General features: G+C 31.6%; 7 protein-coding genes across 7 annotated transcripts; 4 read left to right on the top strand and 3 right to left on the bottom strand.

The window, feature by feature from the left end:
- Positions 1–7541: 7541 nt before the first annotated feature.
- Positions 7542–8499, top strand: LOC137821251 (DNA-directed RNA polymerase subunit 10-like protein). The gene is made up of 4 exons (XM_068625754.1): positions 7542–7689; positions 7833–7891; positions 8056–8150; positions 8246–8499. The coding sequence occupies exons 1-4, from the start codon at positions 7654–7656 to the stop codon at positions 8269–8271; spliced, it is 216 nt and encodes a 71-aa protein (XP_068481855.1). The 5' UTR covers positions 7542–7653; the 3' UTR covers positions 8272–8499.
- A 3927-nt stretch (positions 8500–12426) lies between these two features.
- LOC137820272 (kinesin-like protein KIN-4C) lies at positions 12427–17319 on the top strand. The gene is made up of 12 exons (XM_068624256.1): positions 12427–12681; positions 13038–13148; positions 13242–13358; positions 13461–13541; positions 13753–13824; positions 13919–14012; positions 14104–14135; positions 14725–14798; positions 15676–15738; positions 15845–15989; positions 16129–16554; positions 16654–17319. Exons 1-12 carry the CDS (start codon positions 12556–12558, stop codon positions 16954–16956), a joined length of 1644 nt encoding a protein of 547 aa, XP_068480357.1. The 5' UTR covers positions 12427–12555; the 3' UTR covers positions 16957–17319.
- A 311-nt stretch (positions 17320–17630) lies between these two features.
- LOC137820273 (argininosuccinate lyase, chloroplastic-like) lies at positions 17631–21172 on the bottom strand. Its single transcript, XM_068624257.1, has 6 exons — positions 20712–21172; positions 20261–20641; positions 19516–19664; positions 19098–19389; positions 18789–18953; positions 17631–18192 (listed from the first exon to the last, which is right to left on the bottom strand). The coding sequence occupies exons 1-6, from the start codon at positions 21021–21023 to the stop codon at positions 17944–17946; spliced, it is 1548 nt and encodes a 515-aa protein (XP_068480358.1). The 5' UTR covers positions 21024–21172; the 3' UTR covers positions 17631–17943.
- Positions 21173–24168: 2996 nt separating this feature from the next.
- On the top strand, positions 24169–28609 carry LOC137822826 (protein NETWORKED 2A-like). The gene is made up of 3 exons (XM_068627828.1): positions 24169–24540; positions 25034–26802; positions 27330–28609. The coding sequence occupies exons 1-3, from the start codon at positions 24447–24449 to the stop codon at positions 28500–28502; spliced, it is 3036 nt and encodes a 1011-aa protein (XP_068483929.1). The 5' UTR covers positions 24169–24446; the 3' UTR covers positions 28503–28609.
- A 2095-nt stretch (positions 28610–30704) lies between these two features.
- LOC137820890 (uncharacterized) lies at positions 30705–31505 on the top strand. Its single transcript, XM_068625201.1, has one exon. The coding sequence runs from the start codon at positions 30866–30868 to the stop codon at positions 31430–31432; it is 567 nt and encodes a 188-aa protein (XP_068481302.1). The 5' UTR covers positions 30705–30865; the 3' UTR covers positions 31433–31505.
- An 861-nt stretch (positions 31506–32366) lies between these two features.
- On the bottom strand, positions 32367–40781 carry LOC137821640 (uncharacterized). Its single transcript, XM_068626323.1, has 7 exons — positions 40474–40781; positions 40202–40394; positions 38911–38997; positions 37875–38267; positions 36118–36280; positions 33103–33467; positions 32367–33006 (listed from the first exon to the last, which is right to left on the bottom strand). Exons 1-7 carry the CDS (start codon positions 40533–40535, stop codon positions 32509–32511), a joined length of 1761 nt encoding a protein of 586 aa, XP_068482424.1. The 5' UTR covers positions 40536–40781; the 3' UTR covers positions 32367–32508.
- Positions 40782–43024: 2243 nt separating this feature from the next.
- LOC137820056 (NADPH--cytochrome P450 reductase) lies at positions 43025–51855 on the bottom strand. Its single transcript, XM_068623836.1, has 18 exons — positions 50635–51855; positions 49629–49688; positions 49354–49430; positions 49208–49265; positions 49000–49086; positions 48889–48925; positions 48219–48288; positions 47884–48078; positions 47709–47801; positions 46749–46974; positions 46458–46541; positions 46209–46360; positions 46026–46122; positions 45705–45854; positions 44963–45040; positions 44765–44887; positions 44573–44686; positions 43025–43493 (listed from the first exon to the last, which is right to left on the bottom strand). Exons 1-18 carry the CDS (start codon positions 50929–50931, stop codon positions 43413–43415), a joined length of 2079 nt encoding a protein of 692 aa, XP_068479937.1. The 5' UTR covers positions 50932–51855; the 3' UTR covers positions 43025–43412.
- Positions 51856–54307: the final 2452 nt, after the last annotated feature.

The raw sequence follows: 54307 nt of genomic DNA, 5'->3' as shown, positions 1-54307 counted from the left end.
CTCAGAGATCGACATCAGAGATCGACATCAAACATCGACATCAAACATCGACATCAGAGATTGGCATCAGACATCGACATCGAACATCGGTGGTATGGTCGTGATTATGGGCCACGTAAGCGGGGCCCAAAAAATAGTATGTGTTGAAACCTATATATCAGAAAGACCTAATTCACGGGAGAGTTCATGCACGTGGTGTGTATAGCACATTCGGGTGCAACATAAGTAAGTATTCCTTGAAGGTGCCTAAGCCCATGAGCGCAGGGTTTCCAGGGAAAGCTGCATGCATGGCACGTAAAGAATTAGGGCACCTATAAAACAGATGGATCCCGCAAGAGTTGGTACCCTGGCAGCCATAATGTTAGATTCCGCACTCCAAAAAGGGAAGGTCCTCCCCGTAGACCTAAATTCACTAGAAGGTAAGGCTCTGGTGAGAGAAAGGTGGGAACAGTAAGTTAACCTAAAAACAACCTATAAAAGGGTGATAAGAACCCTTGTAAAGGTACGTTGTTTTTAAGACTGAAACTGTTTTACTTACTCATTGTTTTTAGCCCAATACTGACTTGATTGTCGGAGTGCAATCAACAGGTAGACCCCCCTCTATTTCAATGGAGCCGTTCTCCAACATCCAAGTGTGAGCACAAAAAGCGACTAAAAATAAGAGGAGTCACCGTTGCCTTTGAATTCAACGACGACTGGGTCAACCGGCAAAAACATTTACCATTATCTTTAAAATATTTAAATAATAAAATATAAAATATAAAAAAATACAAGTCCTTTTAAAAAATAAAATTTTGTCATAAAAAATATAAATAATATGATGACTGTGGTTGAAAAAAAATTAAAATTTACAAATTCATTTAATATATAAAAATTTAATTAAGTATTTTAGACGATTAATATTATTTATTATTATATAAATTTATTTTATATAAATAATTATATTATTATTAATAAAATTACTAATAATTAATATAAATAAAATAAATTAATAATATTATTATTATTTATTAAAATTATTTGATTTACATTTATTATCATTGTTTTAGTTAATATTATTATTTATAAGTTTATTATTATTTTATAAATTAATTTTAAATATTACTATTATTATAATAGTTATATTATTAGTATTAATAATACTTTATATTATTATTATTATTTACTTGGGCATGTACCGTTTATTTGAAATAAAATTAAAAAAAATTAAATGATTTTAATTATTTTTTATTATATATTGAGGGTAAAAATGTAAGTTGTGGAAGTTTATTGCTTTCTCTTCTCCCCTTCAACTTTTCCTTTACCAATGAGATTCACTAATGAGAGGCACAAAAACTCACAAAACTTTCCCTTTCCACTCACTTTCTCTCTCATGCGTCACTTAAAGCAAAGTGGTGACACCTCAAATCCATTTGTGGCTAAAGTATCACTCCAAAAGCAAACACACACTTAAGGTCATACTAATTATAGTTAAATCTTATATACATATATACGGTTGAATGTAACGGACTTAACCTCATAGTTTATATTATTCAATTATTATGTTATTGATTTTGTTATTATATTCTATCTATAAATAAAGACCCTGCGTGTAATTTACATAAGGGATATCAATCATATATTTATTTTATTCGTTGATGGTTAAATATCTATCAAGTTAAAACACAACATTTTTTTTTTAAATTATTAGCTTATTTGTAGGTTTTAAACTAAAAATAATCTTAATATTTAGTTAGCAAGGATTATGGATGAATTTGTAAAATGAATTTTGTCACAACAAATTTTGTAGTCTAAATTAAATTATATAACTTTTAAAAATAATTTTAGTATTTGGTTGTCGATAACTATTTAACAGATCGATCTGAAAATTAATTTAGACTGGGTTAATTTTTTTTAATCTAAATTGAATTTTTTTTTACCTTAATCGGTATAGTTATTCATAAACGTATGGATCAATCTGTCTGGTAAAATAATAATCATACTTTAAAAAGTTAAAAATAGTACTATTTATTGAAAATAATTTTGTTAATGTAACTTAAATTTAAAAGCACATACTTTTACTTAATGTTTTTAAGGTTTAAAGTATTTGGTTTCTTTTAAAATATAGACCAAAATAGTATGTTGGTCTGAATAAAACTAGACCTAAAAATCACTACTCAGTTTAAAATATGAGTTAGATTGCTACAACAGAGATTTATTAAACAAGTCCACTTTGATACCTCAATAACATATTTACTTTCACACATATATTAACTCCCGTTGGTAGTCTGAAATTTTAACATAATGAGTAATATAATTCTAGACAAATATTCACATATTTGGTTAATTTTTAGAAAATAATTTTTAATCTAAACTTGATTTTTGAGTTGAAACTTGATAAAAAAATATATTGAATTTTATTATTAACTTGCTTTCAAAAAATTTAAATATACACAACTTTATTTCAAAATCAAGTTTACAACTATTTTTTTCTCAAAGACACTCAAACATATAATATTCTTTAATTATATTTCATATTTTAATTAAAAATAAAATACAAACTAATTTTAATTTATTTATAAAGATGTGCATTCTGTACTCTTTCAGGCGCATCGCAAAATAAACTTTTATCCTTTCCCTGTTTGTATTAGATGATGTTTAAGAGTGAGAGAGTGTGAAAAGAGAAAGATACCTCATTTTCTTTGTCTTGTATCATTGTGGAGAAACATGAATAAAGTGGGAAAAAAATCATTGTTTTTACTTAGGTGCCCTTTCATTATATGCATTTCTTTTTGTGAATTAATCACTCACTCCGAGGTAATGCCAATGCCATTGTAATGCATAGCTACAAACCTTTTTTATTCATGTATGAAAAAAATTCCTTATTTCCCCGAGGATCTTGTTGACTGAGGTGTGTTGAATGCATTGACTACTAGATTAATATCATAAATACATTAATAAATACACTCATTCACGCTCAAGTTAGATATTTTTAAGATTTTTCAGTGTCTAATCGGTTATGCATGAAAAAACACATAAAACTTAATTGATTATGTCATAAAAAACAGTTGATAATCGATTAAGCATACACCATAATTGATTACCATTTATTTTGAGGAGGGTAATCGACTATGCTATTTAGATATTCTACATAATCGATTAGATTTGTTTTTTAAGAGAAAACATAGTCAAGTAGGCCCCTAAAAATAGTGGGTAATTGATTATGATGTTTTTTTCAAGACAAAACATAATTGGTTATGTTCATTTTTTTTACAGATTTTCTATTTTTTTTATGATTTTTCCTTTGTTATTTTAGATGTTTTTGTTTTTGTTCTAATTTAATATTTTATTTATATTTATTTTTAGAAATGTTAAAAGAATGCTTATTTCTTATTAATCAGAATTAATAAATATATTTTTTGAAATTATAGGCTATTATTTCAGTGATTTTATTTATATTATATTATTCATAAATTCAATTGATATACTATAGTAATTTAGATTTTGATTTGTAGGAACTAATTGAAGGAAATAAGATAAGACAAAAAGTTGTAGCAACTGATTGAACGTAATTGCACAAAATTGCAAAATTGATCTTATTCATTTTGATATTTACTCAATCATATATATAATAAAATTACAAGAAACTATAAAATAGGAATAACTGATCATTAATGCAATATAACCGCCGTAAAATAGTCTAAGGGTAATAAAATCAGAATTAATAATAATAAAATTTGAATTAATAACCAACATCATCCCTTAATTCTGATTTGGAAGAAACCCTTCCCAATTTGAGTCATGATATTGTTTTTCTCAATCGCCATCAATTCTTCATTCATAGCCTTTTGCTATTTCGGGTTTTGAATGGCATCGACAAGTCTCATAGACTCTAATTCTGCAAAGTGAACCAAATCTCCATTGTCATCAACTTCATCATCAAGATTTACTTTGCAATCTTGAAGATGTACAGGTTGTCGCTACTGCCTTCTTGGTCGCTCATCATAGTTGCAATTGGAGTTGCAACTTCAGGTTGAATTACAACTTCAGGTTAAATTACAACTTCAGGTTGAACTGCTCCATCTTCCACATCATCGTTCAAAACGTAAATATATCATTTTTTTGAATCCATTTCTACTGTTGCATTCCATTGCCATTCCTCATCTTTGCCAAATGTAACATCACGACTAACAATCACCTTCTTTGTCATTGGATTGTACAGTTTGTATCCCCATGCTTATATCCAATGAAAATGGTCTTCATTGCCTTATCATCCAACTTCGATCTTGCTGTATTGGGAACATGAGTATAAGTAATTGATCCAAATACCTTCAAGTGTTGCACATTGGGTTTGAATCCACTCCATGCCTCAATCGGAGTTGTGTTAGGAACACTCCGAGTGGGTGTGATTTGTTTATCAAATATACCGCACATGTTACGACCTCAACCCAAAAATAATTTGGCATACCTTTCGTTTCAAGCATGTTCCTCGCCATGTCCATGATTGTTCTATTCTTTCTCTTAGCAACTCTGTTGTGTTGAGGTGTGTAGGGACATGTTATGTTATGCTGCAACCCAAGTTCTTCATAGTGCCTCTTAAACTCATTAGACTTGTACTCACCCCCTCCGTCACTACGCACCATCTTAATTTGTCTGCCACTTTCTCTTTCAACAAATGCTTTAAATATTTTAAAGTAGTGGAATACCTCATCCTTGCTTTTCAATAGATAAATACAGATTTTCCTTGAAAAATCATCATTAAAGATTAAAAAATATTTATTACCTCCAACTGATGATATGTTTATCGGGCCACAAACATCTGTATGAACAAGCTCCCAAAGGAAATTTTGCACGCTAAGGCTCCTTAACAAATGGTATCTTGTGATTCTTTCAAAAAATGCAAGCCTCACACAATTGATCACGGTGATGAATATGGGGTAAACCATTCACTAAATTTCTTTTGGAAATATTTTCCAAACTCTAAAAATTTAAGTGCCCAAAGCGTAAATGTCATAACCACAATTCATTATTCACTATTGCATTCAAGCACTTGAAATCACCCATATGAGCATCTACTGGAAACATGCATGCGGTTTTTAGATAAAAAGGTTTTAAGAATCATATTACCTTTTTTATCAAAAATTGAGAATTTATTTTCAACTATGTGCATCACGTAATCCTTTTTGGCCAGTTGCCACACATTCAACATATTACTTTTCATGTCAGTTATAGAGAAAACATCATAGATGTACCTGTGATCACAATTCTTCGATGTAATAAGAAGTCGTCATTTTCCAATCATCGGAACAAACCTGCCATCACCGAATTTCAATTTTGTGCGAAATGAGTCATCCAAATCTGCTAACAGCTCCTTCTGACCACACATATGATTCGTGCAACCTGTATCCAAATACAAAGTCTGGTTGTTTGAAGTTTCATTTGATGTAGTTGTCATTAATACTTCATGATCCTCTTCATCTTGTTCGTGATTACTATCTTTTTGAGTACAATTGGAAACATGATTATCACCTTTTGATATGCACTCATTTGCATAATGGTCACATTTATGGCAATTATAACACTCAACATTTGATTTATTATAAATGTCTTCTCGTCCTCCGCGACCACGTTCCCCATGCTAAGCGCCTCCTTGATTCTGGCCACCACGACCTTTGCTGAAATAGCTAACATGTTTATGATAGGAGCTACCAATTGAGGCTTGTACTTCTAAAGCCTGTTCAATTGGTTTTTCAATCTTATTGTCATTCATCTGCTGCTCATGTTCATGCGCTCATAGAGAACCAGACAATAACCTTACTGTCATTATTTAAATATCATTGGCCTCTTCAATTGCGGCAACAACATGTTTAAAATCTGGGATTTAAAGATATCAAAATCTTCTCCACCTTTGCCTGCTCCGAATGTGTTTCACCATTGGTCTTCATCTGATTTGTCAAGACAAGAACTTTATTTATATAGACATCAATAGTATTTGTGGTTTCCATCTTCAACCGTTCATATTGGCGTTTTAGGGTTTGAAGACGCACCCTTTTGATCTTATCATCACCTTTATAATTGGTTGACAAAATTGTATCATCACCTTTATAATTGGTTGACAAAATTGTCCAAGTCTCACTAACCATTGTTGCTCCTTTTATCTACTCAAACGTCTCGTCATTCATCCCTTGATGGATGAGATACAAAGCCTTATTGTCTTTCTTGTTCTTTCTTCTGATCACGATGCGCTACTCGTTGCGCATAAGTTGTATTAGCAGCTAATGCAGACAAAATTGCAAAACTGATCTTATTCATTTTGATTTACTCAATCATATATATAATAAAATTATAATTACTATAAAATGATCATTAATGCAATATAACGGTAAAATAGTTTAAGGGTAATAAAATCAGAACTAATAACCAACATGATTTGTTAAGAAAATCTATTTAAATATTTAAATTCTAAAAATATAAATAATAAAACTCAATTGAAATATTATAGTAATTAAAATTATGATTTATTAATGAGAATAGAAAATTCATTTAAATATTTAAATTTTAAATTATAGTAGTTCAGATTTTAATTTATTAATGAGAACAAACAATTATTTAAATATTTAAATTATAAAAATATAAATAATATAATTCATATATTATAGTAATTTAGATTTTGATTTGTTAACGAGAATACAAAATCCACTTCAATAAAATAATAATATAATTATTTTATTAATGTAATTATTAATTTTTTATTTCATTAACGAATACCATTTTAATTTTAAAATAATTGTATCATTCTTAATAAAATAAATAAAACGAGTAATAATGTAATTATATTTAAATATTTTTTTATTTTTATTTATTTATAATGATAATTTTATATTATTTAATTAAATAAAATATACAGAAAATTAAATAATATTTTTTTTACACAAACGTATAATCTTACAATTTATATATATATATATATATATATATATATATATATATGCACTATTATTTAATTTAATTTAAACGTATAATATATTTATAATAGTACCTCTGGTGTCCGGATAAATAATAAATAATTAAATTATTCCTTAGAATTGCCATTCATTATTATTTTACTATCAGAATTAATAAAATTTAAATAATTCCTAAAATATAATTTTCACTAATTCTTAGTGCACTTTTTGGAAGAAAAAGAAGAAGAGATAACTCCTTTCATAAAAAAAGTTCACTCTCCAAAACTCGTTCCAAAAACTGGAAATTTTATTAAAAGAAATTGTTCCGAAACCTATGTAATGTGTTTCTGAAAGGGATTTTAATATGTTTTATAAAATTTATTTTAAAAATTCTAATCTGAAAATTCTGGTTTGGAAATTTTGTTACGGAAATCATGTTCCAAGGATAACTCTTAAGATACTTTGATAAATTGGTAATTTAAAAATTATGTAGGTGCATTTAAAAATCATAGGGTGCAGAACGAAAATCCACAAGTCGTTGAATACAGGAGCCCAAATAAACATGGGCTGGAATTATGGAACAGCCCATTTACTTATGAAAGCATAAAAGTCCCCTGTGTTGTTTTCGTACGAAAATTACAAAACCTTCAAAATCTTTTCGTTTGTGAAAAACAATACAAAGAGAAAAGAAGGGCGTGGAGTGTGAGCATCGATACAGGATCTGAGGAAGATGATCATCCCCGTTCGTTGCTTCACCTGTGGAAAGGTATTAATTATCTTTCTTCCTCTTTTCATTCCAATGTTCTCGTGCTCAATCAAAATTAGTTAAACAAGTTGGGCCTTTTTACGCTTTTAGGGTTTAGGGTTTTGTTTTCTAACCCTCAATCTCGTTCCCTTTCTCCGATTTAGGTCATTGGAAACAAATGGGACACCTATTTGGACCTTCTGCAGGCAGATTACAGTGAAGGGTTTGTGCCCTATCTCCTCTCTTTTATTCATATTCTTTTTTAAGATTAATCCAAAATTCTTATTCTGCAGTGATGATTATACATTTTACTATTGCGTATGTTCTTGATTTCCGCTAGTTTTTATATGTGTATGTATTAATATTTAACGTAATGATGGATTGCAGAGATGCTTTGGATGCATTGGGACTGGTTCGATATTGTTGTAGGCGCATGCTCATGACCCATGTTGATCTCATTGAGAAGCTACTCAATTACAACGGTAATTTCTGTTCCCTCTATTTTATTTTTTCTGTGTCTTCATTTTCTACTGTTATTTGCTCTTTGCTGAACTGAACTATATACATTTGGTTGCAGCTCTGGACAAGTCCGATCCCAGTTAAGGAATGACAAATGACATGGTTCTGTGTATTCCGTGCCCCGTGAACATGTATCAGTTTTATAGTTTTTTGTTTTAGTTAATTGTTTTGCTACAAGCAGGTCATGTTTTCAGGTCAAGTATGTTTGTTATCTGTTCTTAAGACCGGCTATGGCAAGACCCAGTTTATGTGAATTTCTTATATATTGTTATGACAGACCAAATTTTTGAAGAATGTCGAAATTGATGCCAATGCATGTTCTAAATTTGTTTTTAGGAACTTTGCTATTTGATTTACATTGCTTGTTGCAATTTAACCTGTATATACAATGCGTATAGAATTTATTTGGGGATGAGTTTATGAAAAGAGATTTGATCAGATTGGCTTTGAACAGCTCAAGCAGCATCTACCATAAAATGTGGTGAACACAAGCTAGCAGTTTTATACTTTTTGGTTGGGACATTAAAAATTCACTGTTATGAAGTGTTTAACACAATTTCAGTCAACCAGAGAATGCGAATTAAGAAAGAGGATGTTGTTCTAGTCTTCTATTCTTAAATATCTACTATATCCAGTCCTATAGGATGATTGGTCTTTTTAATTTAGAAATTTAAGACAATTTTCTTTGGTTTCAACAGCAAAAACTATTTTGGTAAACTCATTCTAGTATTTCCTCATTACTGTTATTAGGGTATGCATTTATTTCTTTTCAGAAATGATTATTGTTGTCTAACCCATTAAAATGATTTTTTAATAAAATAAAATATTAAGATTGAAATTTATATATATATATATAACAAAAATAGTAAAAAAGTATCGAAATAAAAGAGGACTTATAACTAAGCTAGTTGTGATAACTTTTTCTATTTGGATGATATGGCGTATGAGGAATTATGCTCGTTTTCAGGATAAGATTGAGGTTTCTAGGGCTATTTTGGTTATTAAAGACTTAACTTGTCTAGTGGGTAATTCGTCTAAAGCTTCAATGAAGAATGATATGTTTGATTTCAATGTGCTAAAGTTTTTTGGTATTAACACTCGTACTGGTAAAGTTCTACGTCCTGTTAGATGGGAGTTTCCTTCACCAGGCTGGGTAAAAATTAACACTGATGGGGCTGCTAGGGGATATCCTGGTCTTGCTACTTGCGGAGGTATTTTTCGTGGGAGTATGGGGGAATTTATTGGAGCTTTTTCTGCGTTTCTTGAAGTTCAGACTGCTTTGGTTGCTGAGTTTTATGGGGTTATACATGCTATGGAGGAAACTCAAAAGATGGGGCTTACTGCTTTGGTTTGTGCTGTGTTTACTGCTAGGACAAATGTTCCTTGGATGCTTCGTAATCGATGGAATGCTTGTCTTAATTACTGTGGGAAAATTAGGTTTACAGTTACTCATATTTTTCGTGAAGGAAATACGTGTGCTGATAAATTGGCTAATTTATGATTTTTTCATAGAGAACCTTTCCTTTGGTATAATAGGCTTCCACCTTGTCTGTTCTTAGAATTCTTTATGAATAGGTATAGTCTACCTATGTATCGTTTTTGTTAACATATGGGTTTTGGTCTAGTCCCTCCGTATTTTTGTATTTTTTTTTCATGTGATGGTAAATGATTGTTGTTACTTGAGGTGTCAGCCTAGCTGAGATCTTAAGTGGCATAGTGATACTTAACATTAAAGCTTTTATTTAAAGAAGAGGAGGACTTATAAAACACCACATCTCTTAATTATTGTTATGAAGGTGGAAAGTGAAAAAAAAAAATTTAAACCAAATATTGTGTGTATATATAAAAGGGATTTTTGAATTTTGATGTAAACATTTTATATTTTTATTTCAGTATCAATTGTATTTTAAAATTAAGAAAAAAGAATAAACTTTTATAAGAACTAATTGCAAATACATTTTATCGATACAAGACATTATAAATTATTTACACTTTTCTTAATACACAGTGTACTATAAATAATCATTATTTTTTTATGTAACTATTATCGTTAATTTTATTTATTTTTTGAACATAGAGGAATAAAGTGTCTTTTTTCCCACTGGTATAATACAAAAAAGAATTAAAATAATAAATAATATAAGATGCAATAAATTAATTTATTAATATATATTTTTTTATATTATTATAATATAAAATTACTTATTTCAAAATTTTAATATTTTAAAAATAATTTATTTTAATATGTTTTTATATTGAAATGCAATTTTTTGTTTATTAGAATTTTATCATAAATTTTATTTTAGTATAAATTTTATTTTAACTCTAACATGTATTTTTTAAAATTAGTTTTACAGCAAAATATTATCTAAGTATATTAATATAAAAATGTTCTATTATATTAATTAAATTACTTGCAAACTTTTTATATAATTCTCAGTCGTTTGATCAAATAGCTCAGCTTTTCATTCACATTATTTATGTTTTGTTAGTGAATTTAAGATAATGAATTTGAGGAGGAAGTGAAGTTGTTTGTTAAATAATGTGAGAAGTAAGATTTGTGAGTATTATGATATATGTAAATAAAATTTTATTTTTTTAATTGATAAAAAAGTAAAATTACAAATTTATTTTATATTTTAAAAAAATTAAAAATAATAAAAAAAAAAAATTACTTGTGAATTTTGGATTAGAGTTAAAATTATGGTTAAGTTTAGGTTTAATATTAATGTTAGAGTTCGGGTTAAAAATTGAGATTATGATTTAGAATTAGAGTTAGGATTAGAATTAAAATAGATATTAAAAGTATGATTAGGGTTAGTTTAGGATTGAGATTAAAAGTATGGATTAAAACTATAATTAGAGTTAGGGTTAGAATTAGATTTAGGAGTTGATATTTAATATTTTTATTTTTAATATTATTTTATTTTTATTATATAATATTATATAATTGCTTATATAATATAGTCCATTATATTAAATTATATATATATATATATATATATATATATAAAATCAATTATATTATATAATAATATTCTAAATTAATAATATAAACAATTTAGTTTATATATTTATAAATAATTATTTATTTAAAAAATATTACATAATCAATTATATAAAAGTGATAATCGATTATTTTGTCATATATCTATATAGAAATTGATTTTTATATATGTATACTCAATCTTTTAACTAGTTTTCTTTCCTCGTTTCTTCATGTACGTGCGAGGAGGAAGGAGTTTCATACTTTATCCACCTTTTTGTCTTCACAAATACATTCACATCATTGGGTACTAACAACATACTTATCTGCAAATTCATCTAAGTGAACAATACTTGTATGGATGCAAATAGTGGCTTAGAAATAACAACAAGATCTTTGCGGATTTTTCTATCACCATTTTTATTTCTTAAGTAAAAATTTATCATCTTGCCTTTCTCCATATTTAATAGGTATACACATTTTTGTTAATCCTCATTCTCAATGGATTTACTCATATCCACAATATTAATTATTAATTAAATATTTTTTTATAAAAAAATATGATATCAAATAAAAAAATGAGATAAATTTTTTATCGTGTATTGTAAATTTATGGAACTAGTTGATTTAATGAGGATTATCTACGTGCTTTCTGAAGTGTACAATACATCATTTGAATAAAACCACAAAAAGTGAAAAAAAAAATATAAATTGTATAGGTTATCCATCAAAATATTTTAGTAATTTAAATTGATATGAATATCATGGGTAACAAGTATTAAGTATTGTAATAAGTAAGAGAATAGTATACAAAGTAAAAACAAATACTGAAATGACTATAAGAACAAATGTAGAAACATAATAAAACAAATATATACATATTCTTACCATCCTTATATACTCTCATATTTACCAAACTCCCATATATATATATATATATATAATTTTTAAACTATTATGCTCAAAATCTTTTATTATAATACTTTAATTTGGTAAATTAGTTAATTTGATATATATATTAGAATTTGAAATAACTTATTTTAGTTGCTGCATATTATTATTAATAATAATATTTAATCTTAAACAGTGTTATAATTAATAATAATGATGATAATAATAATAATACCACAAATTTTTGACAAAGAAAATTTGAATCAAGCAGGTTTGGTTTCCCTCCGCAAATCTTCAATTGTTTTGTTTACGTGGCACATGACGATTGGTTGTTTACTTGACAAGGTTAACGTTATAATTTTAGTAGTCGCAGATGTGTAGTTTCAACCATAAGAGAAGTTTGAGCTTCAATTTGGGCAGTGGCCATTCCATTTTCGCTCTTCCTTTCTTCTCTTTTCCGAGATTACTTCCTTCGACTTCGAAAGAGTATAATGAAGAAGACAAGTCGCCGATCCAATCAAACGAGTCCAGTCCATGCCTCATCTTCTGAGCCGAACGAAAAGCAAATCTACGAGGAGAGGATTCGTAACCTCGAGGCACAAAATGAAGCATATCAGGTTCGTCGTCTCGTTAGTACCGATAAAATTGCTTGTTATAGGATCTGAGTTATCAGATGTTTGTTCTTACTAAGTTGATTGAGTTTAGCATCAGTGTTTGCGTTTGTATCGGAATAGGTTTATGGTTTTCAATTTTGAAATGTAATAATCTATCGCTGGAATGGAAAGCGTGTTCCTAATGTTGAAATATTTCGAGTTTTAGGAAGTTAATTGTTCAATTGATTTTTGACAACTTTTGTACAGATTATATTGTTGATCTGAGAAGATTTTAATGAATCTGACAAGCTATTACTGCTGCCTGTTATGATGTTGAGAGGAAGTTACTGTTGCTTATTCGCGTGCTGTGTTGTTTGCAGATTGAGATTGCTGAACTAAGGCATCAAAAACTGGGGAGTGATTCGTCGAAGAATGGAGTTGAAAAGCTTAAGAAAGAGTATCTTCAGAAGTTGAACTTGCTAGAAGATCAGGTAAGTTTTTATTTGTTTGTGTGTGGTGGAATGGAATTGTTTTTGTTGGTGTGGCTGTGATTTGTGGTTTGTTTCAATATCCTGCTGTTTCAGGTTACTGAATTGAAGATGAAACTAGGTACTCGGTCCCAGTTTTCAACTCAAAAGAAAAAGGTCGACGAATCAACCAAGCAGTTGCAATTTGAGATTCAAGGCTTGAAGGCTCAAAAGGTGTCATTTCTTTTGTGGATGAGTTCTTTTATGAACTGTTGCTTTAGTTCTTATCCGTCGCTCTTTGCTTTGCATATAAAATCAACTTGTGTCTACGTACAGGTTCAACTGCAATGTAAGATAAAGTTAGAGTCTGTGCAATTTAGATTATGCAAGGCTCTACTTGAAAAAGAGATTCTTCAGGTATCTATTCAGAACTTAGTTACATTCTCTTGCGTCCAAAATTTCGAATGATTTACGATTTCATTGATAAAAAAATAGGTGTTTTTTTTTCTTTTAATTGACTTATGGGGTATATATTTGCTGACATATCAATTGTTCACAGATCTAGCTGTTGTATTTAGTATTTTCGTTCCCGTTAGCATTTTTATCTTACGAAATATTTTTGTCTTAGCTTAAGAAAGACGGAAGGAGGAATGAAATCAAGATCCAAAGTTTTCTGGATTCAAATGAGAGGCTTAAAATGGTTGGTTCTTGTATTATCCTCACTGCTTTTATGTCCTTTTATTTGTTTTGGTCGCTGCTACGGTAACCACTCTTCTCTCCATTTTTTTTATCAGGTATTACAGCGGAAGACAGAGGAAGCTTCTGCTGCTACTAAAGTTCTAAAACACATGATAGCAACTCGAAAAGCTATTTCACATAGATCAACTGGTTAGAAGACCTGAATACCTGTTTCGTTTTTACTTTATTTGTGTTGGCCCCATCGCATTTATACCCTCTTTTATTGCCGGTTTTCATGTAGGTGCTAGAAGTAGAAATGGTGAACAAATTCAGGTAATTTTAAATCAATTGAAAATTCCAGTTCATAGGTGCTATTGATGAGGGCTGTATGGTTCATAAGTTTTGCTGAGTGATGACATGTGTTACCAACCCCTACTTATTTCCTTACAACTTTGGCTGAATCTTTCTCATAGATCCTTACAGCAGGCACTTTATTAGTTTTCCTGAAACTTGTTTATGGGTCCTTATCTATGATATATTTGACTGAGTGCTATATGGTTCATATATAATACATTTTACTTCCTCCTACACATTTCCCTAGGCTGAATCTTGCTCACAATAGATCCTTTATTATAATGTCTTTATTTGCTCCATTATTAAGGTTCGTGACCCGTTTTGTTGATTTTATCCAGTAATATTTTGTCCATCCTCTATCTCCTTCGTATTTGTTGTATAGATTTGATGCTTTAAGTTACCATTTATGCTCTACTGCAGAATATTATTTTTTATTGTTTGAACTTAATCAGTGGTTTCTTCCTTTGAAAATGTATATTGAATGGGTTTGATTACTGTTTAGTAGCAGTGGTCTAATTTATTAGTTAGCCCAACATACTAAAATATCATCAAAATGTGGCTGGTGCAGGATGCCGAAGAAGAACTTGATATCACAACTAAGTTACACAAGTTATGTTCACAATATGAATCCAAAATGGAAAAGTAAGTCCTGTGTCATTTCTCTCTTCTCTTGTTTTTTTGCTTATGCCCTTTTTCGCAGGTCTTTCAACTGTTCAACTCTGTTGCTCATTTCATATTTTATTAACTTTTCTCACTTGTATTTATTTAAATTTAGTAAGGATGAAATGTACTTCTAACCTGACAATTGATTACTAAATACTTTTTGAAAGCTAGTGTAATGGTGTGTATTTATGTATGTTTCTTTTTCTATAATTCATGTATGTTTATGTATGTTTCTTTTTCTATATATATGGTAGCAATGTTTACATGACAACAACAACTGTGAGCAACAGTAGCTTCCAGAAGTTGAGTAGTGAAAAAACTTATTTAACTATATGGAAGCTAGCACAAGTGTTTCGGATTTTACATTCCTTTAGTATGATATGACTCTAATGTTAGCATATTTTTTGGTTTGAAATGTCTAAATAAGTTAGGGATAAACATTGTATCCATCTAGTTCATTTTTCTAACATCGAATCCTTGTGAGTTCAGGTTTGAGGAGGAACATCCATAATAAATATTCCTAATTCTATGCTGCTACTACCTATTTTTGAGTCAGCCATATAATAATGAACTAGTTTTCTGATTATATGATTTGTAAAACAATCTTTTTCATGTCTCATTTTTCGGAGTATGCTAGTATTTACTGGGTGTTTTTTCATGTCTGCATGAACAGTATAGAACTGAATAGCTTTTTTGTTCAAGAGCATTCAAAATATAAGGATTTCGGATTGATGTTAACAAAATTGTATAATTTGGTTATGTTGCACCATAGTTTGCTTGGAAGAGTATTCATGTCAGTATAATTTTTGTGAAATGCATATAAAGAGCTCCTACTCTAACAATTTGACATTGTCAGGATGGCTGGAGAAATTGTACAGCTGAGGGAAGAAATTGAGATGCTTAGGCAGGAAAAATTAGGGTGAAAACCGTTACTCAATTTTCTTTTGCAGCGTTGAAGACTTGAATTCTACAATATAGTCCCCTTACTAATTTAATATTTTGTTTCAAATTTTTGTTACTTCAAGGTCTCAGTTACAGGAGGAAGAGTGTGACAGCCTGGAGAAAGTTCATGACATCCAAGATCTGAAAGAGCAAATGAACAGCCTTGATTGTCTTCTTAGAGAATTACAATCGCGGAAGGAAAAGCTTGATGTCAAGGATAAGAAACAGGTTGAGTCATCGACATCAAATTATAACTGTACTAGGAATAACACGATGCAAAGTTACAACAAACAATTTAGTATGGACATTTCTATTAAAAGATTATTAAATACACTGTTAATTTCTTACACTCTCGACATCTAATCAGGGGGACCTGGTTCTGTCTCATCTCTCTGAAGAGACTAATGACAAGAAAAAAATGGATACACCTGAAATGAGCAGTGCAAGTGAAAATAGTGTTAAGACGGAGAGAACAGCTGGGGGGCTCTGTTGCTCATGCAGTAAGAAGTCGTTGTGCAAGACTAATAAATGTAAATGCCGATCCGGCGGTGGGAGCTGTGGAGCATCTTGTGGCTGCACACGTTTTAAGTGCACAAATAGGGAATCAAACCAATTAGCTGGAAAGGAACCGCTAAAATCGAATAACACAGAATGTTCTGTGGACGAAGATGGAAGTATGATTGCTTCTGAATGTGCTAAACTACTCCAGAGTGCACTTGTTCTGAAACCTGCTAGTTGCCAGGATAACCCGGTGCCCACAAAGAAGCCATTACGTGACATTCAGAACTCCATGGTACTCTACATCTAAAGCTCTTTGCATTTATTACCTAATTTGATGACCTTCCTTAGATTTCCGACTAGCTTACTAAGCCATTGGACAATATGATTGCAGGTGGGATTGGACAATCAGAAGCAGCAAGGAAAGAAAAAGAAAGCGCGAAAACCAGTAATTCAGCTAGTCACCAAGGACCAAATATCTTCCTCTCCAGAAAATAGCAGCAGTACTGAAACATACAAAATTGAAACTCGGGAAAATGATCCAACAAGGTTTGAAAAGATGGCAAAACCAGTTAAAGACAATAATTCTGGCCTGTCAAATGAATTGGCCACATCCATTACTGATGCAGTTGGAGTTCGACGTTTAAGAAATCCACCCCGACAAGCCAAATCTGTTGTCGGGAAAGAAAGCTACTAGCAGCTGCAAGTATACTTTCATTTGTTCTTCCAGAGCGTTGTGAAAAATCTTGCCAATGCTGAATTGACGAGTGCGGTTAGGTTCTTTAATTTGGATCTCATTAACTCCATAACGTGGTTTCGTAAAAGATCTCACCGAAATTAAAATTGAAGGAGTCAATTAGTGTTGGTCGCCTTTTTAAGGTTTTCCCTTTACAACATTCATTGTTTGTTTTTCTATCGTGTGAAAGCGTGAGTGTCGGAAGTACCTAATTTGGTTTACTAACCAAGTGCTCCCTGATTTCTTAATTAACTTGTATACATCTTTTTTTATAGGCTTAATCATTTTACATGAAATATATTTTTGTTTTGGTTCGTATGTTAATCTGTTTGTATTATTATTAATTTGTTTCACTTGAGAAGGGAAATAGAGGAAAAAAGTAGTGAAACAAGAAGTAAAGACAAAATATGAAAATATACATTGTTTGGACACAAATAATTGCAAAATAAACTAAAATTAAAAATTATGAGATTATTTAACTTTAATTATAAAACATACTGAAGGTTAGCCGTCTGTTCAAGCAAATAATTTTAATATGATGATAATGATCAATTTTTTTATAATATTAATTGCTAAATTCTAAAAATTCATAAAATATGGTAAAAATATAAAGTAAGAAAATACTAACACATAAATAAACGTTAGCCGTCTGGTGGCTAAAGATGATTTTATTTCATTAAATTAAAAGCCACACCATTTATCACGCTGAAATTACAGTCGAACATGTGGTAATGTAAACTGCAAGATGTGTGGGTGGCGTTTTCTACCTATTCAGAAACCCTGACTAATTTGCATATAACACCAACACAATTCAAAATACTCAAAAGTATCATCTTGGCGGATTCCAGAATTACGCGTTGCAGGATCTTTGGCATCCGTAATTACTCCAAGTTTTCGGGATTGGCTTTCCATGACAAGATGAGAATTTCATGACAATCAGGATAGTCTTCACTTCATTTCAAGTTTTTTCATCCAATAGTCAATTTGGCTGGCAACACATGCTGACCCGGTGGAGCCGTAAGAGACAAATTTCTGGATCGCATTTTCTACTCCAAGAAAATCATACACGTCCTCTTCAAAGACTGGATTTATACTTCTTAGCTCATCAAGACTTAAATCCAGCAGTTGGCAGTTCTTCGATGTACATAAAGCAACAGATTTTCCAGCGATATCATGAGATGTTCTGAATGGCACACCCTGAAATGTAATGTGAAAGAAAAATAAAGAATGAGGCTTGCATAACAAATAGAGGAGATAAGATAAGTCTTCATTTAAAAATTTGAAGTTGAACATTAAAGCAAGCAGCCATGGTACAGATGCACGATGACTTGCAACAGAATATATAGAGACATACACACAAAAATAGCCCTCGTTGTTTAGACATCTAATTCTGAAAACTGTATAGACTGCTAACAGGGGAGCATGTAATAAAGACATGAGAAGCATTTCACAAAGTAGTTTATTAAATTAGTATTTGAAACATGATAAGATGTAAAATTTGTAAACATTTATTTCCTTCATTCAATTGGATTTTGGGGATGGGGATGGGGGAGTGTGCTTGATTCTGTTTTCTGTTGAAGCACAGGACCTTAGGATGGGGGAATAGAGATGAGTTCAAACCCAAACTTGGACAGTGACATGCACATTGGTTTTAATATATATATATATATATATATATATATATATATATATATATATATATTGCACCAGATGGATTATCTTGTTTTCAGTCACATTTTTTATAGCAGACAGATAGTTAACTCAGATAAGGCAAACCAATAAATGGGACTGACCTTATTAACAAGATAATCGGCAAGTGTGGTTGCATCAAGATGACCAGCAGGTAATGCCTTTTGTATTCTTTCCCGGTTGAAGGTAATATTGAGAGCAAATTCTGCTGATACCTCAAGCATCCCCAATATAGTTTTAACGCTGTCAAATACTGGTTCTTTGTCTTCCTACTTCCACAAAGGAACTTTTTTTTAGTGTATCTCAGACAAAACAATGCAGAAATAAAACAAATGAACTGAGGAACACACCATGAAAGAAAACATGCAATTCAAGAAAAGTTACACTACACTTTGTTTTTACATTTTAGCTACCTGCAAATCACGGTTGTAAGCATGAGGAAGACCTTTGCACAATGTGAGAAGAGTAACCAGGTCCCCTATGACTCTGGCAGACTTCCCGCGAACAAGTTCCATTGGATCTGGATTCTTTTTCTGAGGCATAATACTACTTCCAGTTGAAACAGAGTCGCTTGGTGTGATAAATCCAAATTCCTCCGAAGCCCACAGTACCCACTCCTCACCAAGCCGAGAAAGATGCACAGCTGTGATGGCATTAGCAGAAAGAAACTCCAGTACAAAATCTCGGTCCGAAACTGCATCTATACTATTTAACATAATACAAAATCAGTTAGCATAGCACGTAAAGAGATGTATATAAAACTTGACACCAATCAGATGGTAGGTTAATTACATAGATTGACTTCACAAAAAATAAAATGAAGTGAAATACCTGTTCCTTAAAGGAGCTGTAAATCCTAAAGCTTCTGAAGTCATGAATCGGTCTATGGGAAGACCTGTACCAGCCAAGGCACAAGCCCCTAAGGGGCAGAAGTTCATCCTAGCTCTACAATCTACCAAACGCCCAGCATCACGCTCAATCTGCAAAATAAATAATAGTTCTAAAACTATATCCAAATATAGATCACCTCCTTAATTAATTGAATAAATTTGATAGAACATACATTTTCAACAATTACAATGTTAAACACATTTTCCAGCAGAGTTTAACCAGAAAATAAAAGCCTGATGGCTGGTAATCCAATTTTAAAAAAACAAAGAACAAAACACTTCACATAGACAGTGCTGACATAAATATAACAACACCATTCATTTGTTAAAATCCCTCTCCTCTCCTATTATTAACACGAGATATTTTAAAGTTGGCGAAACACATACATTGGATCAACAACACTGTTTTCTAAAGAAACTCCACACTACTCAACATCAATTTCTCATCTAAAATCTATCAAGTCATAAAAATCATTTCTGAAACAAACACGTACTAAATATAAAAAAACAGAAACAGCCAGGAGATTTTTCCCATCCTCTTCTTCCTCTATTTAATCTAATCCTAAGTGCTCAGGATACAAACACCTTCAAATGTTCAAATATGCTCAGTGGACAAACAAATATAAGAGAATAGAAACCCACTTTTCCAAAGCAGTAAACAAACAAGGCCTAAACTACGATCAAACCTCCTCAACATAAGCCAAGAGAAGATGCTGCAGCAAAACGGGCTGCGCGCGCTGCAAGTGAGTGTAACCAGGAACAATGAGACCCTCGTTCGTCAAAGCCAGGGTCAGCAATGACACCTGAAGCTGCTTCATGCTCACGAGGATCCCGTCGATGGCGTCGCGGCACCAGAGGCGAAAGTCAGTCAAAACCTGATCGTTTCTACTCCGAGCGGTGTGGAGCTTCTTCGCAGGCTCACCAATGATGTCGGTGAGCGCAGCCTCGATGTTCATGTGCACGTCCTCTCTGTCAGCTCTCCAATTGAACTCTCCATTCTCAATGCGCCTCTCTATTTCCTCCAAACCTTCAATAATGGAGTCTCTGTCGCTCTCGCTTATCAAACCCTAAACAAAGAACAGTGAGTGTTTTGTTGAACGTTGAATTGGAAGAGTGATCGCTTATTTTGTAACTGACCTGGTGAGCGAGCATTGACGCATGCGCTCTGCTCCCCTTTATGTCTTGCTTGTAGAGCTGCTTGTCGAAGGAGATCGACTCCGTGAACCTCTCCACGGCGTCTGTTACGCCCTCCTTGAACCTCCCTCCCCAGAGCTTGGCCTCCTTGGCCTGGGCCTGGGCCTGGGCCTTGGCCGGAGACGGTCCCATTCTCGGCGTGGCGATTCTGCGTGGCGGAAATGCGCAGTAGGATTGAGTTGCAGAGAGCGCGTATCGAGAGGAGGAAGAGGGTGCTGAAGTGAAGCTTGAATACAGCGTAGCTGTGAAAACCATTGCTGAACTTCAGATTTCAGGGTTTTGCAACTGTAACACACTCCTCTCCCACTCTGCGGTGTGCCTTCAATATATTTCTTTACCTCTTTTTCATATTACTTTATTACTCCCAACAAAAAAGCACTTCACACTTCTAATTATTTTTTATTATTCCTCAAAAAAAGAAGAATAATTATTATAATCAAACTTTAAACTCGTCAGAAAATGAAAGCTATAATTTTATTTCCGTTTTAATTATATTAATTCATTGTACCATTAAATAAATATGGTCGTAGAGAAAATATTAATAATATATTAATTTATTATATTCTTTTATATAATAATATATGGTCAATTTTCATTTTAAATATAACTGTAGAAAAATAATTGATATTAATATAATACATATAAGTTTGTTGGTGTTATAGTGAGACACTTGTTAACATGTTAACTAAATACAATCACAGATCTTTTAATGGGTAAAAGTGGTCTTACTCCTTCAAAAATTTCTCTTTAATTTATTTAAATATATATATATATATTAAATTATATTTTGATTTTCTAAAATTCTATTTTAAATTTTGAGTTCTCCAAAATTTTAAATATTGTTAGAGATGACATAGATAATAATAATAATGTGACATGTATGTGTTTTTAATTATTCATTTTATTAGTGACATTCTTTATTAAACCTAATTTAAGTTAAGCTAACAAGTAAAACAATTTATTTCTTACAAGCATTTGATAAGAGTCATACTTTAATACATTTTTATTTACACTTCAACCTTTTAAAACTTAACAAAAAACAATATAAATAATATTTGACTGGTATGATTTAGGATCTGAGGACATATTCTATGCTTATAAATCCTTGTATAAGATATGTTATAGTTAAACCACTATTCAATTTCCAATAACTAGCCTATTATCTGTATTTAAAAAATGTAATATTTAACAAGGTATACAAAAAGTGTTTTAAAAAAGGAAGAAGGTGTAGTAAAAAGTAGATTAAAAAATATGGAAAGGTATTAAAAGATTTGCAAAATATGAAAAGCTATAAAAGTTTAAAAATGAAAAAGCATAAAATTAATTTAGAAAGTTATAAAAGTTTAAATAGTTTAGAAATATGAAAAAAAACAAACAAAATTTAAAAAAATTCGAATTAAAAAATATGAAGTATACGTACAACTAGTTTGAAAAGTATAGAAAAAACATAAAATAGTTTAAATCTAGTAAAAAAAAGTATACAACTAGTTTAAAACTATACGAGAAGGTGTACACATATTTTGAGAAAAAAAAGTATAAAAAATGTTTTCAACAGTATAAAAGGTATAAAAATAGTTTATAGAACATGGAAAATAAAATAAAAAAGGTTTAGAAATAGAATAGTAATGCTTTATAAGCTATGAAATATTATACAGATATTTTAAAACTTTTGAAAAAAAATAAGTAAATAGTTTATCAAATATTAAAAGGCATATATATATATATAATTTTAAAAAATATGTACAAATAGATTTTAATACTAAAGTAGTTTATGGGCTTTTAACTTTTAACATACAAGTTTCTTCAATGAGCTTTTTAGCTAGTAATTTATAGGTTATTTGATTTTTTTTATCATTATCTTTTGGTGTTTCTCACAATCGAAATGAGGTGGGTAAGTTAAAGGATATTCTTGTGTTCTCATACAATATCTATAAATTTTTGGTTTAAGAAGTTTTATTGCATTTTTTGGATTTTGTTTAGTTTTATTTCACATGGTCATTCTTTTTTTATATGTTGATGGCGTGATAATAGTTAGATATTATGTGTATGAGATTATAGAGTTAAGATTGCACTTGACAAAATAATTTGAAATGAAGGATTCAACTATTTTCGATAATTTTGTTATATATTCTTTTAAATTTTATCTTCTATCTCAATCTAAGTATATTGTCACTATTCTAGTACAAACTCTTTCTTATACCGTATATATTGACACTCTTATTTAATTAAAGACAAAATATAATAGTGTCATTTATTTGTTCATTCTATATTATTGTACTATTATTAGCAATTTAGTATATCTCAACATTACATGTTGTAATATTGCTTATGTTATGCATGTTGTGAGTCAATTTATTATTTCTTCAATTACTTTGCATTGGAAAGTTGTTCTCCACATTTTTAGATATCTTTGAGGGTATTCACTTTCTTTCATTATTTTTCCTTAGAGTTGTGTGTTTATTCTAATATTAATTATGTTAGTGGACTTATTGATCATAAGTTTACTATATATTTTTGTATTTTATTAAGAGACTCTCTTATATCTTGGAAGATAAATAAACAATATATTGTTTATCACTAAGTTAAATATCTTGTCATCATTCTAATAACTATTCAACTAACATAGTTGCATGAGTGACAACAACTTAATTTTTCACAAGCATACAAAATATGTTAAAATTGATATTCATTTCAATCATCACATGAAATCAATATATTTTCTTTCGTATTTTTCAACTATGAAAATAATTTACTCTAATTATTTGGTCTAATTTTTATGTTATTATCATATTATGTATTTATTATACCTTATTTTAGGCTCTCTATTAGGAACTATATTCCTCTTCGTTATATATTTTGTTTAAAACTCATAGGATAAATATGTTTTTATCCTATCTTTATAGACAAGATGTTTTATCAATTTATCAATTATTTTTTTCACTATTTTACTCGTATGTTAAATAAGTAGGTTGATTTTCGTATGGTATTCTCCATTCTTTCAGTAAAATAACGTGATTTTTACTGACTTTTTATTTTAATATTTTACAAAAGTTTGAATCAAATACTTAAACTGTTTTCCATTATTTATGTTTAGACTTTTTTTTTTATTTCTTTAAAAAAAATTAAGTGCCTTTATATAATTATTATTCACCAGCATATCATTGGTCTATTTATTAGTAAAGGAAAAAAATGTATCTAAGAGAAAATAATTTATTAAATGTTGCTAGTTAGATTTTTATTTTTTGATAAAAAAATCTTTATTAAGAAAGCTAAAGGATGAAATGTCATGGAAAATAAATTATAACTCCTTTTGAAATTATATTTTTTAATTTTAAAAATTATATTTTGCTTCATGAGAGATTAAGTACCACTTAAAGGCACCGTGAGAGGGGAAAATATTATAACAAAGCCCTCCAAACATTTTGCTCTTCAAAGGATCCAATACATTAGACACCAATAATTGTGGAGAAGTATCCTCCTCTTCATGTCTTCTTTCTCTCTTACCTAAATTTCTTCAACCACCAACAACATCATTAATAAAATTGCAGTTATTCAAATCAGACATTTCGTGTTCCTTAGTTTGCTAATCTATGTACCACCTTATTGGTTTCATTTATCTTCATCACCAAGGTGTGACCTCAATGGGTTAAATGTGTTTGATTGTAACACAAAATAAAAATGTTGCAGAGGGCCGCAACCAATGCATATTCATGGTGGTGGGCAAGCCACATCAGGACAAAACAATCCAAATGGCTGGAACAAAGCCTCCAAGGTATGTATCTCTGTTAGTATTACATAGCTTCATGCTTTCTCTCTCTTAGTTTTCAGTTATCTATCATTAATTCTATCAAAACATGTTATCTTTTTGTTCAACAAAGTAGCAATGTTGTAATATTCACATTTTCATTTCTCTGGATTTCACAAACCCTTCATCATTTAGAAATGATGCAGATTTCTTGATTTGTCCTAATATGGCAAGGTTGTCTGCTTGCTTAAACATGATGCATTTCCTTCCACATATAAACACTTGCCCCCTTTTTACATGTTCACCATTACAGAAGAAGCTTAGAAAAATAAAGCAAAATGATTGTAATGTGAAACAAAAGATAACACTACAATGGCCCGATACATATATGCATTGATGGCATGAAGAACAAGAAGCAGAAAAATAAAGACGATAATCTCATAATTCTCACAACTCCAACCCAATTTTCTTATGCCATTACTTTGTAAAATAATGAATCTGGGTTGGAAAAATTGAACAGATATGGAGGATGTGGTGGCTGAAACCCTCAAGATCATTCATAATGAAGGAGAGTCATTTTCCCAAAGGGCAGAAATGTACTACAGGAAAAGGCCACAGCTGATAGGTTATGTAGAAGAAGTGTTTCGAGCATATAGAGCATTGGCAGAGAGATATGATCATATATCAAAGGAACTCCAAAGTGCCAACCGCACTATTGCCAGTGTTTTCCCACAACAAGTACATTATAGAATAGATGAGGATGATGGTGAAGAAAGTTTCCCTGGAACAAAGTCATCATCTCAAGACCCCAACAATCAAACACGAAAAGAAGGCATTCCTAAGGCTCCAAATATCCCAAAGCATTTTAGAAGCCGATCCATGCTTTTTTCTCCGAAAGGTCCAGCTAGGAGGATTGTCAGTTCTGCAAAATCTCCTCCCATTAGTCCTAGTTCAGGTCTGAGAAAGGCTGAAGCACTAGCAGAAGTTGACAAGCTTCAGAAAGAAATTTTGTCACTACAGACTGAGAAAGAATTTGTAAGGAGCTTGCATGAGCATTCCTATGAAAAGTATTGGGAAATTGAAGACAAGATTACAGAAATGCAGAAAAGCGTTTGCAGCTTGGAAGATGAGTTTGGCATTAATAATATCATAGAAGATAATGATGCACGAGCTTTGATGGAAGCAACTGCTCTAAATTCATGCAAGGAAACCCTGGCTAAGTTGCAAGAGGTAAAGGCACAATCATCTGAAGAGGCTGAAGAATCGTATCAAATGGTTAAGGAAGATCAAGGCAAGCTTAAAATCCTCAGAGATTGGTTCGATTCTAAACATACAAGTCAAGGAGACCAGGGAGCAGAACCAAAAAGCATGGAAGAAGAAGAGGTGTCTAGCTTGGAAAAAGAAATGCATGAGTGTGAAGTTGAGCTGTTGCAAGACACAATCATTGAACAGCTTGATTTAGCTTCAGGTAATTCTCTCACTTTGGCAGAAATGACTGAGAAGATTGATGAGCTTGTAAATAAGGTTGTTACACTGGAAACTGCAGTCTCTTCTCAGACTGGCTTAGTTAAGAGACTGAGATCAGAAGCAGATGAAGTTAACAAAATTATACTCAGCTTGGAAGAGGACAAAGAAAAGCTGATAGAAAATTCACAAGAAACCAAAAAGAAGCTCGAAGAAGTTGAAGAAAAGTTGAGGATAGTTAAAATTCTCAATCAAAGAGTCAAAAGGCGAGACAACAGTCTCCAAACACTCTTTACTAAGGCCAGTTTTGATCTTGAATATCTTTCAGGAAAAATAAATGATGTGGAGCCAGATGAGGAGGGAGAGAACTTGCAACTTCACAAAAACAGAAGTGCACCAGATGATGAACTAAAAGAGGAGTCTGAAAAACCAGGTGATGACACAGAAACCATGAAGGATCTTAAGACAACAGAGGAGGAAAATGAAGATTATAGTGTGAATCTTGGTGATGTTAGAAATGAAGATAACAAGTACAATTTGAAGAAAAGTATTGATTTAATGACTGGAGACAATCCAGAGTTAATTCCTCTGAATAATGATGATTTGTCTGAGCCAAAGAGTAATCTTGACACCGAATCACTTGATCAGGCGACTGGTGAGAAAGATCAAGCTAACTGGAGTCAGATGTTTGCAAGTGGATTAGATGACAGAGAAAAGATTTTGTCGGAATTCAATTCAGTTTTAAAGAACTACGAGGATGTAAAGGGCAAACTCAATGATGTGGAGAAGAAAAATCGGGACAGCATTTTCGAGTTGTCACTTCAGGTAGTCAACCAGTCTGTCTATCTATCTATCTACTTCATTATCATATAGAATAACTTACATGAGCAATGTAATTTCAGAAACAAAAGTCTGGTTGAACTTTGTGCAATTTTACGTGTCTCTCACTTACAAGTAGCTTAAAGACTCTTTATATATATATATATATATATATATATATATATAATATGAGAAGTGCAACATTTAAAACATTAGGATTCTAAAAGCTTTACCTTTCCCTTAATATTTTTTTTCCTTTTTGAATTTGTAACAGCAAATGTCCTTCCAAAGAATAATTGTTAGCATTTGCCAAATGGCCCTAATCCTGTACAAGTAAATGAACAAAAAAAAGTTTTCACTTAATTTTCATATCAGAATTTTAGTCATAAACTAATTATAATTACTCTGAAATTGTTTAATGCCAAGTTAAAATAATAGGTGCAATGGTCAGTGTCGAAATTTTACTTTCTGAAGTTGTATATTAGACTAAGCATTTCCTGCAATCCTGAGGATGTGTATATCTATACTTGCAGGTAAGGGAATTGAAGGACACTGTTGAAACTAAGGAAAAAGAGATAAACATTTTACAGCAGAAGCTGACCTGCTCTGAAACAAATTCTGAAGAAAGTCCTCGCACCACTCTCCCAGATTATAACTACACGTCACAAGAAGCACTTATTGGAAGTGCACCTCATGAAACAGACACAGAGGACACTGAACATCCATCTTCAAACACAGATGCAGGTGCAGGTGCAGGTGCAGTTAGTAATTCTGAAGAAAGTCCTCGCACCACTCTCCCAGATTATAACTACACGTCACAAGAAGCACTTCTTGGAAGTGCCCCTCATGAAACAGACACAGAGGACACTGAACATCCATCTTCAAACACAGATGCAGGTGCAGGTGCAGTTAGTACTTCTGATGCAGATCAACACCAACAATATATTGATAAAAAAACAAGGATTGGCATACTAGTGAAGGTGACATCAAGCCAGCATAACAGGAGGCATTCACTTTCAATCTTGGAGAAGAAATTTCGTTCAGCCATTGATAGATTGCTGGAGGAGAACTTGGAGTTCTGGTTGATGTTCAGCACCTCAGTGCACCAGACACAGAAGTTCCAAAATTCCATACAGGACTTAAAATGTGATCTTAAACACATAAGGGAAATTAATATATCCCAAGAGAACTCAAATATTATACAATCTGAAATAAAACCAATTATTAAACACCTGAGAGAGATAAGAACTGAGTTACTACTATGGCTGGAACACAATGAAATGTTGCATGAAGAGTTACAAAGTAGGCACCCATCGTTGTGCACCTTCCAAGATGAAATAGCAAGAGCAGCCAATCCAAACTGTGAATCAAATATGGCAGACCTAAGTGGGTATCAGGCTGCAAAGTTTCAAGGTGAGGTTCTCAACATGAAGCAGGAGAACAACAAGGTTTGTAGTCAATTGCATGCAGGTGTCGTTTTTGTGAAGGGATTGAAAGGTGAAGTTGAGAAGATGCTACAAGAACTGAGTCAAGAAATGGGGGTTAACAATCACGACCAAATTACAAAACAATCCACAAATCGTCCTAGAATACCCTTGAAGTCTTTTCTGTTTGGTGTCAAAATAAAGAAACAAAGGCAACCGGTCAATGCATGTGAGAGTCCAACAGAGCAGAGACAATACAGTGATCTTGCAAGTTGCAACTGATGATGCCTTTGAATATACCAACTTTCATCATCTTGTATTCAATTATTTGGGGAACTCCATTTTCTGTATAGTTACTATCTCATCATGATTTTTATGTTTTCCTTTTACGATTAGTTTTTGAAAACATTTTGAGATATATACCTTTGGTATCTTTTTTGGTCAGCAAAGACAAAAATTATTAATGAAATACAGGTACTGCACAAGGCATCAGTTGCAAAAAAGGGGAAAAAAGAAAAAAAACTAGGAACCCTTCCCATGCATGAGAGCTGATACAAATGTAGCAAAAGTCAAAGTTCGAGGCAACCTATAGGACTTGGTGGGTACTGCAACCCAAAACACAAAATTAAGTTTCAAATACAGAACACTTTTAAAATGTACTATCGACTAAAAATTATAACATTTAATAGGATATAAATGAGGATAAACTTTACTTAAAGTAGATTTAAAGTAGATTTTATAAGCTTAAGATAAGCTTAGAGTTTACTTTCTTAATAAGTTTAAGTTAACACCTTATATACGTGCCAGCCCAACACCTTGGCTGCCCTCTAACCTCAGGCATTTCAATGAGTTTGGTTTGCTGTTACCAATCATTAACAACTCACGCTTAAACACCCTTGCATTTGTTAAAATATCAATCAATTCCTATCTAGAGAAAGCATTTGTGTTCAGAAAGCTATTAGAGATTTGCAAAATGCAAGCATATATTTGGATTAGAGCTCCACTCACAAAAAGAGAACTTGTTCCTCTTCATCTTCCTATGCATGGACATCCAAGTTTTAAATTTTAATGATTCCCAGACTACTTCCCAATTAGGTGCTTGCTCTCGTTAAGTTGCTGTCTCATTATAAATTTAGATCCCCGTAGCTGCTTGTTAGTTGTTATGAAGTTTGAATAAGTCTTAACTAGAGGTTTGTTAAATTTTTTTAGTCTGTTTTATATTTTAAATTGAGAATATGTGGTGCGGTATTTTTAGCTTAGTTTGTCATTTAAGTTTATTTAATACATGTTGATAAATAAAGAAGTAGTCTTCTTCCATAATATCAATTCCTACATTTTAACAATTCGTATCTGACTTTTATTCTTAAGGGGTGAGCGTGATAATTGAGAGCTTATTATACATACACAAAATGCAATCCGAAACATCCTTTTCAACTTTAGCACCTCCAACCTTTGAAGGTGAAAGTTATAATGTTTGGGTTCTTCGAATGCAATCCTATCTGATTGAGCACTTTAACATAGAGTCATATATGATTTATACAATTACATATGACAAGAGTAGCAATCTAAAGAATAACAATATGAATCATGAAAATGGCCACCAAGAAAACTATTCATCATGCAAATATTTTGAAAAAGAAGGTCATGCTCCTTTTGGATAATGGAGAACACTGGAAGTTGAAGGAGAAACACATTTGTCTGTAGTATGCATTCAATTCTTAGATTTGATTTTTGGTAAGATGCCCCTCTATTATATAATCTACATACTATTAAATTGATAAAATCTGCTCATTAAATTTATTGTAACATGTACACAGACTCATTCTAATGTAACCAAAATATCTATTATGTAAAATAACTCACTTTAGTTCAACCAAAGCTATCTTGTGTAACCAAATCTTTATCTTTTAGACTAAACAACTAAAATATCTATTTTAAACCATTTGGTTTTAAATCATTGGAGTACGAACCAAGTTTTCTCCTTATTCTCTAAAATCTTTATTGAAGAAATTATATCTTTTCTTTGAAGATAAAGATATCAAACTTAAAATTACAACCAGTCAAAACACTTTTAAATACCAAAATATTAATTCAAAAAAATTAAAAAATAAGGAAAATAACCAAAACTATAATTATATCACAGTAAAGTCTTATTAAATAAAAAATTACAACATATTTCTGTAAAATTAAAAAAATAATTAGCAATCACACTTTCTTTATATCCAACTATAATAACAATAACATTTATTATATGTCAAAACAACAAGAGAATTCAACACATAGAGTACAAGAAAGCTGCATACCATAAAAACATCACTGCCCATAAATTTGAATTCTATTTCTTAACTGTGATATAACTTAATATTTTTTTATGGTAGTAACTTCTAAATTAAACTGGTAGAATAATTTATAATTTTTCATCATGTGTTATTTAAATTTTATTGAAAGGACTCCACATAACTTATGTCCCCAGAGGTCTAAATAATATTTGAGAATACAGTATAAAATTAATTTAAAAAAATATACATTACTACTGATTTTATGGTGGAGAAATGAAGTGAGAATGCACCACATAAAATAAAAACAAACAAAAACAAAGAATAAGTTATCCTAAAGAAACACAGAAAGATCGAAAAGAAAAAAAAATGGCAATGTTAGCATCACCCTATGTAAAACTCTCACTGTCATTCCCACCTCCCTCTTCCAAACCCAATCCCCGGCGTCTTTTCATTCTCCGAGCCACCGAACCAGAAACCCCACCCTCTGGTTCGGAACCCTCCGAGCCTGAACCAGATGCCACCGACGATGACTTTGACAGCCGCATCAGTCAGCTCCGCCTCCGGTACCGCAGCGGCACAGGCAAGAAAGCAGAGATCCGAAAGAGTCGAAAGTCAAAGAAAGGAAGCTCCGGATCCGGGTCGAGCGTGTTCCTGCCGCCGGTGGCGCTGAAGGAACCGGTTTCTGGTGGCGTGAGGGTGGAGCTAGGGTTCAGCCAGTATAGCGAGCGGTTGAACGGTCGCATTGCAATTCTGGGCTTGACAGCGCTGTTGCTGGTGGAGCTGGCGACGGGGAAGGGCGTTATCAACTACCACTCGCCGACAATTATTCTGATTCAGATCTATTTTGTGGCTGCGGTTGGAGCTATCTTTGTTAAGTATGAGAAGGAGAAGATCAGTGTTTGGCCTCAAACTGATTCTTCCACAAACAAGTGATTTTTCCATTGTTTTTGCTGATGAAATGTAATTATTGTATGGTTGTTGAAATGAATGTTATTTTGGAGATAAATTGTGATTTTTTAGATTTACAATTGTATTATATTATTATATGACACTCATTCTTATTTGAGATAAATTGAAATTCAAGGTCCTTTTGTGATGATGGTCTTTTCTTAACTAAACTATAGCACGTTGTTCCTACATTCTAGATTAAGCATAAATATTTCATGTTCCTATATTCTAAATCTTTTTCTTTTATTTTAAGCACGGTTGTGATTGTTCTTATTTCCTGTATGCAGAGGATGCAGGTTGCATAAGTATGAAAATGCATTCAATAGATAGAATAAGAGAGTTTATGCGTATAATCCTAAACTATTCAAGTAAATTTGGAAAAACTTAAAAAGTAAATCTATATACTTAAATAGTTTCCACTCAAGTTAATAGTCTGAAGTATTGTTATAGAATATACCTTAAATATTTTAAGGTGACTAAATCTCTATGTATTCTCTAAAAACAATAACTCATGTAGTTTCTTTTACATACTTCTCTTCATTCAAAACTACATATCGTAATTATAATTATTTAAGAAAAATAAACACTTCTTTTGACTAGGTGAATAGGACACTACTGTCAAAAAAAGTTTGTTATGAGTTAGAAAAAATTAAAAACACCCTATCTAAACAAAACCAAACAAAAAACTACTTATGTTCTAGATACAGCTATTTAAAAATATACAAATTCATTTTTTATAATTCTTAATGGAAAAACATTTTATTTCCAATGTAATAGAGCCAGTAATATTTTGCAAATTTTAAAAATTCTAAAAAAATTATAAATTTTATTTAGAAGAATCCGTTTACCATCAATCTCTTGAAAATAAAAGTAAAACAATTAATAAAAATATCATTTAGTAATCATGTAAACTTGCATGTCATCAAAATATATTTACCACTAAACAAATACTTTTTTAAATTACAGTATACTAATGTGCTACAAATTCCTAAATTCATCAAAATTTTAGAATTCAATGTAAAAATAAATAAAAAAACTACTCATTTTCACAAACTAATCACTCAACATCCTCCATCAGTTTTTACCACCTTGGCACTTTGGCTGTCTTCATCTTGTAGGGACAAATTTACATTTTTGTCATTTATGGTTTGATTGTTTGAACTTTCATTAATTGAATGTTTCTTGTCTTCATTAAAAGTTAGGCTTTCCTTGTCAAGTTTGCTATTATCACTAGCATTCTTAACACTTCCTTCGTCTTCGTACACCTCAGCATTTGCTTTGATAGCACTTTTTTCATCTGTTACTGGATTTGCTTTATCTTTCAAACCTGCTTCCCCACTACTAATAGGTTTGATCTTCCCTTGACCTGTATCTAATCTCCCCTTATCTAAATTGTTATTGATCTGGCTTCCAATAGTAACTTTAGGCGGTTCCTTTTGTGTCGTCTCTTTTGGTGTCTCTTTTGGTGCAGAGGTGGGATCAAAAGCTCTAAACTCTTTCGTGGAATTAACACCTTGCTTCCATGTAACTTTATCAGCCAGAGGAGGAACCGGTTTATTCTGTTGAGACAACATAAATAAATAATATGAATAAACTTTTCATTTGTCAAACTATTGCATAATGCAAGAGATTTGCAAGTTATATAATAGATGAACCTTGAGATCAGAAGGCAAATTGGCAGAGATGGATGGTTTTGTCAAAGAACTCACTGCAGGCTTTGCGTCTTCACTGTGTTTTACTGGAGCCATTTTAAACTGTGATACAGTATTTGAAGGAGGATTTGAAGGAGGATCGGTTCGTGTCCCAGATGCAGCTGTAGTAGATTTTAGCACAGGATTTGAAATTATATTACCCTTCGGGACTAGTTTTTCATCTACTAATTTAGGTTTTACATAAGGATCAGAAGATCCCAACAAAGAAGGGTGCTGAGATGACTGTTGAGGTGGTACAAAACTAGTGACAACCTTCTCCACCATATTTCTATTCTGCATTTGATTTTTAACTGATATGGATGTTTTAACTGCAACAATATATAAAAAGAGGTTATTCAAATTGTGTAAATTGAGAAATAATATTGCTAGAACAATAAACTGTAAAGCATTACTAGAAGAAGATTGATCCATCTTACATATAATCTGCAATTAATAAACTTAGTAAAATAGGAAAAACTACTAACGTGATAATGGAAAGGCATAATTTAGACAGTACAAATCTTCTTTGTGATAATGTAACTCTTATTTTAAAATATGCTGAGAATACAATCTTTCCTTAAAAGAGTTTTCTAGAATATTCTCAAAATATTCCTTGCACATTCTAAAAAAAATAAGATGCTAGAATAGGGAAATTTGAGATGCTTAAAGACAAAATATGTTGTTAAAGAAGTAAATTTTAAGAGAAACTAAAATTTCAATGTTATGTTATTTTTCATTCATCGATAGTCAAGATTTTCTTCATCAACATCAACAGTGTTTTTTAGTTGATGCCAAATACTAATCTTTCCATGTTTTGTCATTTCATCTTCTGTTTATTGTTTCTTTTCTTGATGATCTAAACTATCATGGGTCATTTCCATTATTATTCTTGAGTTTCTTGGATTGAACATGTTAGATCTTTCACATCCTATAGGACCTTTTCAACTACTAAATAAAACATCAGCCTCTTTTGGAGAAACCAAGTCTAGAAGTTCCGGCGGTTGTGGTGCGGCTTCTAGTACCCGAAACATTTTCTACTCCCCATCGTTCCACCCGTTGGATTGGTTTCCTTCTCAATCTTCAGTTCCATTTTCTTACCTAAATCTGAGTTTGCTTTTCCATCTGCAACCCAAAAGGTGGTCGTCACAATGGCAACCTGCATATTTCCCTCTGTTTTCCTTTCATATTGCTTCTCCATCTGGCTATTGGCCTATCAGTTTCTTCCTCCCTATTCTTTCTCTGCATATTCACAACACTTCTAACCAGATTGATAGAAAATTTTGTTCTTGCCATTATCAAAAGGGAGGTTGTTCTCTGTCTCTTTTGTTTCCTTGATGTTTTTTCTCCACCACCTGATTCTGATTCATGATGTCTAGATTTGTTTCTGTTTCTGGTTTAAGGGATGTTTTACCCAGCATGATGTTCCTTGCTTTCTGCCTCCATATCAACTACAGGACTTCTCCGAATCCTCTTAGCAACCCCAAAACAACCCATCAGACTCAGAGTCATCTCTGCCACCATGATTCTTGACCCTCAGAACTTCATTTTTGCTTCTAATGTTCAGATTTTTTATCCAGAATGCCAATGGGTTGTTTTGATGGGTTTATAGTTTCTCCTAATTCTTCTAACTTTCTTATATTCTTTTCTTGTTAGTTCGTATGACAAGACTATCTCTATTTCAACCTTCCCATTTATTTATAGACAATCTGCCTTAATTCCTCTCTATCTCAGCCCAACAAACTAACTTATATAAAAAACTAACTTCCTAAATCTCTCAGCAATACTATCAATTAAAACGTATTAACGGACCTAACAAACATTAATACTGTTAATACATTTTAATTGATAGTATTGAGATATAGTAGAAGGAAGATAACATTGATGGCATAGAGAAATTATATTTATAAACATGAAAAGCTTGTGAAGACCAGTAAAAGTAAAATAAAATTATAAAAGGCAAGACACATATATCTATTAAATTGGTGACTTTGTACCCCAACAAAGTTATATTCAAGCTATTTGGTTATCCCACTCCTGGCATGAAATGTAAGAAGTCCAGCAACTCATTCAATGTTACTCCAAATTTGTGCTTTTATATTACAAGAATGCTTCGTTGTATTAAATATTGCAAGTATAGATAATCTAAAAATAGTCAGCTTTTTTTTGTGGGGGATGTGACACAAGCAATATATTGATTAAGTTCATGGTCTTTAAGGTTAAAACAAAACATTTGCATCTTACCATGCATAAAAAAGATCATGAACATTTCAAATCACACTGGTAAATAATATCAATAAGCACAGTACACAACATGAAACAGGGGAATATAACCAGTCTCACGGAAAGAGCGTCATCCAAAAATAAATTTGAGAATCACCTAAAATAAATTTGAAAATCACCTAAAATAAATTTGAAAATCACCTAAAATTGATTTGAGAATCATATCCTTAAATTGATTTGAGAATCATCCTTAAATTGATTTGAGAATTGTGGAACTTTGAGACTCAGTTCAGGATTTACAATTTGTTTGGAACCAATGATTTAGGAGAGGAAGAACTGGGTTGGAAACAACACTTCCCAAGAAAATGTGGTCGCATTTGGGAACAGTGAAGAGATGAAGAAAAATGCTGTGCAGATAACAAAGAAATTGAGCTTCATTTTACAAAGAAAAAGATGAGAGGGGAGAGTTTGAGTAATGACCAAAATACCATAAAAATGTGATCTGACATGAGTATAGTTTCTTTTCTTTCTTCTTTCTTTTCTATCCAACCAAATAAGGGGAGAAAGAGAAGTTTTTTTTTCTTTCTTCTTATTCTCTTAACCCAAACAACCTGAAATACTGACCCACTTTTTCTCTTCTCTCTTAATTCTTTCCTCCCTACTTCTCACATTCAAACAAATGGATGACAAAAATAGGAGGTAAATTAATTAATATGCAGATAAATTAAAATAAAACAGAAAAAGGTCCAGAAAAATTACCAGGATCCGACACTCCAGGAGCAGTTAACTTTTTTAATGGCATATCAAGGGCTAAAGATAAAGAGTGTCGGGTTGCCAGCTGTTCAGCAGTAGTATATTGTGTGCTGGTTGATATGGTTCCAGAATTGACAGTCCCATCTTTCTTTCGTAAAATGCTCCACCTCTGCAAACATTTGTGGATAACCCATGAGAATTAAAAAAAAATAAAAAGTAAATAACAAAAAGGTTAAAATGGTACGATGCTTAAATCACATGAATATTCAAAAAGATACAAAGTAAAATGGTCCATTTCTGCAAGTTTTAGGATATGCTGATATGTAGAATATAAAATAAATAACAGTAAAGGTGAAATGGACTGTATCAGTTATCAAACGACATTAATATTCACAAAGATACACAGATTCATCCTTTATAACTAAAAATATCACAAATGAGAAGTTCTTGAAAGAGCTCGACATGAAAAAATTCATTGATGAGATTTGAACCTAGGAAAGCTGGGTGATAACCAGACATGTTACCTGACTAGAGGACAACCAAGAAAAATAGACTCAGTGTCAGTATTAAAATTAAACATAACTGACGACTTATGTTTTTCCTTTACCATTTTAGAAACTAGAATCAAGGGAGCAAGGGATGACACACATAACACACAATGCAAAGTTGTACACCTAAAAGAGACCGTTTTCAACAGGCCCAACTTCAACAGCTGCATAATCAAGCACAACTATCCTATCGTGATAATAAAATTGCAGGGTATAAATCGGCTATGGTAGATAAGGGTATCAGATTTCAACTAACTAAAGACCATTCTTTGCATCCACAGATCAAGCAGTCAATATATCAATGGGATAACAAAGATTATGGCCTCCTATCAATAGTTAACTTCAAATAATAATTGTCACCATTACTTAACTTGTTAATTCTTAGAATTTGGAATTAAAGTCTAACTCAATCCTACAAAACCAATTTGTAAGATAAGAATTGTCAACACTAGTAAGGGTGTGGGATCTCAACACATTACCTCACATCCAAGATTGGACATCTAGACCATGGAAATATGCAAGTGCTCCAATAACAACAACCCCTATGCTGAGAATTGACATCTATTTTGTGCACAAATATGGGTGACCCATTAACAGATTTAAGACAGACTTTGAAACTAAATTAGAACTTAAGCTTAGGACTTAATCCCACAAAACTAACTAATAATGTGAGGACTGCCTAAGCCATGACAGCAATGAACATATATGATATACCTCCAATCGATGTGAAATCTCAACATATCCCTCGAACCCAAAACTGCAGCATAGATAAATTTGGTTGGTCCAATAACAAATCTAAGATAGGTTTAATGCAATATTAAAATTTGGGATTAAAACTTAGCTCCTCAAAACTGGCTTGCAATGTGAGAATTACCCAAGCCTTATAAGGACAATATTGACTATATTTATGGTCGATGTGGGATCTCAACTAATTAATGTAAAAAAAATTAATAAATATTCATGGTTTAATAAATTGATTATTTTAAAATAGTCCAGAATAGAGGATGAACTTTTAATGAACTCATCACATAACAAGCACGAGACTAAACCCCCCAAAATCCCAAGAATCTAACAATAGTTTTAAGTTGTTAATTTTGGATTTTACGAAAAAGACCAGTTTCAAATGTGATGATGTCATTTATGAACTACCAATGAAATATTCACACAATTACTAAGAAAACTGGTTTTATATTTTTTTTATGATTTGAAAACCACCTGTGCTAACTGTGTGGGACTTCTCTTAATAGGAAAGTTGTCTCCTTTTGCCATGGTTGCCCAATTCCCTTCGCCCCATCTCTGAACAGCAGCTCGTAGTTGTATGTCCTCTTCCTCTGACCATGTTTTTCGTTTTCTTTTGGAGGCTAGATTACCACCAACTAATCCCTTAGATTCTATACCATCTGTTGATGGTGCAGGGTGTGTTGGCAATGTTTGTCTCTGAACAGTGACTGGAAAAACAATGTTTGTCCCTTGCATCAAATTAGAGGGTTGTGAACTTTCAATAAGAGTTCTAGATGAATGGCAAACTGGAATATTTATAGTCAATGGAGCCTCGATTGTTGAGCTACTAGGCGCAGATTCACTTAGTGTGCGAGAAGCAATCATTACCTGATGAATAAACAATTCCCAAAAACAGGCCGTTCAAAATTGAATATAAAGAAATATCACAATTGAAAATTTAACCAATGAAACTGTAAAGAGAACCCAATTATTCCTCACTACATGGTATTGTCTACATAGATCAATCAACATCATTGAATTCTACCAAATATCAAATTTTCAATTTAAAGGTTTTTTTATTGGTTCCTTCTAAGTTCTAATACATTTTTAGGTCTTCCCCTATCAATTTTTAATCAAAAATTCTTTAACTAGTTATAGTTTTCTCAATGAAAACTCCACTGGTCTTCAAACATGAACTAACCACCTTTGGCAAGTTTCTATCATCTTCTTTATAGGTGCTACATCAACTTCCTCTCATATACATTCAATTCCTAATCCAATGCTTTTTTTGTATATTCATTCTCACTTTATCACACCTATTTGTTGCTCTTGCTGGCACTTTACTGCCTACCATTCACAAACATACAACATTATTATTCTTATAGTTAGTTGTCGAGTAAAGCCAAGCTAACTTATTAATCTGATAAAATTACTTTTGTTACTCTAAGTAGAAATCTAACAAACAATAATTATACAACTATCTATAAGATATTGAGATAGAATGTGTGATAACTAGAGCAAGCACATTTACCTTCACACATGCAGCCGCCTCTGATGCAGATTCCCCACTTACAGGAGGTAATGCTTCTAGCTCGCACTCTAAGTCACTGTCATCATCCTGGAATTAAGACTCCAAATAAGTATGAACATATCTAATAATCCAAATATCTAAGCAGAAAAATCCAGTGAAAAATGATAATACAGCATGTTGTGAAAAACTAATCTGAGATAGAAATTTGAATAGTAAAGGATACTCAACTGCTATAATCATTAGTTGAGTGACTATTTACTCATTATCACTCATCTGATTAAATGTTTGTCAATTTGACCAAAAAAGGAACTAACGGTAATATTTATGAATTGAAATTAAGCCAGTACCTTCTACCTTGATTTTCATGTATTCTAATATTGGCTATATGTATTTGGACACACGTCTATAAGACCAAACATAGGAGACGGTATAAAACTTGGTTGCGTTCAGGACTTCAAAATCATGTACACAATGATCTTGCCTTGCATATTATGAACTAACCAAAATTCATTCTTCCTTATTTAGCACCAAATAGAATTATCAGACTGCCAAAGTAACCATTAAACAGTCATAAGGAATTTCGATGCTGACACATGACCGAAAACCCTTTTGAAATATTCAAATGAAATGACTAGTAAATTTGCCATGAATAAAAGCATAAAATTGTACTAAGATGGATATACATAGCACTGTTTGGGAAAATAGCTTGATTAAGGGCTTATTAAATAGAGACACATTTGAATAAACAAAGAAGACAAAATGAAATAAGTTTTTTCCCAGGTTAAAATTAACTTATGCATATGTTAATATGTAACGGGAAGAATATTCATTCAATTTACATTCTTATTTTCTTCTTTTCAAAGGGTTCCTAAATATTTATCATGTATGCACTTACGTATAAGTTGTTTCTATACTTAAAAGAGGGAGCACAGGTAAACTGTTTTAATACAAGCTATAGCCATTTTCAAGAGTTATCATGGACATTTCATAAGCTCTACCAAAAGCCTATCTGGTAAGGCTTTTTTTTCACTTAGGGTTTGACAGACACAAATAGGTGAACATCCCAACCAGTTTGAGTCGAACTCAGGCACTTTGGTTAAACCACGTGAGTCTCTCGCCACTCGCCACTCGCCAATCATATCAACCCAAGTTGGTCTATGTAGTAAGATAAGTTCAAAGAAGTTGTGAACTAAGTTCTTTCCAACGTACCCTAAAACTAATTTGAAAAAATATATTTTACCTAACAACAAATTAGAATAACAAAGAAATTTTTCAGAAAAATTATACTGACCAAAGGTTCAGCCCCAACTTCAAAATCTTCCGGCAAAGAATGCCGATAGGCCAAATGCCGCCACAGCATTTGATATTCCCTAACATTAGAAATCCCAGTCGCACTTTTCTTCACCAACTCGTTCCAATCAATCTTTGGCTTAGCGTAATGCGCAACTTCTTGAAGCAAGATGAACACCGTAGTTGGGTCGTACCTGCTCAAAATCCCAAATCGTTTGAAGTCTCTGAAGTCACAACACAAAATTATAAACAAAAATAAAAATAAATAAATACCTCTGCATCAGCGCCACAGCATCTTTTTCCGTATAAGACACTTTGTTCTTCTTCTCTGACATTGCCGTCTCTTAGTCGAAGCAGAAAAGAGAAGAGAGAAAAATAATTGATCCCTAGCAACAGATAGATAAAACAGAAGGGAATTGCAGAGAGATTAACGGAAGAAGAAGAAGTGTGTGGGAGAAGAATGGAGATTGAGAAACTGTGTCGACTGATTGATTACTTATAGAGATTATTCCCTTCTTGACTGGAATCATGGGGACAGATAATAAGAAATTAAGAGGTGGAATACAAGACAAAACACCAATACAAAATCATTGGTTGTTACTTTATTTATGGAAGAATATTAGCAAGTGTTTATTTGAAAATAAAAAAGCTTCAAATCTTATTTATTAGCGATATTCTTTGACGAAAAATTATTACTTCCCAAGATGTCTGAATGCTTAATTGAGATGATATAGGAAAAACAAAATTAATCTTATTCTTATTCATTAATAATAATTATATAAAAGTATGTATAAAATAACAGACTAAGATGGGAATTCATAAAAAAATATTATTTCATTAAAAATGTTATCTACTACTCTTTAATAAGATTATTAAGTTGTTGATAAGTATTTATTAAGATTCATTTTGATCTTTAATATTTAAAAATAACAATTTTGGTTTTATGTATTTTAGATTAAATGAAAACAGTCCTTTCACAATTGTTACTGTATTTCAATTTTTGAACTTTTTAAATACTTACTCAATAAAAATTTATGCATAAAATTGTATACATTATTCTTCGTGTGAATGTTCTGACTCTGGTTTGAAAATACGTTTCAAAGTTTCTATATAAACAAATCTAGTAAAACAAGTTTCGCATTGAATTAGCTAAATATATTTATCTAAATTTTAAAAAAATGAATAAAACTAGATTTAAAAGATGAAAAGCAAAATTACTTTAAAAAATTAAAAGAAAGTTTTATTCTTTAATAAATATAAATTATCATTGAAATCTTAACACAAAAAATGTAAATTTTATATAAATATATATAAATTGTTAAGGTTAAAAAATATGTGTAATTTTTAAATGTCCACGTGACTATTAAATTTTTTTAGTTTCAGTTATATATATATATATATATATATTTAAAAAAAAATTGCAAAAATTAACTGACATTACTTAATATGTCCAAAAATGAAAACATTCTTTCTTTATTTGGCATGTGTCGCATTTTTTAATTAGTCAAATATATTTATATAAATTTGAAAAATGAATAGAAGTAGATTTTTGAAAAATTAAAACCAAAATTAATTTTAAAATTAAAATGAAAAATAAAAGAATGTTTATTCTTTAATAAATATAGATTATCATTGAAATCTTAACACGAAAAATGGAAATTTTATATAAATATCTATAATGTTAAGATTAAAAAATATATGCAATTTTAAAATGTCAACGAGACTATTGATTTTTTTAAAATTTTAGTTATATATATATATATATCATGATGTATGTATATAACTCTATTTTCATATCTATAGTTTTAATGTTTTCAATAATAAAATCCCACATTAAAATCACAAAAATTAGTAAAGTGAATTGATAACTATTAATTTAAAGTATTTATCTTTCTGTTTTTGTCATTAAATTAATCTAACAATTTGTATTTATAATTTTTGGTTTCACACAAATAAACTAGTTTTCCAATAATAAATTAGCTATTTTAGGATATAATATATATATATATATATATAAACAATATTTATATATATATATATAATTTAAATCATGAGGAAATACATAGGTCTAATAAATAATTTAATTAAGAAAAGTCAAAACAAGAAGTAAATCTCTTAAATTTTCAAAATAAATCTAACTTTTAATTACTTTTGATATATATAAGTTAGGAGTAAATCTAAGTTTTATAATTCAAGGGATTGAATGGTATAACCCATTAATTTTACGTTATCATTGAATTACAAATCCTACTATAATATTATTATAATAAGCTAATTAACTCTTATAACAATTACTTAAAAGTTATACAAAAGCAATTCATATTTGATTGATAATATATTTTTTATCTACACTTGTTTAAAAATTTGAACAGACTTATAATTGGCACTCATAAAGGAAATTGCATGACATAAGTAATTTCGAATCTAGGTCAAATTTGTCAAAAGAAAAACAACTCATCAGAAAAATGTTAGAGTTTTAAGGATATTAATTGAGAAATTAAAAGTGTAACCTAATTTTAAAACCAATTGTTTTTATTTATATGCACAAATTACATGGATCTCGTACTCACGTCAAATATTGTTAGTTTCTATCAACCCTTGTATTAAAAAAACTTAAACGTTTATTGAGAGTTCCAGACCTCGTTTTTGAAATTCTATTACTAAGATGTTCAGGTGGTTATGATTTCCCCAGTAAGTGTGAACCAATGATTTCCCCAACACCCAGCGAAACTATAACATTTTTAAAACATTATGCTCCATAAGATCAAGATTTTGATAACACATTAAAACTTTTTAAATAAATTGTGTTCAACACAAGAACATATTATTCTCAGTATTAAAAAACATGTTTCATTGATAAAAAATAATTATTCGTTACCAATTTCTACACTTAATGATGATACATAATCATCAACTGCAACCTCTATGTGTTGACCGATTTCTGGAACTAACCATCAGAGTCCCTCTATAATTAATCCTAGTTTAGAGGGATCCAACCTATCATAAGATAATATAAAGACAACAGAAAACAAAAGAAAAAGGCAAATGTCCAGAAAAACATTTCTTCTCAAGGAAACCTGATTAGCCTCCACTGTCGGTTCCTAAATTTCCGTAAAGGCAGCTACTAATCTCAAAAATATCCTTCAGCCAAACTTGAATTTAGCATACCAAAGAGCAAGGATACCACAATCCAAGCAGAAGAACTAGAAAAATCACCATACATCTCTAAGGTAACGTCCATCCATCTGGAGTTTTTTCACTATAGCTTCAGCTTTTGTTGAGTCCACGTTTTCCTATAATTCAATGCAGAAACAAAGTTTTTAAGACAGTTGCATTCCATAGGTATGGAGTTTATATGCTAGTGAAAACAAAAAATATCAGAAGAACTATAGCATTGTTAAATAAAAGATCTGCAAAAAAAATTAAAACGAAATAATTGAGATGAAAATTTACATTGACGAGTCCCTTCATACACTAAAAACACAACATAAGTCTAGACAGAGCATAAGTCTAGACAGAGCATAACCAAGTATGACAGAATCAGCATGTGAGTATGGCTCTCTCACCCACTTAAAAGTTGTGAAAGGTAAAGTCAAGTCTAAAAAGAGGAAAGAAGAAAGAACTAATGATATCCACACATTCATAAGGTTAGAATGAACTTGATAATGTTTTTTCCAGATTAATTTTTAAAACCCTTCCTGGTTGGAAGAGAGAATTCCTCCAAATGGCACCGAAAAACAAAATTGACGCATTAAGTAGTGGAGCCAACCGGCTTTTAAAGAAGCTAAACAATATTTTTTTCCAAATAACCTTTGTAAAATATATTAGCAACCTTACTATTTATTTGTCAACCAATTTCTTCGATAATATTGTACACAAAAAATAGTCCATAATTTTATCTCTATCATTGGATGGTAAGGAAAACTTACTATAATTTTTTTAATCACATCCTCACAAAAACAAGAATGTTCAAATTTCCCACATTTGAAGTACTAAACACCCCAGCAATACAATAATAAACCCAATAGAACAGAACAAAAAAATACTAAGTCAAATGATGAAGAATTTTCACCTAATGGCTCCATTGAAAAATTCAAACGCTAATTTGGTACCGAATTTTTCAACAATCAAACCAAATTCTGTGTTTGGATTCCAAAAACAAAAATGGCTTAAAAATCAGTCACAGCTCTCCTATCACATAGATATATTATTATACTCACTGCTTAGCAATCTTATTATTAGCATCTGTTCCTGGTGAAGAGACAAGCAGAAAAGCTTCTTTTATTTTCTCATACTTAAGTTGGTGAAATTCTTCAAAAATCAATACTTAAGTATTATGTAAAAGGGAGGGATGATGAAAGACAATCAGCACCTGCTGCTGGACAATGGAATGAAGAGTTCGATGAACATCTCTGGCCATACACTTGGCATCACCACAGACGTAAAGATAACCTCCTTGAGAAATCAAACTCCACACGTGCGCAGCCTGCACATATAAAAATTAATGCAGGAAAGAATTTGTCCAGTTACATTTGATACCTACTAAGCCACTATTCGCACTTACTTGGTCCATTATCTTGTGCTGAACATATTCCTTTTCAGGCCCCTCTCTAGAGAATGCAACTATCAATTCTGAAAGAGAACCTTGTTCCACAAAATTCTTTAGCTCATCCTCATAAATGAAATCCTATACAAACAATATAATTGGCAAATCAGAAATTGCTCTGAAAATCCATTTAAAAACACAGAGAAATTAATTTACCATTTGACGATTTCTACATCCAAAGAAGAGCAATGCAGGGCCAAGTTGAACACCATCCTCTATGAGGGCGTATCTTTCCTGGCAAACCAAAGATGAAAAATTTAGAAGTAGATTCCTATAATAATTCAGCCTCACCTGAACTTTCATTTATGAAATGGATTGGACAACAATTTTGAAATTTTTGGTTTAGGGTAAACTGGGTTTTTACAACAAACTAGTATACCTGTTTGCCAATGATGTGAAATTCATGTTTTAAAAAAATCCTTAAAAGATACAGCTTATAAAAGCACTATGAAAAAAACAAACAATTTGGATTTGGAAAAAACAATCTGCTTCCACTTTTGTTTCATACCACAATCAGAACTTTCTTCCCCCTTGTTAAGAGAAGATTTTCACCTTCAGGTGTGACTTGAAAGTAATTTAGCCATGCATCTTCAGAAACTAAACTAGTTTTATATTTTAGTGCTTAAGATCGCTTTAGTTAATTCCACAACACAGCAAACATGCTAAAAAGACAGCAAAGTGGAGCTTTCCAGTCGTAACAAAATAAAGAATAAGGTGCTTTGATTTTAGTTCATAATCATAGTTGATTAGTACATAATTACTTATTTTATACCTATATTTCTTTTTATATTCAACGGCTCAACCACCACCCCTTCTTTATTATATATAATTGTTTTCTAGCAAGCTTACTTTTTATGAGAATTGTAAAAATACACACATCCATAACATATTCACATACCTGTAAAAATCCCCTGAAAGGTGCAAGACCAGTACCAGGTCCAACCATAATAATAGGAATTGAATGATCAACTGGTAGCTTGAAATTTGATGGCCTAATAAAAACAGGAGCCCAGCTACAGTCGTGACTTTTTTCTAAGGGAATAGCATTCTGATAATTCATAAGAGATTTAAGTTAGAAACAACATGAAAAAATTAGGTACTGCACCCTCGGGCAAGAAATTAGAATCACAAACACGACTAGTTGAGAGCACAGAGTCCAAGATGTTAAAAAAGAGGACCACGTGATTGCATGAGAAGTGTATCAACTGCATATCGGTACCTTCATCCAAGTTGAACATACACCTCTGTGAATTCTACCAGTGGGAGTTGGACCATACACCAAAGCACAAGTTACATGTACCCTTTCAGGAGCAAACCTGAACAATCAAGTAAGACAATATTATTTGTTTGCCAATTATCTTATAAGGGTTCATTGATACTTTAAATAAGATAAGATAACTACCTAGGAGAGGATGAAATAGAATAATAACGAGGCTGTAAACGTGGGGCTATTGCAGCAAAAAACACACCAAGAGGAGGTTTTGCTGATGGAAACTCAGCCATCACCTCAAGGAGACTCCTCTGGCTAGCAACCACCCATTTGGAGTACTCATCCTGGAAAAAAAATTGAAAATCATCAGAAGAGAAAAGGAAAAAAAGAAAATTTCTGTTTGTAAACAAAAGGACAGAAACAGCACTGCAAAAAATTTACCTTCCCCTGAGGAGATGAAAGGAACTTTAATCTTTCTGCTTGGCTAGGTTCAGAGGCATGAGCAGCTAATGCACCTAAGGCAGCCTGAAAGATAAGCACATGTAATTATTTCTTTATTTTCATCTATATAAAACAAGCGCAAATCCCTATTGAATCACACTCTTATGAGCAGTAAAACCAAACAAGTACAACTCCCTATTGAATCACACATATAGGCAGTAAACCAAACAAGTACAAGGTACAAAAATAAAAAGAAATGGTAAGTACATGAAGTGAAGAAAATATTTAAACCTTTCGAGGCGGGTTCAAGAGATCAGCATATCGAGCTAATGCAGTTCGCAGTGAGCAAGGGCCAGGGAAAGGAGGTAGGAGAGAACCACCTAGGGAAGTGCCATCATCCTTATCTGTGTGAAGAGAAAACAATAGATCTAAATTCTGACCCAACAACTTCCCAGTTTCTTCAACAGTTTCATTGCAGTTCTCAGCATAAACACCCACATGGTCTCCAGTTTCATATCTGGGAAATATCAGGCAAAAGCCATCAACAGATTAATTGATTACTATCAGATAATTGGAACAGAATGTTCAAGTTGCCGTCTACTTAAGCATGAGAAAACCTCAATCCATGAAGAGAAATGTTGAGAACACACTTTCTAACAAATTCTTCACTATTGGATGAAATTTCTTAGAAATTACAAAATTGTGTGATTTTCAACAAATTTTTAAAAAATGAGACTTTTGAGAGGAGTATACTAGAGATTCTATTGCTGGCACTCATCCATAAATAACTGTTAATAACTCTGCCAATCTTTATGAGAAACTTCATGCATTTCACATCAGACATATTTGCACCGATCAAAATCATTAACAACAATTTCATCAGGAAATCTCACCCTCAATTTCACAGTCTTCCCGGTTTGGGGAAGAGTGGGGGAAATTGGATATCTGACAAGTTTTATTACTTTATATCTCTATTTACCTGTAAAAAAACATTTTATATCTCCTAAGAATTACAAAAGAGTACAAAACCTTATACCAAAACTCAATAACACTATATATTCCACCAGGAATCTGTTATTGAATAATAATTAGATAAAAGTTTAAAAATCTAAAAAAATATTTACTAGCATAATGTGTTTGAAGTCAATACAAAACAAAATAATTATAATTGACCAATGCAATTGTTCTACGCTTTCTTGTTTACCAAGAAAAAATGATACGGCTAATCGTCAGGAAGTATATCTAACTTACATTATGCCCGTCCCTGATATATCAAATTCCAAATGTATGCAAGAACGGTCAGACTCAGGTTTGTGAAGCTCCTTTTGTACAGCAACATTCACCCTTCAAGAAGTGAAACAATAGGTTTGTTTAATAGTCTGAACTACTAAAAAAAAACATAATCGGTATAAACAATTCCAAGCACCTGCAAGGATGATGAATATCAAACACAGCATTCCCATTTGCCATGGTTGACTGATTATCATAGGTTGATGTTACAGTGGGGTCATGAATCACTACTCGGTATTCAAGAATAGCAGCTGTATAGGGGGTAGAGACAGGATTAGCATCATCCTCATCTCTGAGCAACTGATCCAACTCCGGCCACAAACTTTCTTTCCTGTAAACCCAAGGACAACTCATGGTGTTTGAAATGCCCAAAAAGTAGTAGACACCTTTTCACAATTTTATGGGTAGCAACAATATAATTAATAGCTAGATAGCAGTACTGAAAGGAATCAGAGGACTGACTATCTTTACCAGGCAGAAAAATCATCTTCAATGGATTGATCATCATCACCTAATCCAAGTGTAACAAGACGCTTTGCACCTGCAGCAAACACAACTAAGTAAGAAGATATCTATTGAAAGCCAATAACTACTTTAAATTCTAAAGTCTAATATACAAACTTCAGAACTTTATTAGAACATGGTTTTATTAATATACATCTCACTTCAAAAGACTAATACAAATCCGCATAAATATAAAACTTAATAAGACTGTTTTCCTAAATTTTAAACAAATTACAATCATGTAATATAATTCCACCAGTGTAGGCAGGAGTTTATGTTACATATATCTAGAATCAAGAAATTGTAATAAGATTGCCTAATAAATGACTTATAGTACTTTCTGAAAGTTTGATTCAAACATTATACACCCATTAGACTTTTTGAAAGGCTTATCAAATACATTGAATCTATCCATGTAAGGCACCATTCCATTAAGCAAACAGAACAAGAAAGTAGCACTAGTAGATTAACTTTGCAGCTACAAGGACAAAATTAAATGAAACAGAAAAAAAAAACACAAATGAAAAAGTTGTATCAGGCTACTCAGCTTTGATAAACAACAATGATTCTATGCAATCGTAACAAAACAGAGAAACTATTTAATACTTTTGAAAATACAGGAGATAGAATTACACACCTTGTTCAGTAAGCGCTTCATCCACAACTTTACCTATCTGTATCAAAAGAATAGCATAAGAATCAAATGATGATTTTTTTGTTAAATAAAAAAAAAATCATCTGATTTTACCTTATTAAAATGTTCGTATTGTCTGTTACCTAGGCCAAAAACTCCATATGCAAGTTTTTGAAGCCATGTTCCCCTCTCATCTATCCCCTAAAATTAATGTTCAATGAAACTTAGAATCATTTTAAGTAAACCATATGAATAAGGAAAAAGAAAGGATAGAGCCAGGCCTAAGATGTAGGATTTATTTAAAAGTGATGTAACTACAAACCTCAGTAAACCATTTGTAGAATCTTGCAGCATTGTCTGTTGGTTCTCCATCTCCATAACTGTCATGTCAAGTCAAAATGCATCATATTCACCCCACATTTCAATAAATAAATACATTTCAACCATTTTTATGCACATAAATCTTACGTTGCCAGCATGAAAAATGCAAGAGTCTCTTTCTTCAGCTTCTCCTCATATTGATCATCATCTGGTGCATAGTCATCCTAGTTCAAATTAAACATACATCAGACAGTAGCCAAACTTATTTTTAAAATTGAAATTCTTGACTTCCTGTACAATTTTACCAAAAGTTTTCTAGAATTCTGCTAGTAAAAAATCAAACTTTTAAAATAAGATGTTTGACCCACATAACTATAACCAAAATATAGGCATTGCCAAAATTTCATTTCAATCCGACATACCAGGTCAATAACTTTGACAGCGGCTTTTTCATACCTTGCCTTGATCTCCTCTGCCAACGCCTGCAATTAAAAATAAATATAAAAAACACGGGAATCATACAAAAACTGGCACATAACTTCCTTCAGATTTAAAGCTAGGGTTGTTCCAGGGGTAACCATTTCAGGCATTACAGAAAAGGGGAAGTTAGCATCATCTCTGCACAAAGTATGTGCAAAAGCTCTAACCATTTCCAAGCTAAATTTAGAATACTCAAAATAAGCCAGCTATGAAGACATGTTGTTACAGTTATAGGGACAGCTAGCCAAGAAAGAGGCACGAAACTTCAGGATTTGCTTCACCCAAGAGAGGCGTTAACAAAATAGGAGGAAAAAGAAAAAACAGTGTTTGACTATTTTCAACTAATTTGCCATACTAATTACTACCCAGGCACAAAATTCTTAGTAAAAGCAAAATACTAAAGTTTTCTATTTACAAAACCCTAAAACATCAACTGCAAACAGTCACAGTACTGACGCTTTGAAAGCTTTTGACAACTTCACCCTATCCAACGTCACCGTAATTGCGGCACGATTTAGGGTTTTCCACAGGTATCAATAAATAGAAAGGCACGCAATGCAGAGAGAGGCACGCCTTTTAATTATCACGGCGAACTATTTTCAAAATGACACTAACATGCAACAAGAACAAGACATCATTCCTCGCTCCTCGGCGTTTTCAATAACAAAATGAACACAATCACATCAAAAGAAAATCAAGCCGAACAATCTGCTCCGCCATAAATATCATCATTATCATAACCTAGTATTAACCAAGTCATTGCACAAGTCAAAACTAACTTATCTACTCCATTCACCAAACTCAAATTCGCAGTACGAGGAAATCATGTTTATATTGTACACGAATAATATTCTTCTTCTATTATAAAGATCCAGAACATTCGATTCAATTCGACTCGATCCGGCAGTTTGAAAGAAAAAAGCAAAGCAAAGAAAAGAGAAATATAACCTTAGCAAAGCCTTCAGCAGTACCGGTCTGAGTGCCGAAGAAAACGGTGACCTTAGTCTTGCCGGCGCCAACGTCAACTTCGTCGTCCTCCTCCTCCATCAGTAAATCCTTCGGCACAATCACCGGCTTCACCTCCTTGCTCCGATCCGAAGATTTCTTCCACAAAAACACGATAAGACCGATTACGACCGCGGCGGAGGTGGTAGCGATGAGAAGCAGCGAATCCGAAACGGAATCTCCGAGCGAAACGCCAAGGAGCGACTCAACGGTGCGCACCAAATCGGAATTGGAAGCCATCGAGTCCACAACTCAGTCAAATTCGGAGTACGGTGCGGGAGGTGAAGGAGACAGTGACGAGTGCCTGCGTGATCGCGTGAGAGCTAAACCAGCGACGAGAGGTAGTTGCAGGGAATGACTCAATGAGAGACAGAGAGAGAGAGAGATGAAGGGTGCAGTGGTGAGAAGAAGAGAGACCCGCGAGAACTAAACCAGAAACCTTGGGCCACTTTCCATCGATGTCAATGGGTTTACTTTGCGGTTTGTGGGAATGTGCAACTTTGCCAAACGATAACAAGAATTAAAGCGCGAGATATCGCCGGGCTCGCGTTGACAATACCCCGAAAAGCTTGCTTTGTGTTTCTTTTAACCTCTCCTGCTTCCCTCTTTGCTTTTACTATTACTTTATCTTTTAATCATCTCGCGAGAAAATAAACCAACAACACAAAATAGTACAAATGAAATATACAATTATTTTTGCATAATTTATATCGCACTTTTCTTGCTTTTACGATTATTACATGATTTTAATATATGCACGTCAATTAATTATTTCGTTCTAATAATTTTTTACACTTCGAAATTTTATGTTTTAGTACTTGTAGAGGTAAGTTTTTATATATATATTTTAGTTAATGTCATTACTTTTCTAACCGGATAAAATTGTCCTAGAATAACATATAAAAACTAAAATGAAAATGTTGATACCATGCATCCACCATTCATATGTTCCTTCCCTCTGTTGTTCTCACCACCCAATAGCCTAATTGACGCTTCCCTCGCTGTCAGCTTCCACGCCTTTCAATCCTACCTCACTGACACCCTTGTCTTGGGCATTAAACCAAACACCTTCAACGTCTGGCTCATTTCTCAACGACAGAATACCCAAGTTTGAATGTTGTATCAACATCATTTCTTCAGAATCTTTGTGAGGGATCTTACTACAAAAGGGTCACATGATTCCCTCCAAATAAGGTTTTAAGGGTGAATTTGTACTTTTAGCAAATAAAGTTTTATCACCAAACACCACATAGTTAGCTACTCCATTCGATAAACACTCATTCATAACTCTTCACGCTGTAAAAACAAATTCTACGCTTTTATTATTTAAAATGTTTTACTTACAAAAAGGTCCGAAAGTTATAGATACTTTCTTAAGTTATTTGAACTATTGTTGATTTTAGTTCGATAAGTCCTGTGATTTTCAATCGTGTTTTACATGTAAATGATACTTTAATCTTTAAATTATTATTTTATTTAAGATGGTTAGGTGTAATAAATATTATTTAATATTTTTCTCGATTAGTGTGATAAACATTTAAAATTGAACTAGATTAAGATAAGTTTCTGGATTAATTTTTTAATTTTAAAAGAATTTCAATCATGATTAAATTAATTATTTTATATTAAAGGATATATAAGAGAACTAAATTCGAGGAATGTTCGATAAGGGATCTTGACCGAGACACGGATACATATATTTATGCCATTTTATACATCTTTTCACTCTCTCTTTGACCAAATAACTTTTAAAACATTTTTCTTATTTTTTTACTCTTGTAAAATTTCCTTCCTATTTCAAAAAATATCTCCATATCATAATAATTAATATCTCATGAAAAAGAATATTACAGTTTCTTTGAATGGCTTGAATATTAATGGTTCCAAAGTCTTTTTTCCAGTTTCTTGTTCACCTAAAAAAGTGTTAGGCGTCAACGGAAGTAATTAGTGTCTGGCAAATGAAGGTCACGAATTTGGTGACGATTGAGTAGTGTCTTAAAACACGGTTTATGCACCAAACTCCGAACCACAACATTTAATTCGAATTCATGTGCATTGGTAATACATAAAATGTCAGTCAAAATGAAGACTTTCAGAAATTCTAACCTTCTTGGGAACGTGTCAAAGGAACCCATTATGGGTCGCCCTTGTAGTTCGTAAGATACTAATAGTGCGACAATTTATTTTTGCACCCATTTTTTCTTATAAACCCTATAATCGCTATTTTGTTTTCAGCTTAAAGTTCTTTTTAGATTATATAATCTGAATATTTCTTAAATTGTGAAACTCAAAACTTAAAAGGTATATTAAATCTGAAAATTTCTTAAATTTTGAAATTCAAAATTTAAATAGGTATATTGAATTTTACATAATCTAAAACAGTGATTTACAATTTAATAGTATATTTTAGATCATAATTGATATTTTTTATTAAAGAAAAAATCTTCTTGAATAGGCTTTTGGATTAATTTAAGTAATCCTAAAAACACATATTATATAATTAAAAGTCATTTTTTTACATAAAAATGTTTTAAATTATGAAATGTTAATGAATAAATGTTGAAGTGGTCAAGATTGTAAAATATATCTAAAAGGTATCAAGAAAAAATATTTATAAAATAATAAAAACTACTTTAATTTTGTTATGAAAATAAATTTAGCAATGAACAAACTTGCTAGTTCAATAAAGTTAACAAAATATACTAATGTTTTAATTTTTTTTATAAATATAATTTAATTTTACCTCGACTATTTTACAACATTGTTTTGTTTCTTTGCACAACATGCATAATTTTTTTTAAATTAAAACAATAAATACATACTAAAATATAATCTTAATCTCCAATCTATATTCTATATTTCAGTTTCATCTTTCAAGTTTAATAATTTCTAAGTTTATAATTTATATTGTTTGTGTTAGTTCAACTAGTCTTTCCATTAGTTTTTATACTGATGATCATGAATTTTTATATGTTTTATTGTGTACTTTGTTTGTTAGGTGTTGCTAAAATAGTCAAATAATTATTAATATTGGCTAATATAAGTAATAATGACATATCTCTATTTAAATTATCTAAATTTATATTTTTTTATGATTCTACTTCATGTATTAAATAAGCCATAATTATATTATGGGTGTTTGAAGTTTCTAATAATATTAATTGTTATCTTCAATAATAATTGTTTTATGCCAACATTATGCTACTAAAAAGTAAACTTAAACTTTAAATATGAATAAACAACTGAAAGAACCAAAGTTAAATCCAGCATTTAGTTACTAATTATATTGGTTGAATCAAAATTCATTATTTATTAGAGAAGAGGTATTAGTGTCAGATTGTGTTTCCAATAATACTATTTCCAAGAAAAGAAAACACCTATAAAAGAATATTTAAAATAAAGATTTTTTTTTCACAAGAGTATGTCACTCAATGTAATGAATATTTTGAAAACAAACAAAGAAAAAAAAATAATGATATTATTTAAATCGGCCACATTCTTTAATTTTTGTGGGCACCTTTTCTCTGGTAGGTATTTGAATTATGCACATCTTTTTTTTAACACAGTCCCAAAAAAGGTTTAGGTATTTTTTTTCCTTATGTGACAAAATTACATG

The sequence above is a fragment of the Phaseolus vulgaris genome, chromosome 9, assembly GCF_000499845.2.
Source record: "Phaseolus vulgaris cultivar G19833 chromosome 9, P. vulgaris v2.0, whole genome shotgun sequence".
In the NCBI taxonomy this organism is placed as follows: Eukaryota; Viridiplantae; Streptophyta; class Magnoliopsida; order Fabales; family Fabaceae; genus Phaseolus; species Phaseolus vulgaris.
Note: the sequence above shows the minus strand (reverse complement) of the source record. Positions and strands in the feature narration are given on the sequence as shown.

Bases quoted from the DNA above. Each gene is read 5' to 3' on its own strand.
- LOC137821251 (XM_068625754.1), top strand. From the start codon at position 7,654: ATGATCATCCCCGTTCGTTGCTTCACCTGTGGAAAG. The intron at 7,690-7,832 runs GTATTAATTATC...TCTCCGATTTAG, and splicing joins GTTGCTTCACCTGTGGAAAG to GTCATTGGAAACAAATGGGA. The intron at 7,892-8,055 runs GTTTGTGCCCTA...GATGGATTGCAG, and splicing joins CAGGCAGATTACAGTGAAGG to AGATGCTTTGGATGCATTGG.
- LOC137820272 (XM_068624256.1), top strand. From the start codon at position 12,556: ATGAAGAAGACAAGTCGCCGATCCAATCAAACGAGTCCAGTCCATGCC. The intron at 13,825-13,918 runs GTTGGTTCTTGT...TTTTTTTATCAG, and splicing joins CAAATGAGAGGCTTAAAATG to GTATTACAGCGGAAGACAGA. The intron at 14,136-14,724 runs GTAATTTTAAAT...TGGCTGGTGCAG, and splicing joins GAAATGGTGAACAAATTCAG to GATGCCGAAGAAGAACTTGA.
- LOC137820273 (XM_068624257.1), bottom strand. From the start codon at position 21,023: ATGGTTTTCACAGCTACGCTGTATTCAAGCTTCACTTCAGCACCCTCT. The intron at 20,642-20,711 runs GTCAGTTACAAA...TTCTTTGTTTAG, and splicing joins CGTCAATGCTCGCTCACCAG to GGTTTGATAAGCGAGAGCGA. The intron at 18,954-19,097 runs GTAGCTAAAATG...TTGTGGAAGTAG, and splicing joins CTTACAACCGTGATTTGCAG to GAAGACAAAGAACCAGTATT.
- LOC137822826 (XM_068627828.1), top strand. From the start codon at position 24,447: ATGTTGCAGAGGGCCGCAACCAATGCATATTCATGGTGGTGGGCAAGC. The intron at 24,541-25,033 runs GTATGTATCTCT...AAAATTGAACAG, and splicing joins GCTGGAACAAAGCCTCCAAG to ATATGGAGGATGTGGTGGCT. The intron at 26,803-27,329 runs GTAGTCAACCAG...CTATACTTGCAG, and splicing joins TTTTCGAGTTGTCACTTCAG to GTAAGGGAATTGAAGGACAC.
- LOC137820890 (XM_068625201.1), top strand. From the start codon at position 30,866: ATGGCAATGTTAGCATCACCCTATGTAAAACTCTCACTGTCATTCCCA.
- LOC137821640 (XM_068626323.1), bottom strand. From the start codon at position 40,535: ATGTCAGAGAAGAAGAACAAAGTGTCTTATACGGAAAAAGATGCTGTG. The intron at 38,998-40,201 runs GTCAGTATAATT...TCTTAATTCCAG, and splicing joins AAGTTGGGGCTGAACCTTTG to GATGATGACAGTGACTTAGA. The intron at 33,468-36,117 runs GTAATTTTTCTG...ATATTGTTGCAG, and splicing joins TCCTGGAGTGTCGGATCCTG to TTAAAACATCCATATCAGTT.
- LOC137820056 (XM_068623836.1), bottom strand. From the start codon at position 50,931: ATGGCTTCCAATTCCGATTTGGTGCGCACCGTTGAGTCGCTCCTTGGC. The intron at 48,079-48,218 runs GTAAAGATAGTC...TTGGGTTTACAG, and splicing joins GAAGATGATTTTTCTGCCTG to GAAAGAAAGTTTGTGGCCGG. The intron at 46,542-46,748 runs GTTTAAATATTT...CTTATCTTTCAG, and splicing joins TCTTGAACCCGCCTCGAAAG to GCTGCCTTAGGTGCATTAGC.